The sequence below is a fragment of the Ursus arctos genome, chromosome Y (assembly GCF_023065955.2).
Source record: "Ursus arctos isolate Adak ecotype North America chromosome Y, UrsArc2.0, whole genome shotgun sequence".
NCBI lineage: Eukaryota > Metazoa > Chordata > Mammalia > Carnivora > Ursidae > Ursus > Ursus arctos.
The window spans coordinates 22520180-22592268 of NC_079874.1; the positions used below are offsets into that span (position 1 = coordinate 22520180).

The window sequence follows — 72089 nt, forward strand, 5'->3', positions numbered from 1 at the left end:
GGATTTCTCCTCCTCCTTGTCATTCTGATGAGGAGACATTGCAGGGATGAACAGATTATTGACCAGGACCCGAGCAATGTGCACTTGTTTTATGGGCACTTTAGGGCTGTGGGCTTCTTGATTTTCCAGCCTGCCTTCTGGCAGAGGGGCCTGCCTCGCTGATATTCAGGCAACCCTGTTTGGGTAGAGTTGCCCTGTGCGGGGGTGGGGATGGATACAGTGAGAACCGGTTTTTCTGGCCTTTTGTTCTCTGGTGGCTTTCCCTGGTAGTTTTCTGTGCCTCTTCTGAGAGTCAGAGCAGCAATGGCCATATCCTAGCTTCTGTCTCAGAACAGAGAGATCGCAGTCTGCTCTCCTCTGAGTTTCCTGACCACTTTGACTGTTTCTGTCAGTGCTGCTAAAACCCCCCAGTGTCTGGGGTTGGGTGCCCCACAGCCATTCTCCCAGTCCTTGTTCCCAGGGCCGACACATCTCTGCCCTTTGTGCTTCAAACACTGTCAGCCACCCCCAGGTCCCACATGTGCTTCCGAGCTCCCTGTTTCAGTCTGGTTTGTGCAGGCTCCGGACCCCCGGGTTTCAGTCTGGTTTCCCAGCAACTACTGGTCTGGGAGTCTGGCCCACTCCCCAGTGCAGGAGGCTACTGCTTCCTGGCACCCGAGTGCAGCTGCTCCCTCCTCCTTTCCTTTATTTTCTGATATCTCTGTGCAGATTCATGACTCCCTGCTTCATAATTCAATATTCAGCATAAGAGATGTTCATTTGTAGAGATCCAGATGATCTTCCTACATCTCAGGCTGATTTCATGAGTGTTCAGGATGATCTGGTAGATGTCCAGCCTGATTCAGGGGACCAGCTGAAAAAAGGTCCCCTACTCCTCTACCATCTTTTTTGTCTCATGAGCAATATCCTTATTCTAATGGAAATGGGATGGCATGAATCTGGAAGCTGAGTTGAACAGTGATGTCTTGTCAAAGTAAATATTGCTTGATGCAATTCCATGTTAAAGAATAAAATTTACAGAGCTCAAATCCAATCTCACAATGTACAATAAGAAGCACTACTTTTCACTGTCTGCCTGAAACTTTAACTCTTATGCAGTAGTATATTTTATTTGGGGTATAATATCTTTTACTGAGCAGTCATAAAATGACAGACATGATTTTCTCTGAAAAATACACTCGTCTGAAAGAAATTTATCTTTTTACAGAGTTAACTTTTCAGTTTTTTACAGATACCTCTTTGAAAACTAACCCACAGACACACTTATGGTTCCAACAACAATTTGTCTTTGGTAAAATTTGACATATTAGCTCTTTAGGAGGAAATTTAAATCATATGAGGAGCAATAGGGCTTGGGAATGAGAAGGTATGTCAACTGGCCAAAAGGAAAGAAATGAAAAGAATCAGAGAATGAATTGCAGGAAATGAATTGCAGGAAAGGAGGACTGTAGAAGCACTGGGGAAGTTAACCATCTACAGGTAACTTTTTTAGGCTCTAGCTCTTTGCTTAAATTTGTCCCGTGACCTATAATCCCCCTTGTTTCCTATTTTTAAATGTGTGTACTCATTGTTCTAGTTGATAACTCAAAACTACAAAAATCAAGAATTCCACTAAACCAATTTTACTAGGAAAACCTTGAAAACAGGTTGTTAAATTCAGAGATGCTCCAATGCCAGGATAAATAGCTGCTACCCGAAGCCCCTTAACCTCCTTACCACACTGACTGAACGTCCCCATGTCTAGAGAGCCCCAAGTGGATATGTTGCTGTTGGAGTACTTGGTGCCCAGTGGCCTTCCAGCTGACTCAGCACAACTCCCACATACCAGTGCCTATCTTTATGTGTCCTCCCACACAGAGAAGGACCAGTCCTGGGAAGATGTCACTCCAGTGGACAGTGTTGGCATCCAGTGGACAAATGCCCAATACCCCTTTAGTCCTGAGGCCATGGCCAATCTTCATAGGTTTGTACTCCCTTCGTATTGCCCCTGCATAGCCACCTAAAAAAACTACATCCTCCACGAGGTACCCGAGAAGTTATTTGACATTTTGAACACCACCACTGATTGAGACCATGTTTTTTTTATTTTCAACCTGTGTCCTTCTGAGTACATTACCCATTCCACCTGTTTTCCTTCAGCAAATACTGATCCTCATTCCCTCATCTTAATATGAAAAGTCCACATGAACTTTCTGAAATGACTGATTTCACAGAAAAATATAAAATGTTTCCAATCTTCCTGCATTCTCTATGTTTACATTTCAAATAAGATGAATTTAGGCATGGGACCAAGTCATTCTCCAAAAAAGAAGGAGGTGGAATAATGCAGGGGAGAAGAGGACGACAAGGAGCTACTCTATGGGCTACAGTGGTGTAAAGAAGGGGCACATTTCATTAAATCATATTAATAGAAGAAAACGAATGATAAAAAAGGAGGTCATTGGATGTACAAACAAGGACAAACTGGTTTTTATTAAAAATAGTGTGTCACGCAGATTGAAGCACTTACATGTTTATGTAATCTTTTCTACTCCCTTCCTAATTATCTCTCTTATTGAAAACGAATGACTGTCACAGAATATTCCTAAATATTATCATCTTTCCCCTTCCTATTTTTTCCCCATAAACTGTCTCATTTTTAGTGTGTGGTTTCATAGAATGCAAGATATTTCAGGAACATATACGGTGTATTATTACAGAAAAAATACTATTTAGATTTATATCTAATTTATTATTTTGTACTTTCCATTTTTTGTATTTCCTTTTAAAATTCTTTACTTATTTTGTATAGATCATTCTTTTTTTTTCCCCTTTATACTCATTGTTTAGAAACTAGAGATTCTGTTCTCCTCCCTCCCGCTGCCCTTTTTGAAGAAAACTCTGTAGGTTTTTTTTTTAATTTTTATTCAAATTCTAATTAGTTAACACATGGTGTAATGTTGGTTTCAGGAGTAGAATTTACTGATTCATCACTTACATACAATACCCAGCGCTCATCACAAGTGCCCTCCTTAATGGTTTGCTTCCCTCTCTTTTCCTCCCCTTTCCCTATGTTTATCTGTTTTCTTTCTTAAACTCCACAAACAGGTGAAATCGTATAGTATGTCTTTCTTTGACTGACTTGTTTCACTTAGCATAGTACCCTCTAACTCCACAGAAATTCTATTCCTTAAGCATTTTTTAAACATTTACTTATGTATTTTAATAAAGTTAAAATGAAATTAATTTCTATTTAGAATAATACAAGGATAATTGATGCTTTGCAGCTCCCCTCCACTTGTCTATTATTTTGCTCAATATTTTAGTTTTGCCTACATTTTCAATTATCCAGAAGCAGTACAGCACTCCCTGAGCTCTATACCGGCCACACTGCTATCTGCTGTAATTTAAAATTCCAGGCCTTTAAGCCCTGCTGGTTGCAACAACTCATGAAATTCAGGCCCTTCTGTTCTCACAGCCAATGGCTCTGGGGAAACATTTGCCTTGTGTATTCCCCTGTGTGTGCTCTTTTCTCTCTGGCCCTTCTCTGACATCAGGTCTCCCTTCCCTCACAGCACCTGTGATCTGTTTCCCCCCAAACCACATGTCTGCATTTCCTGACATCTTCAATGAGGCCTCCTCTCTTCTCTCCCTTTAGTTGTGGATTTTGTTCCATTAGTTGTTGGGATGATTTCTGGAGTATTTAGGATGATTTGATAATTACCTAGGACAAGACAAGTTTAGGGTCTTCCTACTGATATAGAATAATGCTGTGGTTCAGAGCCCATGGCCAAGAGAGAATCCTTGAGACATGTTTGGTGCAAAAAGGTCATTTTATTAAAGCACAAAGATAAGACCCATGGGCAGAAAGTGCTGCCCGGGGACTGTGATGGGTGACTGATTATATACTTTCAAGTTGGAAGTGGGGTAACCATACTGTAGGTCTATAAGGAATTTTGGAAGCAAGGTTTCCGGGACCTTGAAGGGGTAACTATTGTTGGGAAAGGTCATTTATTACTGTCTAGTAAAACCCTGAGTCATGAGACCCTTCAGATATGTATCAGTGGGTCATATACTTGGGGGGTGACTGCCAACATGTATATTGGGGGCATTTAGAGACAAAGTTTCAAAGGAATTTTTATATGTTAAAGTAAACTCAAAACAGGTTCCTGGGGGTCAGGCTAAGGTTGCCTCTGGCCCTTAGCAAAGTGTCAAAATTGAGGCAGCTGAGCTCCCAGACAAAGGTCACTCTACCTGTTTCAAGGACTTTTCATGGAGCTGTAAGTAGTAAGGAAATTTATTTTTTTATTTTGCTTTTGTTTCCCATATCACTACTATGCCATGATCTTCTCTAGGTCTTGTTTTTAATTGTCTGACTGCTGTTCATTTCTGATAAAGGGATACTAAAGTCTCTAACTATGATAATGAATTCATCTATTTCTCTGAGCACTTCTATTGGTTTTTGCCTCACATTATTTGGAGTACTGTTCTTAAGAGCATAATGTTAAAGATTTTGTGTCTGGAGAACTGACCCATTTATCATTATGCAATATCCTTCTTCATCGATGCTATCCTTGTTTTAAAATCTGTTCTGTTTGAAATTAATATATCTTCCCCACTTTTGTTTTGACTAATATTAGCATGGTGTGTTTTTTCTTATTCATTTATTTTCGGTCAGTATGTGACTTTATTCAAAGAGCATTTCCTGTACAACATGTAGTTGGATCTTTTTTTCTTAATCTCACCTGACAATCTCTTTTTAACACTATTCTATTTTTTCTTTTAACTATAAACATTTTACTGATATAATCTCATCCTCTGATTCAGATTCTGAATTCTGATTCTCTCATTCTGATTCTGTAGGTTAAAAAATGAGCTTGTAATTTCACCACCAGTGTGCACTTACCCTTTCACAGTAAATAGAACCATAATCCCCGAGAGTCATCTTTTATTTGCTGTGATATATGCCTATATATATATATGTCATCAAATCAATTAATCTACAACAATCTTTTCTTTTAGGCTCTAATCTATCTCCTCTTTATTCTCAGTTCAGATACTTGAAGTTAGCCCCTGCAGTAAAGCATGAGGACATCAGTTTATGGCCATCACGCTACCTGCCCTCATCCCTATGTACAAGACCTAGAAATGCCACTGAGGATACCAAAAGCCCTTGAAGCCACTGTGGAACCCAGCAGTTCTCACAACAGTCATGCAGATATTGATGATCTGCATTCCAGAAGTCTGAGTTGGCAGCTATTATGCCCCACCAGGCCCACAAATACCCCCACACTTGGTACCTGCACCACTAAGTTGGGGGTCACAACATGCACCAGGATATGTCCCCTCTTCCCCAACACTCTTCATGCATAGGTGAATTTATTTCCTAATTAGTCCCTAATCCTGGAAGAAGGGACTGCTTCTTAAAATACATGCACTACACAAGACTACAAAGATTATAAAGAATCAGGGAAACAAGACACCACCAAAGAAACATAGTACATTTCCAGTAACTAATCCTAAAGAAATGGAGATACAAGAATTGCCTAACAAAGAATACACAATAATTGTAAAGATGATCAGAACACATAACTTAGCAAAATGAGTAAAACAACAAAGAACAAAATACGAAGTTCAACAAAGTGATAGAAAAAAATAAAAAAGAATTAAACAGAAATTTTGGAGCTAAAAGATACAATGACTGAACTACAGGATTTAAGTGGAGCTTCAAAATCAAACTGAACCAACCAGAAGAAAGAATTTGTGAACTTGAACATATCATTTGCAATTATTTAGTCAGAGGAGCAAAATGGAAAAAGACTGAAAAGGATGAAGAAAGCTTATGGGACTTATGGAACACAAACAATATAAACAATGTATGCATTATTGGAATTACAGAAGGAAAAGAGAGGGAGAAAGGTAATAAGTCTTATTTAAAGAAATAATGACTGGCAACTTCCCAAACTGGTAGAGATTTGACATCCAATTCATTAAGCTGATAGGTACATAAATTCAACTCAATTCTCCAAAACACACATAAAGTAAAACTGTAAAAATTTAAAACAAGAGAGAATTTTAAAAGAGCAAGAGAAAAAAAACCTGTTGTTTTCTATTTTGTAGATTTCTTAGCAGAAACCTTATAACACAGGAGAGAGTGGAATGATTTATTTAAAGTTGTAAAAGGAAAAAAAACCCTTAAGAATATTTTATCCAGCAAAGCTGTCCTTCAGAAATGAAGAAGAGATAAACATTTTCCAGACAAACAAAAGCTGAGGGACTACATTAACTAGACTTGTCTTACAAGAAATGAAGGAAGGAATATACAAGCTGAAATAAAAGGATGGTAATTAGTGACATGGAAACATGTAAAAATATAAAACACATTAGTGAAAGTAAGGATATAGTGAAATTTAAAATGCTTCAATATTATAATATGGCATTGCGTTATCACTTACTCTAATATAGTGGTTAACGACTAGAAGTTTTAAAATAGCTATAGCTACAATTTTTTAATGGATACCCAGTTTAAACCCTGATGACCAAAATGTGTGTGGGAGGGAGGAGTGCAAGGGAAGATTTTTTTGTAAGGGACTGAAGCTCAATTATCAGCCTAAAAGAGATTGTTATATCTCTAAGATGTTTACATAAGTTTGGGGCTTTTATTTTACCTTTAGACATAAGGCCTGAAGTCATGAAATTACTAGAAGAAAACATAAGAAAAATCTTCTTGACATTGATCTTGGCAATGGTTTTTCGGACATGAGATGAAGATACGGCAACTAAAACAAAAATAAACACGTGTTATTACATCAAACTAAAAAACTCAGGAAATAATAAAATAAAAATGTAATCTATGCAACAGGAGATAATATTTACCAGCCACGAATCTGAAGGGTTAATACTCAAAATACACAAGAAGTTCACATAACTCAATAGCAAAGAACCAAAATAGTCTGATTAATAAACAGGCAAAGGACCCAAACTGTAATTTTCAAAGACATCCAGGTAGCTAAAAGACAAATGAAAGATGCTCAACATCACTCATTATCAGGGGGATACGAATCAAAACCACAATGACATATAACTTACACCTGTCAGAATGGTTTTTATCAAGCCAAGAAATAAGTGGTGGTGATGATGCGTGGGAAAAAACACTTTGCAATGTTGGTAGGATTATAAATTAGCATAGCTACTATGGAGAACAGTATGGAAATCCCCCCCTCCCCCCGCCGAATTAAAAATAGGAATATCAAGGGGCACCTGATTGACTCAGTTGGTTAAGGATCTGCCTTTGGCTCAAGTCATGATTACAGGGTCCTGGCTCCCAGCTCAAGAAGGAGTGTGCTTCTCTGTCTTCCTTTCTCTCTGTCCCCCAGCTCATGCTTTTTCCCATTCTCTCTCCCTCTCTCTATCTCTCCCTCTATCGAATAAATAAATAAGATCTTTAAAATTAAAACAAATAAAACAAAACATAAAAATAGGCCTACCTCCTGATGCACCAGTCCCACTATTGGGTATTTATCTGAAGAAAATGAAATTGCTATGACTACACTCCTCTGGAGTTTTTAACTCTTAGACTTGGCCACAATGGGCATCTAGAAACTAGTCAGTTATATTTAGGTTTTCCTATACTGATATTGGTTCCAAAAGAAGACACTACCCAAGGATTTTCCTTCGGTAAGCTGTCAATCTCTGTATTTCCCTCTCTTTAATTTTAGGGGAGATATTTATGTTTCTCTCTGATGGATTAGAGTTTGATGGGCCTAAGAATAGTTGTTGAACTTCTGTTTTTCAGCTTTCCACTTGAGATATCTATCTATCCATCTATATATCTATATGTGTATGTAAATATATCCTCTAAGATGACAGTGCCTTATCCCTTTCCTCCACACTTCCTCCTTACCGCCCACTTAGAATTGCCCTTAACATCTGTATTCCTAACTCAAAACATAAGAAGCTCGCATAACTCAATAGCAAAAAACCAAAATAGTCTGATTAATAAACAGGCAAAGGACCTGAACTGCTATTTTCAAAGACATCCAAGTAGGTGGATGTCTTTACATTCCTCTTCAAGGAAATCTTAGGTTGTGCAATCAATTACCTCAAAATTGTTTTAGCCTCTATCTATTAACCAGTTCCACAGCTACTGTCACATTTTTGATACTGGTTACAGCACTGCCAAAATACGTATTAGTTTCCTAGGGTTTAGTAATTGTTGTTAAGTGTTGATGATCAAATGCTTTTATTTCCTGTCCCTCTTGAAACAACACTAAGCAAAAATAAAGAACTATTTAAGTATTACAATACACAGGACATAGAAACAAGAGGAGATAGTAACACTAGGATGTCAACAAAATTTTGCAAGATAAAGTGGACACTGATAAGTGGTAACTGACATAGAAAAGCAGAAGAAGTTCTTGCAGAAAAGGCAACTAACCAAATGGGAGCCAATTTATCTGACAGAACCTTTGGGGTATATTGGAACTAGAGCCACTAACAGTGGAAGACTGAACCAGAGCATGATGCTGAAAACTGGGGAATTGTTTGAAAGCAAGAATGCAAAATTAGTAGACCACCAAGACCGAAACCCCCATAGCCTGGTAAAACCAATAATATGTAAAAGAATGAAAACATTCATGATATACTTAGCTCTGTAGAGAGCTATATTTATATCACCATAACTTATACACTGAAAATATATGTAAAGCATACACACACACACACACACACACACACACACACACACACACAGAGAATGGGAGAGAGAGAAGATGGGAGAGCAGTGTATTGTTTCAGGCAGTTAAGTACATAGCAATTCCTTAGTGTTTATTCAGAGACGTCTGAGAGCCCAAAAATTAGAACAGACTTAGAGAATTCATGACTCCATAAAGTGCAATAACATTTGCATTAAGGAGATCCCAGAGAGAGAGAAAGAGAGGAAGGAAGAAAAAGAAAGAAGGAAGGAAGGAAGGAAGGAAGGAAGGAAGGAAGGAAGGAAGGAAGGAAGGAAGGGGAAGAAAGAAGAAAGAGAAAGAAAGAGAGGGAGGGAGGAAGGAAGGTAGGAAGGAGGGAAGAAGGAGGGAGGGAGAGAAGGAAGGAAGGAGGAGGGAGGGAGGGAGGGAGGGAGGGAAGGAAGGAAGGAAGGAAGGAAGGAAGGAAGGAAGGAAGGAAGGAAGGAAAGAAGGGAGGGACGGAGGGAGGGAGGGAAGGCGGAAGGAAGGGAGGGAGGGAGGGAGGGAGGGAGGGAGGAAGGAAGGAAGGAAGGAAGGAAGGAAGGAAGGAAGGAAGGAAGGCAGGCAGGCAGAAAAGGTATTTGAAGAATAATAGCTGAAAACTTGCTCAATCCATGGAGGGAAACATACATCCAGATCCAGGAAGCACAGAGGTCTCCCAACAAATTCAAAGCAAGGAGGTCCACACCAAGACACATAGTAATTAAAATGGCAAACCATAGTGATAAAGAATTTTAAAGGTTGCAAGAGAAAAGAAGACAATTACATACAAAGGAAACCCCATAAAGTTGTCACCTGAATTTTTAGCAAGCCAGAAGAAAGTGGCATGATATATACAGTGTGCTGAATAGGAAAATCTGCACCCAAGAGTACTTTATCCAATAATGCTATCATTCAGAATAGAAAGAGAGATAAAGAGTTTCTAAGAAAAACAAAAACTAAAGTAGTTCATTACCACTAAACCAGCCCTGCAAGAAATATTTATGGGGACTCTGTGAATGCAAAAGAGAGACCCTAAGTGAGACTTGAAAAGTAGGAAAAACAAAGTAACAAAAATAACTATTTCTGTAATAAATTAGTCAAATGACTCAGAAATTAAAAGAATGTAGAATATGACAACATATTCCTAAAACATGAAGTAAAGGAAGTAAAGAATGAGTCAAAACCTAAGTAAACATCAACTTAACTTAATATAGAAAATGTTGTATACAAACTTAATGGTAATCCAAAACAAAACCTGCTAATATGAAAAGAATAAAGGGAAAGGAATCCCAGTATTTCACTAAAGAAAAACAGCAAACCATGAAAGAGAACAAGAGAAAAAAGGATCAGAGAAAAGCTATGAAAAAAACGATAAAACAGGCAACAAAATGATAATAAATACATATCTATCAATAATTATTTGAATGTAGATGGACTAAAAACCTAATCAAAAGATAGGTTGATAGTGTGGGTTAGGGAGGAGTTAAGACAGCGGAGGAGTAGGGGTCCCCTTTATCAGCTGGTCCCCTGAGTTGAGCTGGATAGGTACCAGACCATTATGAACACCCACAGAATCAGCCTGAGACACAGGAAGATACAACTGGATCTCTACAAATGAACATCTCCAGCGCTGAGTATTGAGGTACGAAGCGGGGAGCCATGAAGTCGCGCACAGATATCGGAATAAACGGAAGGGGGAGGGAGCTGCCATGTTCGGGTGCTGGGAGCAGTAGCCACCTGCACTGGGGAGTTGGTGGACTCAAGGACTAGCGCCCGTGAGACAGCAGACTGAGACCATGAGCCGGGGAACACACGCGACCAATCTGAAAACCGGAGCTCCAAAATGCACGTGAACCACACTGAAACAGAGCTCATGAGCGCGTGGGGGCGACTGGCGGCCAGCGGCTGGCTGCTGGTGGTGTTAGAAACACACAGGACAGAGATGCATGGGCCCTGGAAGTGAGGGCTGGGACACTGGCTGTGGGGCGCACATCCCGGAATGCTGCAGGGTTGAGCAGCACCAACAGAAACAGAGTTAAAGTGGCCAAAACATCAGTGGAGAACCATCAGCGATCCCTCTGTTCTGAGACAGAGGCTGAGATTCAGCTACTGCTGCCCTGACGCTCAGAAGAGGTGCAGGAAACCACCAGGGAAAGCTGCCAGAGAACAAAAGCCTGGAAATACTGGCTAATATTGTGCCCATTCCAAACCCCCCTTGCAGGGTACAGGGAGACTCTACCCAAACAGGGGTGCCTGAGATTGGTGCGGCAGGCCCCTCCCCCAGAAGGCAGGCTGAAAAATCAAGAAACCCACATACCTAAGGTCACTATAAAACAAGTGTGCACTGCCTGAGTCCTGGTCAATAATTTGGGCTCTGGACAACCCTGCAACCTCTCCTCATCAGAATGACGAGAAGGAGAAATCCCTCCCAGCAAAGAAAAGACAATGAGTCTGTGGCTTCTGCCACAGAACTAATGGATATGGATATAACCAAATTATCAGAAATAGAGTAACAATGGTCAAGATGATGTGTAGACTTGAAAAAAGTATTAACAACAACGTTAATGAGAATATAGAATCTCTAAGGGCAGAAATGAGAGCGAATCTGGCAGAAATTAAAAATTCTATGAGCCAAATGCAGGGAAAACTAGAGGCTCTGAAAGCCAGGGTGAATGAGGCAGAAGAATGTATCAGCAAATTGGAGGATGGGTTAGTCAAAGAGAAACTAAAATAGAAACTTGGCTCAAAAAAATCCAATCTCAAGAATGTAGGTTTTGGGAGAATACTGACTCAATTAAACGTTCCAATGTCAGAATCATTGGCATCCCCGAGGGGGTGGAGAAAAACAGAGGTCTAGAAGAGATATTTGAACACGTAGTAGCTCAAAACTTCCCTAATCTAGGAAAGGAAACAACTTTTCGTGTCCAAGAGACAGAGAGGACCCCTCCCAAGCTCAACCATGACAAACCGACGCCACGTCATGTCATAGTGAAATTTGCAAATATTAGATCCAAATATACAGTATTGAAAGTGGCCAGGGCAAAGAAATTTCTCGCGTACCAAGGCAAAGGTATCAGAATTACGTCAGACCTGTCTACACAGACCTGGAATGAGAGAAAGGGTTGGGGGGGGCATTTTTAAAGCTTTTTCAGAGAAAAACATGCAGCCAAGGATCCTTTATTCAGCAAGGCTGTCATTCAGAATTGATGGAGAGATAAAGACCCTCCAGAATCGCCAGTCATTGACCAATTTCATAACCACGAAATCAGCCCTACAGGAGATATTAAGGGGGATCCTATAAAAGTAAAAAGGCCCCAGGACTGATACAGAACAGAAAGTCACAGTCTATAGAAACAAAGACTTTACTGGCAACATGGCATCATTAAAATCATATCTCTCAATAATCGGGCTCAATGTAAATGGCCTAAATGATCCCACAAATGCCACAGGGTTGCAGACTGGATAAAAAAACATGACCCATCCATTTGCTGTCTACAAGAGACTCACATTGAACCTAAAGATACATTCAGACTGAAAGTAAAGGGATGGAATTCCATCTTTCACGCCAATGGACCTCAAAAGAAAGCTGGGGTAGCAATTCTCATATCAGACAGATTGGATTTTAAACTAAAGACCATAGTTAGAGACACAGAAGGGCACTATATTATTGTTAAAGGATGTATCCAACAAGTGGATATGACAATCATAAATATCTATGCCCCCAACAGGGGAGCAGCAAGATACACAAGCCAACTGTTAACCAGAATAAAGAGACATATAGATAAAAATACGTTAATAGTAGTGGACCTCAACACTCCACTATCAGCAATCCTAAGCAGGAATTTCCACCTAACCAGGAAATCAACAAAGAAACAAGAGCTTTGAATGCTATACTCAACGAGTTGGACCTCATAGATATATATAGAACACTACACCCCAGAGCCAAAGAATACTCATTCTATTCTAATGCCCATGGAACATTCTCAAGAATAGACCTTGTTCTGGGTCACAAAACAGGTCTCAACTGATACCAAAAGACTGAAATTATTCCCTGCATATTCTGAGACCTCAACACTCTGAAATTGAAACTCAACCACAAGGAAAAATATGGAAGAAACTCCAACACTTGGAGACTAAGAACCATCCTGCTCAAGAATGATTAAAAAAACCAGGAAATGAAAAATCAATTAAAACAATTTATGGAGACCAACGAGAATGAAAACACAATGGTCCAAAACATATGGGACACTGCAAAGGCAGTCATAAGGAGAAAATACATAGCCATCCAAGCCTCACTCAAAAGAATAGAAAAATCTAAAAACCAGTTTTTAGATTCTCACCTCAAGAGGCTGGAACACCAACAGAGGAACAAGACTAATCCACACACAAGAAAGCAGTTGATCAAGATTAGAGAGATCAATGAATTAGAAACCAGGAGCACAGTAGAGCAGGTCAACAGAACTAGAAGCTGGTTCCTTGAAAGAATAAATAACATTGACAAACAACTGGCAAGACTTATCCAAAAGAATAGAGAAAGGACCCAAATTAATAAAATTATGAAAGAAAAGAGAGAGGTCACAACCAACACCAATGAAATTGGAAGGATTATTAGAAAATTTTATCAACAGCTTTATGCCAATAAATTAAGCAATCTGGAGGAGATGGAGGCCTTCCTGGAAACTATAAACTACCAAGACTGGAACAAGAAGAAATTGATTTTCTAAACAGACCAACTAATTATGAAGAGATTGAAACAGTGATTAAAAACCTTCCAAAAAACAAAACGCCAGGGCCTGATGGATTTCCAGGGGAATTCTACCAAACATTCAAAGAAGAAATAATACCTATTCTCCTAAAGCTATTTCAAAAAATAGAAACAGAAGGAAAGCTACCAAACTCATTCTATGAGGCCAATATTACCTTGATCCCCAAACCAGGCAAAGACCCCATCAAAAAGGAGAATTACAGACCAAATTCCCTAATGAATATGGACCACATTCCTCAACAAGATCCTGGCTAATAAAATCCGACAGTAAGAAAACAGCCAAAAATCATGTGATCCTCTCAATAGATACAGAAAAAGCATTTGACAAAATACAGCATCCTTTCCTTATTAAAACCCCTCAGAGTGTAGGGATAGAGGGTACATTCCTCAGTCTCATGAAAATCATCTATAAAAAGCCTATAGCAAATATTATTCTCAATGGGGAAAAGCTAGAGGCCTTTCCCTTAAGATCAGGAACACGACAAGGATGCCACTCTCGCCACTATTATTCAACATAGTACTAGAAGTCCTTGAACAGCAATCAGACAACAAAAAGGGATAAAAGGTATACAAATTGGCAAAGAAGAATTCAAAATGTCTCTCTTTGCAGATGCCATGATACTCCATATAGAAAACCAAAACAATCCACTCCCAAACTATTAGAAGTTATAGAGCAATTCAGTAACGTGGCAGGATACAAACTCAATGCTCAGAATTCAGTTGCATTTCTTTTTTTTTTAAAGATTTTATTTATTTACTTGACAGAGATAGAGACAGCCAGCGAGAGAGGGTACACAAGCAGGGGGAGTGGTAGAGGAAGAAGCAGGCTCCCAGTGGAGGAGCCTGGTGGGGCTCGATCCCATAACGCCGGGATCACGCCTCGAGCCAAAGGTAGACACCCAATGACTGTGCTACCCAGGTGCCCCTCAGTTGCATTACTATACATGAATAACAAGACCGTAGAAAGAGAAATTAGGGAATCCATCCCATTTACAATAGCACCAAAAACCATACATTACCTTGGAATTAACTTAACCAGAGACGTAAAGGGCCTATATTCTAGAAATTATAAATCACTCTTGAAAGACATTGAGGAAGACATAAAAAGATGGAAATATATTCCATGCTCATGGATTGGAAGAATTAACATAGTTAAAATGTCCATGCTACCCAGAGCAATCTACACTTTCAATGCTATCCCGATCAAAATACCGATGACATTTTTCAAAGAACTGGAACAAATAGTCCTAAATTTGTGTGGAACCAGAAAAGGTCCCGAATCGCCAAGGAAGTGCTGAATAGGAAAAACAAAGCTGAGGGCATCACAATGCTGGATTTCGAGCTGTACTACAAAGCTGTGATCACAAAGACAGCATGGTACTGGCACAAAAACAGACAAATAGAACAATGGAACAGAATAGAGAACCCAGAAATGAACCCTCGGCTCTTTGGGCAACTAATCTTTGATAAAGCAGGAAAAAACATCCGGTGGATAAAAGACGCTGGGAAAATTGGACAGCTACATGCAAAAGAATGAAACTGGGCCAGTCTCTCACACCATTCACAAAAATAAACTCCAAATGGATAAAAGACCTCGATGTTAAGACAGGAATCCATCAAAATTCTAGAGGAGAACATAGGCAGCAACCTTTAGGACTCGGCCACAGCAACTTTTTCATGACACATCTCCAAAGGCAAGAGAAACAAAAGATAAAATGAATTTGTGGGACTTCATCAGATAAAAGCTTCTGCACAGCCAAGGAAACAGTCCAAAAAACTAAGAGGCAGCCCACGCAATGGGAGAATATATTTGCAAATGACACTGCAGATAAAAGACTGGTATCCAAGATCTACAAAGAACTTCTCAAACTCAATATATGAGAAACAAATAAACAAATCATAAAATGGGCAGAAGATATCAACAGACAGTTTTCCAATGAAGACATACACATGGCTCACAGACACATGAATAAATGTTCAAAATCATTAGCCATCAGGGAATATCAATTGAAACCACACTGAGATACCACCTTACGCCAGTTAGAAAGGCAAAAATAGACAAGGCAAGAAACAACAATTGCAGGAGAGGATGTGGAGAAAGGGGATCCCTCCTACATTGTTGGTGGGAATGCAAGTTGGTACAGCCACTCTGGAAAACAGTGTGGAGGTCCCTTAAGAAGTTAAAATTTGAGCTACCCTATCATCCAGCCATTGCACTACTGGGTATTTACCCCAAAGATACAGACGTAGTGAAGAGAAGGGCCATATGCACCCCAATGTTCATAGCGGCATTGTCCACAATAGCTAAATCGTGGAAGGAGCCGAGATGCCCTTCAACAGATGACTGGGTTAAGAAGATGTGGTCCATATATACAATGGAATGTTACTCAGCTATCAGAAAGAACGAGTTCTCAACATTTGCTGCAACATGGATGGCACTGGAGGAGATAATGCTAAGTGAAATAAGTCTAGCAGAAAAAGACAATTATCATACGGTTTCCTTCATCTATGGAACATAAGAACTAGGAAGATCGGTAGGAGAAGAAAGGGATAAAGAAAGGGGGGGTAATCAGAAGGGGGAATGAAGCATGAGAGCCTATGGACTCTGAGAAACAAACTGAGGGCTTCAGAGGGGAGGGGATGGGGGAGTGGGATAGGCTGGTGACAGGTAGTAAGGAGGGCACGTATTGCATGGTGCACTGGGTGTTATACGCAACTAATGAATCACTGAGCTTTACATCAAAAATAGTAATAAATTAAAAAAAATAGATTGACAGTGTGCATCAATATCAAGACCCATCTATATGCTGCCTACAAGAGACTCACTTCAAACCTAAAGATACCTGCAGACTGAAAGTCAGAGAGTGGAGAAAGACTTTTCCTGCAAATGGATGTCAAAAGAAAGCCAAAGTAGCAATATTTGCTTTAGTCAGAACAGACTTTAAAACAAGACTGTAATAAGAGACAAAGAAGGACAAGAATAATCATGAAGGGGATAATACAACAAGAAGGATATAACAATTATAAATATTTATGCACCAAAAATGGGTGCACCCGAATACATAAAACCGTTAATAATAAACAGAAAGGAACTAATTAATAACAATACAATAATAGTAGGGGGCCTTAACACCCCAATTCTATCAATAGACAGATTTTCCAAACAGAAAATAAAGAAATAAAGAAATAATGGCCTTTACTGACACAGTGTACCAGATGGACTTAACAGATATATTCAGAATATTCCATCCTTGGGCATCAGAATACACGTTCTTCTCGAGTGCACATGGAACATTCTTCAGAATGGGTAACATATTAGTTCACAGATCAGGCCTTAAAAAATTCAAAAAGACAGAAATCATACATGAATCTTTTCTGAGCACAATACTATGAAACTCAAAGTCAACCACAAGAAAATGATCTGAAAAGATCACAAATATGTGGACATTAAATAATATGCTATTAAACAATGAATGGGCAAACCAAGAAATCAAAGAAGAAGTAAAAAGGTACATGGAAATAAATGAAAATGAAAACACAGTGGACCAAAATCTATGGGATGTACCAAAAGCTATCCTAAGAGACAAGTACATTACAATACAGGCCTACCTCAAGTAAACCACCTAACCTTACACCTAAATGAGCTAGAAAAAGAATAGCAAACAAAACCTAAAACAACCAGAAGGAAAGAAAAAACTCCAAAGCAGAAGTAAATGATAGAGAAATAAAACACATTCAGATTAGTAAGGAAGAAGTAAAACTCTCACTCTGCAGATAACATGATGCTATATATAGAAAACCCAAAAGACCACCAAAACGTTGCTAGAACTGATAAATGAATTCGGTAAAGTCACAGGATAAAAAAATCAATGTGCAGAAATTTGTTGCATTTCTATACACTAAAAATGAAGGAGCAGAAAGAAAAGTTAAGAAAACAATTCCATTTACAATTGCACCAAAACCCATAAGGTACCTAGGAATAAACATAACCAAAGAGATGAAAGACCTATACTCTGAAATATAAACCCTGCAGAAAGAAACTGCAGAGACTACAAAGATATGGAAAGTCCACAATTATGGATTGGAAGAACAGATATTTTTTTAAAATATCTATACTACCCAAAGCAATCTAAATATTTAATGCAATCCCTATGCAAATACCACCAGCATTTTTCACAGAGCTAGAACAAATGATCCTAATATTTGTATGGAATCACAAAAGACCCCGAATAGCCAAAGGAATGTTGAAAAAGAAAAATATAGCTGGAGACATCACAATTCCATACTTCAAACTATATTACAAAGCTGTAGTAATCAAAACAGTATGGTACCGGCACAAAATACACAAATAGATCAATGGGACTAAATAAAAACCCCAGAAATAAACCCACAATTATATGGCAACTAATCTTCAACAAAGCAGGAAAGAATATCCCATGGAAAAAAGACGGTATCTTCAACAGATGGTGCTAGGAAATTGGACAGCCACAGGCAGAAGAATGACACTGCACCACTTTTTTACACCACGCACAAAAATAAATTCAAAATGGATGAAAGACCTCAAGGTGAGAGGAGACTCATAAATGTAGATATTAGAGAACACAGGCAGTAACCTCTTTGACATCAACCATAGCAACTTCTTTTTATATATGTCTCCTGACACAAGGAAAATGAAAGCAAGAACAAGCTATCAGGACTACATCAAAATAAAAAGCTTTCGCACAGTTAAGGAAACAATCAACAAAACTGAAAAGGAACCTACAGAATGGGAGATTTGCAAATGACGTATCTGATAAAGGGTTAGTATCCACAATATATATGAAGAACTGATATAACTTAACTCCCCAAACCCAAATAATGCAATTAAAAAATGGGCAGAAAACATGAACAGACATTTGTCCAAAAAAGACATCTAGATGGCAACAGCCACATGAAAAGATACTCATCATTACTTATAACAGAGAAATGCAAATCAAAACTATCATGCAATATCACATCATATTTGTCAGAATGGCTAAGCACAAGAAGCACAAGAAGCAACATATATTGGCTAGGATGTAGAGAAAATGGAACCCTCTTACACTGTTGGTGGGAATGCAAATTGGTGCAGCTATTCTGGAAAGAGTATGGAGGTTCCTCAAGATGTTAACAATAGAACTACCTATGATCCATGAATCCCATTACTATGTATTTAGCTAAGGAATATAAAAACACTAATTGAAAGGAATACATGTACCTTGATGTTTATAGCAGCATTATTTATAATAATCAAGTTATGGAAATAGCCCAAATATCTATGAACAGATGAAGGGATGATGATGTGATCTGTATTTGCAACAAGAGGGATGGAACTAGACAGTGGAATGCAAAGTGAATAAGAGAAAGACAAATACGATATAATTTCATTCGTATGGGAAATTTAAGGAACAAAACAAACAAAGGGAAAAAAAAGACAAACAAAGCAAGAACCACACTGTTAATTATAGAGAAAAAAACTGATGGGTTTACAGAGAGGAGTTTAGTGGGAGGATGGATGAAAGCGGTGATGGGGATTAAAGAATTTAAGATGAGCACTAAGTAATGCACAGAATGGTTAAATCAGAATATTGTAACGTGAAACTAATAATACAGTAGATGTTACCTACAACTTAAAAAAAAGTATTAGTTGCAATCCACTCCCCTAATATAAGTGCACTTATCATGATGAATGAACATTTACTAATGTATAGAAGTGTTGAATTGTTATATAGTACACCCGAAACTAATATAACACTATATTAATTATACTATAATTGGAATTAAATGCTTAATTGAAAAAAGATCTTTTAGTTTTGAAAAAAAAAATCTGCTGACTTATGTTTGGGATATTCAATAAAAAGCTTATGGGCTAACTAGGTCAACATTTTGCTTCCTTTTTAAGAAGTATTGATGGGTAATTAGTATTCCACACAGGAAAACTCGTGTGTATAAGGCTCTCCTTTCCTCATGGTAGGAGACAAGTGAGACTTAGGGATCGTATATTTTCCATTAAAAAAGAAGAAAGAAGACGGAAAAAAGAACACCCATTAGCTACAAGGGACTACGCTGAGTTTTACGGGTTTTAACAAATCTATAATTTTAGGGTCCTTGTTAATCAATTGATGTTTCTCAATTTTTTTCCAAATAGTGTATGAGGCTGCGGTTACAAAATTATTGGTCAAAATGATTACTACATAGAAAGCAATGGACAAGTGGGTGAAAAAGAGATTGTTTTACGTTTGGACAGAGTTTTTAGTTTCTGGATTCACATCCAACTTGGACTGGGAGCCTGTATGGCAGTGTCTAGTGTAGAAAGGAACGGGATTTACCGCCGAGATGAGCCGCTGTTTGGGTTGTCAGTAGAGACTATTTTGCCACCGGGCGGGACGGGCGAAGCAATGCATAGAAGACTGCCATGGAAAAATGTGAGACAAAATGTACAGCACTATACACGGGTAGGAAAAGGCTTATAATTTTGAGTTTCAGGCACTTACGTAGCAGAAAAAGTTGCCGGCAGTAACTACATGAAAGGTGAGTTCTTTCACCCAGGATAGCAGCTCCTGTCACCTACCATCCCCAAAGGGAAGAAGTTCCTGGATTTTTTGCAAATTACCGGCCCTTGAAAATGGCTCTAAAGTTGCAAAGCTCCACAAACCTCCCACCTTACGTAGAACAAATTCCCTCCGGGGACACCTTAGAAAGAAATGCGCAGGCGTGCCACTCCCCCTTCACTCTTGCAAGCTGTTTCCGGGACACGCCTCGTTGCTATTCTGGCTTCTTCCGATTGTGAAGTCGGTGCGCAGGCTCCCGAGCAGTTGGTGACACCGGAGCTGCATCCAGCACGTTCCGCTCGCTGCAACTTCGGTTCCTCTCCTCCGCTCACTAGGGTGGGGTCTGTCGACTAGCCCTCTCCTCGTCGCCAAAGGCTTCCCTCCGCTGCCTGGGTCCCTCCCCGCAGCAACACGGCTTCTCTTGCTCAGTTCGGCGACAGGGGCTTCCCCTCAACTGCCACGGGTGTGGCCGAACAAGTTCCGGAAACCTCACGGCCCACGGCCGCCGTAAGTTCTGGGGGGCAAAGTGGGGTGTCAGGGACCGTGAACGAATGTTGAGCACTTTTTCTATCCGCGTCACCCCGGGGGATGCGAAAGCCAGTGACGGACGCTATGTGACCTAACCCGTTATTTTTGGTTCTGGAATCATATTAAATTTCCCGTGTAATATTTGGGAGAGACTCACGAACTGCGTTGGTGTCCGCTGATGGGTTTGTTGTGCACCTTGCCTGTTACCTCCTCTGGCATCCATCATTGGTGAATCATAGGAGACAGCCGGGCCAGGGAGCATTGTAGTGCGTCCAGCTTCTTGACCGAGCTCGTGTGTTTAATACCAAAGTCAGAGTTCCGGGGTCCTATCCTTTTCCGCAGAGTAAAACCATTGCTTTTTTAACAAGGAGAGTAGTGAATACCTGTGTCTTGCAAATAAGTACCTGCCCATTTTAGTAGAAAATTTGTATTTAGCAGCGGTGGTGTGGACGTGGGGAATACCGGAACCCTGCTGCAAACAGTCTTACCTATATACCTACCCTTTCCAAAGCAAATCCCCACCCCACCCGCATTTCAATATCCTTGAATTTGGGCTCCATTCTTTTCCAAATTCCGGTAGCCGCTTTGCATTTATATATTGCCCAGTGACACTTACTTGTTCCTTTTAAGAGCTGCTGTGTACAATATTAGGAGGCGAATTGTTATCTACGACCGTTTGTATTTTCTGCTAATAAATCAGTGAAAATAAAATGGGTTAGGGTCGTTAACACAGTATTTAATGTCGCTTCATAAATTTCCAAATGTTTGCTTAATATTTCTTGGATTATATGGAAATCTGCAGATTTCTTAGTGCCTTTGCAGATTTAGGAGTCATTCTTTTTCTATTCTGGTTGTGTAAATTCACCCTTATTCAAATCTAAGATGATGTGGCAAATATTAATATCAGGCTTGCGTTTTACTTCCAGTACCACTATTAAAGAATTTTTTTAATAATTAAGATTAATTTCACTAAGTGGAAAAAAATTACCTACGTAAATTATGCCTTTAATCTTTGCAGAAATGGCACTTTTTGTTTGCGGTTTGTACAGCCAGTTGAATTACAAGAGGCTTTCTTCAAAAAGTAAACATGAAGATAAATTAGATTGCTTTCTAGATTCTAAATAAATATAAAGGAAATAGCTCATAAATTTGCTAGATTTCAATACCCAGTCCATGTGTAGAAGCTGCTATTTATTATTTTGGATGAAGAATTTTGTGTAATGCTTCTGAATCGACATCTTTTGGCTTTTAAAGGCTTATATATTCTTATATTGTATCAACTCAGTTCTTCAGGATGCGTATTTGTGTTGGATATTTTTTTAAAACTGAGATGAAAATAGATACCTAATAATTAGCTTTTCAAGAAAAACCTATTTATGGGTTTCGGTTTTTTCATTGATGTTAGATTTTTAGTATTTGCTTAAAATATGCTAGCTAGCATTAACTGAAGAAAGCATTCTAAGTGAAGGTATATAGGATTCTTTCTGGAAGTGGAAAGACCCAAGTGTCGAAAATTGTGGGTCTCTTTTTCTTTTAAATTTGTCTAAGCCAATTGATGTATACAGTTCTTTTTTGTTTTAAGTAGAGTATGGAATGTACAGGAAACATAGAAAATAGTTTTTTAAGTTGTAAAGTTGATTGCGACAGGCAATGGTTTTCTTTTTTTCTCCATTCCTTTCCAGATTTAAGCAGACCAAAGTAGGTTGGGAAGATTTTTCTGTAGAATTACATATTTTCATTTTCTTCAAAGTCCTTTATTTTGCAATCTTAACTCTATTGAATGAAAACATCAAATGTAACTTTGGTTTTATTTATCTTAACAGATGCAGTTTATGTTGCTTTTTAGTCGTCAGGGAAAGCTTCGACTGCAGAAATGGTATGTCTCACTATCAGACAGAGAGAAGAAAAAAATCACAAGGGAAATTGTTCAAACTATTTTAGCACATAAACCTAAAATGTGCAGCTTTCATGAGTGGCGAGATCTGAAGATTGTTTACAAAAGGTATAATTTTTATTTATCAGAAATTTGGAAGTAGCAAAATCAAATTTGTAATGTGGAATTGCAGACTTTTGAGACAGAACATTTATAAATAGTAAAATTTTTGATAAACCTATTTAGATAGAAACTTGTGTTTTTAAAAATAACTTTTTTTTTTTTTTACCAGATTAAATGTTAAAAGCAGGGGAATAGTTTTAACTAAATTTACAAATAATGTTCATCTTTATCTTCTAGAAAAATTCAGTGAACTCATTCATTTTCTTGCAAGTTATGTAGGGTCAATATTTGAAATCATCAGTTCTCTAATTTAGATAAGAATAGATAAGAGAATGTAATAAAGCATTCTCCCACTCCACTCCACCTCTCCTTATGACTCCGTAATGACTGATACTGATAAGGCTTTTATCTGAATTTTCAAGTCTTAATCAATTATAAACACATCTTGAATAGATAGACCTAGTCATTAATATAATTGTTTAAATACATTTATTTTGTAACTTATGTATGTGTACAGGATATGGTTTTTAGTTAGGTTTATTAATTTGAGGTAAAATGAAGCAGTGGTAGAAGTGTGAATAAATACCAATTTTTCCAAGGATAGCTTCTTTAAAATTTGATTTCACAGTCTATCTCATGGATTTCTTTCAACACTGAAGTTACCAAAAAAAAAAAAAATGCTATCTTAATTATTATTGGAAAAATATCATATTCTTTATTAATGTCTAAAGATTTAAAAATTTGAAATGCAATTTTAAAGAATTCTAAGAAAGCTAAAAGAAATATAATTTCTTTCATAGAACATTGGGGCCACATTTACTTTGTTTTTTCCCCATTCCTAGTTATTAATTAACTAGAAAGGTAATTAACTACCTTAATGAGTTCAAGTAAAGACAAGACAGTTTTTGTATGTAAAAAAGGTGTTTCTTACGTGGGGAATGTACAGGGAACTATCAGTATGGATTCAGTGAAAATTAAATAGAAGTTTGATTTTCTTACTGCTTTCATTTATTCCACTCTGGATATGAATGGTGATATCTTTGTTGGAATGATGACAGGAGAAGAAATAGAGATTATAGAACATACAGTATTGTTTAAATCCTAACAGAATGAATTTGATCTTTTGTTTTTTTTTTAATGTTCAGTGTTTATCTTAATGTTTATTAAGAAAATATCTAGAAAATAATAGAAATTTAGAGCTAGGAGATACCTAGTTCAGATAGAACTTTAATAAGTAGAACAAGTAGAAGTGGAACTGTGATTGTAAAATCAGGAATAGGGAACCTGTGCCTTTGTCCAATTGGCTTCTGTCTTCTGCAGCGTTTCTCAGTTAGAAAACTGTTGCAGTTGACCAAACTTCAAATTCGAGGAAGGAATTAGGAGTCTTGTCTGAAGAGTGAGTGACAAGCCACTAAAAGTCAAATCTTAATCATAGAGATAAAAAGACCTCACAGTTAAGAGAGATCAGATTTACATTTCTTAAAAGATCATTGTAATAATAAAAGAATTGAAATTGTGTACTTCAGAGACTGAGTCCTAAGAGATGATTTAACAGAGGATATTATAATGAGGTCCTGAACAAAGATAGTGGCCCTCAGCACGTGGAAGGGAAAGCTCTAATAATGGTAAATTTTATAAGACTTGGTTATTCATAGAAGTAGGGAAGGCATTGAATGAGGGAGGGGAGTGGGTGATTTCTTGTTCAGCTTAGTAGAAAAATGATAAACTAGAGAACTGGCTCATTTTTTGAATGGTTTGTGATGCCTGTGTGACTTGCATTTGCCAGCATTTCGTTCTCTGACAGAGTGAGTGTGCTGAAAAGTCTGTTGAAATTTTTGATATAAATTGTTAATTAGCAGCGTTCAAGTATTTGACAAAGGAATAAAAGAAAATACCTCCAGAGTGGAATAAAAACCAAAGACAATGAGTATATAATCAGTGTAAACTCCCATTCTCCCCAAGATAATCATCATATCTGACACCATATGTAAAATCAGGGATTCCTAAGACTGCCCTTTGGTCAAAACTCACTATAAGTCAATTTTATCATAATTCACAAAACTTACTGAAAAAGTAGTATATTCGTGGTTACTATGGGGAAAAGATCCAGATTACAGTAAGCCAAGAAAAGAGGAGCATAGTATACAGTTCAAAAGAGTTCCAAGCTTGAACTTTCTGATTGGTTTCTCTCACTGGAGTTATGACATTCTTTATGCTGTAATGTCTAAAAGTGCATATGAAGCATTCCAACCAGGGAAGTCTTGGTGACTAGTTTTTTTTTTTTTTTTTTTTTTTTTTAAAGATTTTATTTATTTATTTGATAGAGATAGAGACAGCCAGCGAGAGAGGGAACACAAGCAGGGGGAGTGGGAGAGGAAGAAGCAGGCTCATAGTGGAAGAGCCTGATGTGGGGCTCGATCCCAGATCGCCGGGATCACGCCCTGAGCCAAAGGCAGACGCTTAACCGCTGTGCCACCCAGGCGCCCCAAGGTGACTAGTTTTTATTGGAGTTTGCTTGGTCACATAAATGTAACTGAATGGCCAACTTCAGTTGATATATTTTGGCCCAGAATCCCCACCATAAATGATTCTCAGCATAGACTATGTGGTATGCCCAAGGCCTCTAGGTAAACAAAGACACTTTCATCAGGCAGGGAATTAGATATTAGATGTTAGATATCAGAGATAATCTTCTAGAACCCAGATGTCTTTTTGGGCAAGGCTGTTCTTCTAGTATACAATCAATAAGGTAATTTATTTAAAAATAAGATTACTAGTTCAGATATGGCTCAAAATGTCAGATAAAGTTCAATTAAAATGAAGAAATAATCTATTAGATTTTACAGTGGACATTCATAAATGCCTTTTCCCAAGACATTTTCAGTAGAGTAGTAGAGGAAGAACTCTCCATGTAGTAAAATGCAACATGAAGAAATGAAGAAATTCAAAAGGCACATGTAGACTCTTTGGGGGAACTTTGCCATGAGAGAAGAGATGAGATAGTATCTGCCCATATTCCTAGGACTGGGCTTCAAAAAGGATTGAGAACCTTCAGCTTGTTTATACCTACAGGGAGGAGTCCTTTTAAAAGGGGAAAATTTGAAAGTACCTTCAAGAGAGTAAGTCCCATGAGTCAAAGTTCCTGTAGTTGAAGGAGAAGGACTGTTAAATGGATGAAAGGAGAACACATATCAATCAGCCTGTCCCTTCCTTTCTTTTAATAGCTATAGCAGATAATTTATTGTGACTGATAACTTGAATTGAGGGGAAATTCACATGAAAAAGTTTTGTATCATTTATAATCAGTGTGCCTATTAAAATCCCCTCTCCCTGTTTTGTATTGAAGGGTCATTGATGCTAATATTTAACGAAATATTTTTTGTTGATATAAACAGGTGATCTGTTTTCTCTAGCCCAACTGGAAGAGGAAGGATCTTCTAAGCAAGAGAATTACCTTTGAGCATCAGAGAAATGCTGATATTTTGCTGTTCAGATCAACAAGTGGTCTTCATATCTTCACTAACTTACATATTGTGTTCTGTCTCATCTACAATCTTCACCCTGAATCTGTCTCATGCAGAGTTTTCCTGTTTGGGAAAGAAAGATAGGCACTAAGGACAATACTGTTGGAAAAAAACAGATTGAAAATCTAGATACTTCAGTTTTATTCCTTTTATTCCCTGTTTCTACCACTAGCATTTTCCCTTCGTTTCCTCATCTCTAAAGAAAATGTTCTTAGAGATTGCTTGAAGACAGAATATTGAATTTTTTTTTGGAAGAGGCTCTCAATTTATATTTACTAGAAAATAAACATATGTACAAATTATCATTTTGAGAATTTGTTAAATAATATTACTGAACAGATTTTCTTGAATAACAAAACAACTTTTATTAATATACCAGTAGGTATTACATTTAGCTATATTCATGGACAATCTACCGATATTTAGCTGAGTGAGAAGTCAAGTGTTTTGAATATATGAATAGATACTTTCAAAGGTTTTTTGAAAGCTAATAATTAACATAAGCTTAAATTCCCTGTATTAAAAATAACCCAGATAATTTCTTACTGTTCTCTTTTTTTCCTTCAACAATTTTATTTAGATGTAACTAGCATATCAGATAATTCAGCCATTCAAAGTGTATAATACTAAATATATTTAGTATATTCACAGAGCTGGGCATCCAGTGTGATCAATTTAGGACATTTCCAGTACCCCTCCCAAAAAAACCATGTAGCTCTTAGCTGCCACACTACCCAAAATCTATTCTTCTGGGCTTATGCAACTAATCGATTTGAGCATTATAGATTTGACTGTTGTACATATTTCATGTAAGTGGACCCCACCCACGTGGTCCTAAAACATGTCACTAACTTCTTTAACTTAACATTACATTTCAAAGATTTATTGTAGCATGTATTAGTATTTTATTTCTTTTCATTGTCACATATATTCTATGAATAGGCAACATTTTATTCAATAATTAGTTAATGGACATTTAAGTTGTTTTTAATTTGGGGGAATTATAGGTAAACTGAGCATTTGTGTACAAACTATTTATAGACCAGTGTTTTTATTTCTCTTAATGATTATACCTAGGAGTAGAATTCCTGGGTCATAAAGTAACAGTTCCTTTGAGGAACTGCTAAACTGTTTTCCAAAGTGTATGTACAGTTTTACATTTCTAGTAACAGGTTGTAAGGATTCCAATTTCTCCTCACCTATACCAACAGATGCTGTTATCTGTCATTTTTTATTATAACAATTCTGTTAGGTATAAAATGATATCCTATTGTGTTTTCCTAAGTTGATATAAAATCACATAAACTGTAATGTGTCTTACATTATCCATTATTTTTACTATATTTACAGAGTTGTGCAATTATCATCTATATCACCTCTATTTTCTTTATCACCAAAGAAACCTCATACATATTAGCAGTGATTATATATTTATTTCTGCCCATTTCCCTGTGACACTAATCTTTCTATGTAGATTTATTTTCTGGACATTTCAGGTAAATGGAATTATGTGATATGGGCCTTTTGCATATTACTTTTTTCATTTAAAATAATGTTTTCAAGATTTGACCATGCCACAGCACATATCAGTTCTTCAGACCTTTTTATGATTGCATAATATTCCATGTATGAATTTACTACATTGTTTATTTGTTCATCTGTTGGTTGACATTTGAATTGTTTCTAATTTTTGGCAGTTGTGAATAGTGCTACTATGAATGTTCATGTACAAGTATTTTCTTGACTGTTTTCAGTTCTTTTGTTGTGAGAGCTAGGAGTGGAATTACTGAGTCATAAGATAACTTTGTGTTATCTTTATGAAGTTCTGCCAGATTATTTCTGCAATGGCTTTAATAGTTTTCATTCCCACTAGATATTTACAAGAATTCTGGGGTACATCGGTAGCTTAGTCGGTTAAATGTCAGATTCTTGATTTCAGCTCAGGTCATGATCTCAAGGTCGAGAGAAGGAGTCCCACGTCAGTCTCTGTACTCAGTGGGGAGTCTCCTTGAAGATCTTCTCCCTCTCTCCCTCTCTCTCTCCTTCTCTCTCTCTCTCCCCCCCCTTGCCCTCTACGCATCCCCCCTAAAATATATATATATAAATGTACAGGAAGGGTTCGAATTTCTCTGTAACCTTGCCAATACTTACTTGGCCTTTTTCCTTTATTATAGCCATCCTGGTGAGTGTGAAGTGATATCGTGGTTTCAATTAGCATTTTTTTAATGACTAATGATATTGAGTATCTTCTTGTGCTTTTTGGTCATTTGTTTATCTTCTGTGGAGAAAGGTCAACTCAAGTCCTTTGCCTATTACTTATAAAAACGTGCTGGATTTTGGATGCTTTGTGCATCACTTGAAATGATTACATGTTTGTTATCTTTCATTCTCTTACTGTAGTGTATTATAACAATTTTTTTCCCTGTATGTTGACCACCCTTGAATTTTTGGAAGCCATACCTGGTCATAATGTATAGTCCTTTTAGCATATTGATGGATTCAGCTTGTTATTCTGTTGTGGAGTTCTATATTTGTATTTATAAATCATATTGTTCTGTGGTTTTCTTGTGAAATCTTTATCTAGCTTTGCTTTGATATTTGGCATCCCCAAATAAGTTCAATTCCTCCTGTCTGTTTGGGGGAGAATTTAAAGATTATTCTTAATTGTTCTGTAAATGTAATAGGATTTATTTATGTTTGAAGCAGTTTGATCATGGGCATTTCATTGTTGGGAGGTTTTGCCTACCAGTTCAGTCTCTTTACTTGCAAAAATTTATTCAGATTTTCTGTTTCTTTAGTCATTTGGCACTTTGCATATTCCTTTGAATTTTCCATTTTGTCTAGATCGTCTAATTTGTTGGTATTCAGTTGTTTTTAGTGTTTGGATAGACTCGTTTTTTATTTCTGAAAGTTAGTAGTAATGTTCCCACTTCTATTTCAGATTTTTGTAACCAGGATTCTCTAGTTTCTTGGTTGGCGCTGTTGTTCTTGTTGTTGCTTTTTGCACTTTACATATGTAATGCTATTGCTGGCTTCCATAGTTTTTGAATAGCAATCAGCACTTAATATTACTGAGGATCTATGTACTTGATGAGTTTCTTCCCTCTTGATGCTTTCAAGATTATGTTTTTGTTTTTTGGCAAGTTGAATATAATCTGTTTCAGTATAGATCTCTTTGAACTTTTCTGTGTGGAATTGATAGAGAATATTGAATATGTAAATTCATTTCTTTCATCACATTTGAAAAGTTTTTGGCCATTTCTTCAAGTATTCTCTAGTGTCTGCCCAGACTTTTTCAGAGCATGCGTCCAGCCATGAACAAACATGTGATGTTCTAAACTACCCAGAATACCCCAGGAATCTTAAAAACTCTCTTTCCCCAACATGTCTCCTTTCCCAGTCTCTTGTTTCACAAGCTTTTAGGTTTTTCTTGCTATTACTTCTCCGAACTATTATCTCCGGCCCATTGTTGCTGCAGCCAATAATTTTACCTCTAAATGCTTTGGGCAAAAGCTACCTCTGAAATTATCCCAATCCTGTGAATGCTCACAGCTGGGAGAATAGACACATCATTTCTTACTGTTTGAGGAAACCACCAGAGTGGTGGTAGCACATTGCACAGTTCTTTGTGAATATAGTACCTATTGCACTTTCTAGCATTAACAGGCAGCACCAGAAACGTGGGCTGCCTTCAACCTGGAGAAGGGATAGTAGGCAAAAGAACTAAAACCACACAGTGCTCTTATTGCATTACTGCAGTTTCTTTCCTCTTTTATTATTTTATGTAAAGTTTGTGTCTTTGAGTGAAATCTTTATTATATTACTATCCCTGGGCCCCTTACTTAACTAAGCCATGTTTTGTGTTTAGGGTTATTCTGATGGTTTGAATGACAATATCTTCAATAAATCCTTCATTTTATTCTTTGCTTACTTGTGCTTTTAATTAACCATGAAGTGTATTTTGTCTTAACTAACTGAACTCAAGAAAAAACCTGGATCAGCTGTATTTCAAAATACTCATATAAAGGAGCCTGAAAGAAGGAATAGCAAAATATGTTACCCTTTCTAGCTTATGTGATTGAATGATGTTTCTTCTTGTTCCTTGAGGGTACTTTAAAGAATTTCTCTTAGAAGCATTTATTATTTTTTTAGTCTAGAAGAAAAATAATCTGCACTATTAGAAGAAAATGTGTAAGTCTGGGGTTTTCACAATAGTGTGTAAAAATGTATTTAGAAAACATAAGTACAGGATAAAATTTTATCCCACATTTATATTTTGTTGCAGATATGCTAGCTTGTATTTTTGCTGTGCTATTGAGGATCAGGAAAATGAACTGATTACTTTGGAAATAATTCATCGTTATGTGGAATTACTTGACAAATATTTTGGCAGTGTGAGTAGTATTGTAAGAAATTGAATGCCATAGTAATTTTTTAACCTTCATGATGAGTTTATTATTTGTTTTATGGATTCTATTTAAATGTTACTGTTAGTGAGAGGTAAAGAATGACTCAGCTTCCTATAAGTGTGAGTTGTCAGTTAACTGTCAAATTCCTTTCCCCTAGAGACCTATTCATTTTATTAGTACTAAAAATAAGATTTAAGATAGTGAAATTAGAAGGAGTTCAACTGCATATATTTTAATGTTTTGAAAATGTTAAGTTTGTAATTTAGATTTGGATAGCAGTTACATTTACCTTTTAAGTAAGCACTGAAAAATTAGTTGTAAAGGTAGAAAATTTTTGCAGGAAACATGCAAAATCAAATTTTATTGAACTCATAGACATGTTTTCAGGTACTGCAAATTTGAAAAGGAAGTCAGTGATGCTTAGACTAGTATAATTGGTATTTTACAAGGAGTTAACATTTATTGACTTGCGTTAGGTTTTATTTTACCAACTAATAGCGGATAAGCAAAATTTGCTTCCTTTACTTTAACATTATTATTCTTCTTATTATTTTTGCTTTTTAGGTGTGTGAACTTGATATCATCTTTAATTTTGAGAAGGCTTATTTTATTTTGGATGAGTTTCTTTTAGGGGGGGAAGTTCAGGAGACATCCAAGAAAAATGTCCTAAAAGCAATTGAGCAGGCAGATCTACTGCAGGAGGTAAGCTACTCTACTAGTCGTCTTTACTAGGAGTATCATGGTTGCTGTTGCTAGAGAAGCCTTGGTCATCATCCTTATACTTCAGAAAGTACTCAGAAACCTATTTGGAATATAGTGTCCATGTACAGTTTATTTCTTATAACATGTTCAGTTACATCAACTCAGTTATCTGTGGGTAGATTGTTCACTTTGAAAATGATCTGTCAGTAAGTCTCTCTGTGCCCATTTTTAGCACTCAGAATATTAGAGCCTAATTTTTAGTGGGTGGACTACTTTAAGAAGAGAAAAAAAGGGGATCGCTGGTGGCTCAGTCGTTAAGCATCTGCCTTCAGCTCAGGGCGTGATCCCCGCATTCTGGGATCGAGCCCCACATCAGGCTCCTCCACTGGGAGCCTGCTTCTTCCTCTCCCACTCCCCTGCTGTGTTCCCTCTCTCGCTGGCTCTCTCTCTCTCTGTCTAATAAATAAATAAAACTTTAAAAAAAAAAGGGAGAGAAAGGAATCAAACGTAACATTAATATTTCAAGAACTTTATATTATGTATTGTTTTTACTTACTCAAGAAAACCTTCTTTTTTTAGGCGGGATAATTGAGCCTGGCATTTCTTTCCCAATTGGTCCTTATTTTCACTTGATGCCTAGGTGTAAATGTAGCAAAGCAGATTAGAGTTTTCTTAGGTGCTTTTTTTCTTTTTCTTTTTTTTCCCCTTTGGGGAAATGAGCTTCCTTATTTTCTTCATATTTTTCCATTAGTTCTCATAGTTGTTAGGATTTGGTAAATCAGGTACAGCCTATCCGTTTATTTTTTTTTAAATGTAACTTTTTTTATTGTCTCAAGGTATATGTAAAATAAAATTTACCATTTTAACTCTTGAAGTGCATAATTCAGTATCACTAATTACATTCACAGTATTGTGCAAACGTCATCACTCTCCGTTTCCAGAACTTTTTACTGTGCCCATACTGAATGAAACACTCAACCATTAAAAATAGTCTCATCTGCCTACTATGCCTTACCAGTTCCTGTAGTCTCTATTCCATTTTCTTTCACCTGCCCGTTTTACCTCATATTGTCCTTTTGTGTCTTTTATTAGCATAATGTCCTCAAGCTTCAACCATGTTTTATCATCAGAATTATGGCTGAATAATATTCAGTTACATGTATATGTTATACTGTGTTTGTCCATTCATCCATTGATGGACACTTGGATCATTTGTAGCTTTTGCATATTGTGAATAATATGCTATGATCATGGGTATAAAGGTATCTGTCTGTGCCTGCTTTCAATTTTCTTGGGTATGTATGTACCTAAAAATAGAATTGGTGAGACATGGTAATTCTGTGTTTAACTTATTGAAGAATAGTCAAATTGTTTTTCACGGTAACTGCTCCATTTGCGATTTTCCACCAGCAAAATATGAGGGTTTCAGTCTGTTCTCACTCTTAACCAATAGTTGTTTGTTGTTGTTGGTGCTATTATTGTTCTACCCATTCTAGTAGGTGTAAACTACTGTACTTTTGATTCGTATTTCCATAATGAGTAATGATTGATTTGGGGCATCTTTTCATGTACTTGTTCACAATTTATATCTTCTTTGGAAAAATGTTAATCCAAGTTCTTTGCCATTCTGAATTGGTCTGTTTGTTTTTTTGTGGTTAAACTGAAGTCGTTTTTTATATATTATGAAAATTGGGGGTGCCTGGGTGGCTCAGTCAGTTAAGTATCTGACTCTTGATTTTGGTCAGGTCATGATCTCAGGGTTGTGAGATCCAGCCACAAGTCAGGCTCTGCGCTCAGTGGGGAGTCTGCTTGACATCCTCTTTCCCTTTCTCTCCCCCTTCCTTCACCACTCTATTCTCTTGAAGGAAGAGAGGAAGGAAAATGTTAAATGCATTTCAAATATAGAATTTCCAGATGTTTTTGCCAATTCTGTATGTTAGCTTTTGACCTTGTCGATTTTATCCTTTATGCATATAAGTGTTAATTTTGACAAAGTGCAGTTTATCTTTTTCTTTTGTTAGTAATGATTGTGCTGTTATACCTGTGGAACTCTTGCCATATCCAAGGTTATCAGATTTACACCTGTGTTTTTCTCTAAGAGTTAAGGTTTTAGCTCTTATATTTATATCAGTGGTTCATTTTGATATAATTTTTATACATAGTAAGATTTAAAATGGATCTAGATCTCGTTTTTCATGTGGAAATCCAATGAATCCAGCAACATATATTGAGACTATTCTTTAATCATTTAGTCATTGGCACACTTGTCAAAAAATCAGTTGGCCAACAAGTACATGAAAAGATGTTCAACATCAATTGTTAGGGAAATGCAAATCAAAATCATGAGATACCATGCTTGGCCATCATCAAAAAGATAACAAATACTGGTGAGGATGTGAAGAAAAGGGAACCGTTGTACCCTTTTAGAGGCATTGTAATTTAGTCACATGGAAAACAGTTTGGTTATTCCCTAAAAGATTAAAATTAGAACTATGATATCCAGCAGTTCCACTTCAGGGAATATATCCAAAAGAAATGAAAACACTAATTTGAAAAGTTATCTGCACCTCCATAGAACATAGAAATACAACCCTAAATATCCATGGATGCATGAATGGTAAAAGAAATTGTGAGATAGGTGGATAGGTAAATAGATAGGTATAATGGAATATATTATTGAGTCATAAAAAATGAGGAAATCGTGTCATTGGTGACAGTGTGGATGGACTGGAGACATTATGCTAATTAAAATAAGTTAGACAAAGATCTCACATGTGGAATCTCTGGGGGAAAATCATGGAAAAAGATCAGATTTGTATATACTGAGGGTGGAGGAAGGAGGAGTTGGAGGAAGGTGGTCAAAAGGCACAAACTTCCATTTATAAGATAAATAAGTACTAGAGGTAGAATGTACAGCATGATAACTATAACACTGCTGTATGATATATAGGAAAGTTAAGAGAGTAGACCTTATGGTATATTATTACAAGGAGAAATTTTTGTTGCTATTTCTTTTTATTGTATCTAAATGATAATGGATATTAACCAAACATAATCATTTCACAATACATGTAAGTCAAACCTTTATGCTCTACATCTGAAACTCATACAGTGATGTATGTCAATTATATCTTAATAAAATTGGGGGAAATAAAAAGACTTGTAATAAAGATGCTTCTAAGAAAGCTACTTAGAAGCTGTGTATATGACTATTATTTTACTGTTTGGAAGTGATGCCCATTCTGTAATGCATGTAGTGCAGTGTTTAAGAAAATTTATAATTAGATTACTAATAAAAACAATGAAAAATCAGTTGGCCACGGATGTGTGATAGCCTTATTTATGCATTCTCAGTTCTATGTGGTCTGTATGGCTTTTTATGCCAGAACCACACTGTTTTGACTATGGTAGCCTTACGTTAAGTTTTGAAATCAGGAAATACTAGATATCCACTGTTGTCATTCTACAAGATTATCTTCACTTTTAAAGATTGGCTTTTTAAGATAGTTTGGTCCTTTGCAATTTTATATGAATTTTAAGATAGATTTTTGAATTTCTGCTAAAGCACCATTGGTATTGCATTGAATCTGTGGATGACTGTGTAGTTATGGACATCTTAACAATATTAATAAGTCTTCCAGTTAGTGAACACTGGCTGTCTTTCCATTTGTGTTTTATTTCATTTCTTTTAGCAATGTTTTTTATTTATCAGTGTACAAGTCCTTTACCTTCTTGTTGGTTAGTCTGTTCCTAAGTATTTTACTTTTCCTGATGCTATTATCAATGTGATTGTTTTTTTAAGTTACTTTTGAGATATTCATTTCCAGTGTGTGTAAATAAAACTGATTTTTGTTTGTTGATTTTTTTTTAATCTTGCAATTTTGTTGACTTTATCGATTTGATTTTTGTGTGTGGAATTTTTAGGGTTTTGTACATAAGATGGATGTTAGAGCAGACATAATTTTACTTTTTTCTTTCTAATTTGGATGCTTTTTTATTCTTTTTTTTAATTGCTCTGGCTAGGACTTTAAGGACTATGTTGAATAAAAGTAGAGAGAGGAGGACCCTTATCTTTTTCCTAATCTTAGAGAAAAAGTTTTTAGACTTTTCATCACTGAATATGAATGTGGACTTTTCATATATGGGACTTTTATTCTTCTGTTGCTGAAATGTTGAGTTGTGTTTTTGGGTTTTTTCTTTTTTAATCATGAAAGGGTATTAAATTTTTCAGGTGCTTTTTGTGCAGCAGTGGAGATGAGTATGTGGGTTTTTTCTCTGAACTTCTTTCAGTGTGGCTTCTTATATTGATTGATACTAATGTGGTGAATGAGCCTGATGTTCTAGGAGTAAATTACACTTGGTTGTGGTATATAATTTTTTTTATTTTGCTTTAAATTATGTTTGTTACTAACTTGTTAAGGATTTGAAAATCAGTATTTATCATAGATAGTCATTGTTAGTTTTCTTATAGTGCCTTTGCCTCTGGTATCAAAGTAATACTGGCTTAACAAAATAATTTTGGAAGTGTTTTTTGCTTTTCAATTTTATTGAATAGTATGAAGAAAATTGGTGTCAGTTCTTCTTTAAATGTTTTGTATAACTCACCGATGAAGACATCAGGTACTGGGGTTACTTTTCTTGGTTGGGAAGTTTTGATTCCTGATTCAGTCTTCTTATTAGCTATGGATCTGTTCAGATTTTTTATTTCTTTATAACTCATTATAGGTTGTGTTTCTAGGAATATATGCACCTCATCTGGTTATCCAGTTCTTTTGGCACACAGTTCTTCATAGTATTCTCTTACAATTTTTTTTAAATTTTTGTAAAAAATCAGCTATAATAACCTTTTTGATTTGATTTTAGGGATGTGAATCTTTTGGGGTTTTTTTAGTCAATATAGTTAAAGGTTTGTCAGTTCTTTTAAATTGTTTATTTAAATTCAATTTACTTAACATATACTATGTTAGTAGTTTCAGGGATTATCAGTTTTGGTCTTTTCAAAAACCAGACTTTTGGTTTCTTTGATTTTGTGCATTTTTCCATTCTCTATGTTCTGTATGCTATAAATCTACTATCTTTCTCCCTTTTCCTAGCTGTGGGTTTTAGTTTGTTCTTTTCCCTGTTCTGTAAGGAGTAAGTTTAGCTTGTTGGTTTTGAGATCTTTTATCTTTTTTAATGGAAATTTATAGCAAAAACAAGAATTTTAACATTGCCAAGAAGTTATCCCATAAGTTTTGTATGTTATGATTTTATTTTTTTCCTCTCAAGATACTTTCTAATTTCTTTGATTTCCTCTTTGACCCATTGGGTATTTACGATTATGTCATTTAATTTTGTGGATTTATTTGTGGGTTTTTCTGATTTCCTTCAGCTATTGATTTCTAGTTTGATTCATTGTGTCAGGAAAAGATAATCTCAAATATCTTAAGACTTGTTTGGTGATCTAATATATGATCTCATGTGCACTAGAGAAGAATACATATTCATGATAAATACTGCTGGGTGCAGTATTCTTGTCTTTGTCTTTTAAGTCCACTTGTCTCGTAGTATTTATTGTTCAAGTTCTAAATTTCCTTATTGAGCTTCACTCTGATAACATAGAGTGGCAACAGTAATTTTTCCTCAAAGTAATTACTTGGAAAATGTAAATGGGGGTGCCTGAGTGGCTCAGTTGGTTAGGTATCTGACTGTTGATTTCAGTTCAAGTCATGATCTCAGGGTTGTAAGATTGAGCCCTGTGGGCTGTGCATTGGGTGAGGAACCTGCTTGGGATTCTCTCTCTCTCTCTCTCTTCTTCTAGTTCTTTGTGCTTTCTATTCTGTTTCTGCCTCTAATCTCCAGGCACCCATAGGTCTGCAGCATCCCTGCAACTCCTCACACATCATGGCACCTGCCATATGTAAATACCCTCCAACTTGATACTCAAATTATGCCAGCCTTCCCATCATCATTTTGAGTTACGTGAGCAAATACCATTCCCTGGAGTAACCTCATACAAACCAGAATGTTGCAAACAAGTTCAGTATTTTTTCTTCTAACTCAAGGGAGGACCAGAAATTGGGTGGCTTTGTCTCTACTGGGGTTAGTACTGGTTTTAGCTGTGCTGGGGAAACATGTAGGTTAAGGGTAAAGTGAAGATGTCATGAAATTTCATACTATTTCAGTTCAGCTTTTGGTTATTTCAGTGTTTGCTTAGTTGTTGCAGGTCTTAGAGTTCTCAGTGATACTTTGGTTTGTGCTATTGTTTTTTGATGTATTAAAGTAAGAACAAAAGTCTGGAGCTTTCTAGTTCACTGTCTCTCCTTTGTCCCTCTCAAGATGTCTTTATTTGGCTTTGGATCAGAATAATGGTGGTTTCATAATGTAAGTTAGGAAATGTTTTCTTCTCTTCTGTTTTGCATTAGTCTCAGTTTCCCAAGGAATCTTGTATAGCTTTCCCTTACTAGTCAGTTGTAGGTCTTACTTTTGCCCCAAGCACATGCAATTAATTTGCTTTATATTGTTTTTGTCTTAAGTGTATATTAAAGCCCTTTTGCTGTATGAAAGAGCTGAGTGCCTTAAGTCAGTTCTTCAGAGAGCCTGCAGACAGTTTAGTGCAGATATAGGCAGTCTTTACAAATAAGTTCTTTACTCCTTCCAGAGCCAGAGATCAGGGTCCTACATAAGAACATGCCTATCTGTACTTCAGAACTGCCACTGTGCCCTATAGGGAGTGGGTGGGAGCATAGAAAATGCTACAAAGCTTTCCTACCGTTTTCAAGTTACCTTTTTCTTCATTCAGAATTTACTTAGTTCCTGTAAACTTTACTTGTTTCCAACATCCTGGAAAAATTGGTTTTTGATAGTTCAGCTTGTTTTTTGATGTTTCTTTGGGTAATGACAGGTTGGCACTGCCTACACATTTTGCTGCTATCGTGCCCTAATTTCTTAATTTTCTTTTTTTGACTCCCAAGATGTATTAATGTCATGAAGACCCAAAATACTAAATTTATACTTACCCCACTATAATATTTTCTTGATATGTGAGAGAACAAAATGAGTTGGTTAATTGTGGGGCTTATATATCCTTTAACTAAAAATCGATCTTAAATATTTAAATGTCATTAAGGTACTATTTTGGGCAGAGTCTTTTAGAGATTGCTTTTAGGTTGTTTTTTCTTTCAGTGAAGAGGGTTTTTCTCCCTCCTAAAGGAGAATGGCCTTCATAGTTGATTAATGTTAATTTTTTGTTTTAGTAGAATAATAATTGTCTGTAAGGAATACTGTGGCTTATTATCAATCCTTGCCTAAAGCAAAAAGATCTACTCATTTATGTAGTTGTAGGGATGGCTGTGACTATCACATTTTGTAAGTGTTGATTAGGATTGTTTATTCTCTTTCATAATAAATCTCTTTTAGTATTTTGAGACTTTGGATAATGAGTTAATATCCAAAATATATCAAGAATTCTTAACAACTCAATAAAAAACTGATTTTAAAAATGGGCAAAGGACTTGGTAGACCTTTCTCAAAAGAAAACATAGGAATGGGCAACAAGTATATGAAAAGATGCATAATATCACAGTACTCATCAGAACTGAAAAGCACAGTGACACACAACCTTATATAGAGTAGGATGGCTAGTATCAAAAAGCAGAATCTAACAGGTGATGATGTGAAGCTATGGAAATTGGTCCCCTATACACTCAATGGGAATGCTAAATGTACAGTTACTTTGCAAAATTATATGGAGGTTCTACAAAATATTAATAGTAGAACTATCATATGATCCAGCAATCCCACTTCTGTGTCTCTATCCAAAAAAGAAGCACTATTCATAATAGCTAAGATGAGGAAGCATCCTAAATTTTCATCGGTAGATGAATGGGTAAAGAAAATGTGGCATATACATACAAAGGAATATTTAAGCTTAAAAAAGAAGGAAGTTCTCAATATGCAACAGCACAACTAACCTTGAGGACATTAGGATAAGTGAAATAAGCCAGTCACAGAAACACAGATTAAAAATTTAAAAACTAGTGGGATATATGAAGTCTCTTTCTATTTATAATTTTGTCAAGTTTGCCATTTATGTTTTAGTATTACCTGAAAAGTCTACTTGTATCACAAAAGATAGCCCCAAATATTTCATTAAATTGTTAATGTAATTAATACTTTAATTGGGAATTTTGCCCAGTTGTTATTTTTGTTGGAAATTTTTCCCTGTAAATTAGTATTTTCATTGGAAATTTTACCCTAATGTGTTCTCATCTGAGCTTATAACGGAACTTTTATAAAGAGAATATTGAAATAGATGCAGAATTTCATTGGAAAAATATTTATTCATAAAATAATATGAATCACTAATGGCACAAATAGATTCCTCCCCAGAAAGTAAGATCTTTTGTAAGAGAATGAATTATGTTTGTGTTTAACTTAACTTACAGTTTCATTCCATTATAATTTTAATCTAAGTGGAAAAAGGAAGAGGTAAGGGAAATATCTCTTTAAAATGTTTGGGAGTATACTAAGCATTACTATTTAACTGGCTTTTCTCCATTTATGGTTCTATAATTTAAGTTGAAATGTATCTAGATTTTTTAAAGAATACTTTACATAATTTCATACCATGTTTGTGGTTAAATATTATAATGAAATACATTAAGAATACTTAATATGCACGGCTTTTTAAAATTAATAGTTTAGCTTTGGGTGTTACAGGTATTTTGCATGAGAGGTATAATCCCTTTGAGAGTCTGAAGGGCCAAGGACCCTCTCCCTGGGAAAAAAAAGTACATAATTTTGTCTTAATGTTAAGGGTTTCTTGTATTGCTAGAAGTTTATCCATGGATTCTTGTAAGGATCAGTAAAAAGGTGTTCCTTTTTCCTATGGATATGAGACACATGTTTTTAAATTTGTGGGCATTGGCATCTAATACATCTATTTAGGGGAATTCTTTAAAATCTGTGAAGTATTTTGTTTATTTTCCTAAAGTAATATCCTTAGTTTCAAAGTTTCTTTTGACTTTTGTTGTTGTCATACTAAACTCATAGCAGAGTTTAATAGTTAGAAATCTGCATTACTATTTAAAATGATTGATAAGAAACTACTTTTGCACTTTTCCTTGGGAAGAATTTTCCTCTGTGATCTGTAGTTTATGATCACATTAAGATGTAATTTTATTACATTATTACATGTACCATTATTACAATGTAATAATTTTCATGAAGGTAGTCAGTAATAAGATCCTGCTTAACTGAATCCTGAGAAGCTGGCAGGTTGAAGTATTCTAGTTGAATTTTCAGTTAACTGAGTATTCAGCAGATGATTATACTGAAAATCTTTCCATATCATTAATAAAGTATTTCATGATTTTTGGGAGGTAGGATATCATTTTGAACGAGTATCATGATATATATTTAGAAATAGTAAAAATGAATCTGAACTCTTGAGCATCCTTTTAAAGTTAAATATTCAATCATAAAAAAAAGCAAAATTTGTTTTTGTTTTACTGTGCACTGTTGCAGAAGTCTTACTGCTTGTCAACTTAATGTATGCTATGTAAGAACATGCCCATTTCTTTTTCTGTAACGTTACGAGTAGTCTAATAACTGCTGTGCTAAATAACTACTCACCTTTTTAACAGAAATATAAAGAGCTGACATACTTACGAAGACCTACTTAAGAGTGAAGATACAGTCAGCTCAGTGTAGATCCAGTATCTTTATAACTATATATTTCCCTCTCTGCAACTCCAATCCTGCTTTTTTTTTTTTTACATTTTATTTATTTGACAGAGATAGAGACAGCCAGTGAGAGAGGGAACACAAGCAGGGGGAGTGGGAGAGGAAGAAGCAGGCTCCCAGTGGAGGAGCCTGATGTGGGGCTCGATCCCATAATGCCGGGATCACGCCCTGAGCCGAAGGCAGACGCTTAACCGCTGTGCCACCCAGGCGCCCTCCAATCCTACTCTTTTTTTATTTTTATTATGTATATGATATTCATATAGCTTATTCCTGCCCACAGTTGACATATTTCTTATTGAAAAAATTTTGACCTATGAACATTTGAGGAATATTTCTTTTTAAACACATATGTTTTTAAAGATAAAACTACATGAATTTCATCATAATGAACTATCTCTGGTTAACCTTGTAAGACTAAAATCTGCAATTATTAAAACGTTTACTAAAGAAAATGAAGACTTGGAGTACTAGGTTATATAATGTTTAAGGTAAACATTTCTTAGCAATTTCAAGGATTTTTTATGCCTCATTTATTGAATCATATTTTGCTACATAATGGTATCAGTCTCTCTTTAGGATCTCAAAACTGTGTCAGAAAATATACAATGTTATGTCGCTCAGTAGTAAGTAACACTTTAAACATATTATTACTAACTTATTTATAGAGTTAAAAAATCAGTCTGTTTTGGGGCATCTGGGGGGCTCAGTCAGTTAAGTGTCTGCCTTCGGATCATGTCATGATCTCAGGGTCCTGGGATCCAGCCCCTCATCAGACTCCTTCTACCTCTGTGCCTCCCTCTACTCATTCTCTTTCTGTCTCTCATCTCTCAAGTAAATAAAATCTTAAAAATACATATGTCAATCTGTTTAAGTACTTTTAGCAAAATATAATTTTGGTTTTGTAATATAGTTTCTCATTTTATTATAGTCAACGATTTTCTAATTATGGTTTTATACTATAGAATATTAAAACCTTTAATATAGAATATTAAAACCTTTAATATTGTATGTGCTTTTATTAAAACATGCTTCATATTTCATATAAAAGGAAAAGTACCAAATAATTCATTGCTTATATCCAGAGATTTTAATGTCTAAGTTATAATTAAATAAATTCAAAAGTTATTCAAAGTGGTTTGCCACTAAAAGAGGCCTTTGAAACGTATTTCCCTAAACTCTAGTATTATAGAAATATACAGCCGATCCTTGAACAATCAACAATGGTTTGAATTGTGTAGGTTTTTAATAACATTTTCTTTTCTATATATGATACATAATACATACAAAATATGTGTTAGTTACTTATGCTTTCAGTAAGCTATTAGGATTATTTTATTTGATAATCTCAATGCATGAGGTAAGTACTGTTTTTGTTTTCCACATAAGGAAACAGACCATACAGTTAAGCAGATTAATAAGATTACAATATTTAGTGCTCTAAACACATTAAATCTAATGTTTTAACAATTTGTAGTTTTATATAATTTGTATTTTCTTTGTTTTGTGCTATACTGTGATTAGGATGCAAAAGTAAGTTTATGTATTTATATGATGGATATTACAAAATTAAACTGTTTTCTTCCATTAACATACAGTTCACCTTTAAATTACAAAAAAACTGTTAGTAGTAAAACCTGAAATTTGACTTACTTGGTACCTTTTTTTTTTTTTGTAATGTGCAAAACCAGCCAGAGCAGAAAATTTTCAAAAATTTTCTTAATATTCCTGCTTTGTTTTGTCCTCTTTGAAAGTTAACAATGACTAGCAATTGTTTAATAGGCCTTTTTTGTCCCAAAGCATTAATTGTCTGTGTTGCCTCTTCCATTGCCATTGGTTGCTTCTGAAAAACTTGAGGCAGTAACTGTTTTTGAAGTTTTGCCAACTGTGAATAATTAATTTAACAAAATTAAATATATATATATTTTTTTATGTGACCAAAAAACAGCATGAAAAATAACTTCTGAAGATTTATAGAAAGTTTTTTTCCTTATAATTTGGAGAAGAGGATTTCAATTTTAACAGTTTATCTTTCCTGCATATATCAGTGGTAGTGATTTCAGAAATTGCTGGTCAGTTTGCAATTTTGTGTTATAGGAGTATGGTGGGTAATCATTAGGTGTTTAATTAATGCTGAAAATAATTTTTCTGTGATCCCAGATGTCTTGGACCCCAAACCCTAAATAACCACTAGCTATCACTAGTAGAGTGCTCCTGAGGAGTTTTAATTTTTAAGGTTGTTTTCCATTTTGCTTTCTTTATTCTCTAAAATATGTATATCCTTCCGTGTCAGTTTCACTCTTTTAAGCCTCTCCTTACCAGTCTCACATTTTCCCTCCACAGGAAGCTGAAACCCCACGTAGTGTTCTTGAAGAAATTGGACTGACATAACTTTCTTCCCTTGTTGATGACTTCTTGTGACATTTCACACAGTGTAGATGATCATTGCTATAATTGTCCAAGTTACCTAATAGTGTTAAATAATGTTTTGTCAGTGTTGTCACTTGTCTTGTCATTTCTTCAAACACAGAAACATTTTTTTGTTCCCCAGAGAGAACTTTGGTTTACCAATAAATAAGTTACTTTAAGTATGAATTAGACTGATGGAACACAAAAAAGATACCTTTTATGGTTATTTTAGTTTGAAAGTCCATTCTCTTAAATGACATATATACGTGAAATTTAAAATTTCGGTGATAGGCTTTTATTACATTACTGTTTTTGGAAAAGGAAACTGTGAAATTATAATTTGAAAGCTGGTATTATAACTAAAAACCGGAGAAGCATTTCAGAATATATTGGTGGATATGTTGCAAATTAAATTAATGAAATTTTAATTCTGTTAGGATTTAAAGAGTGTGTGTTTATATATACACACATGTGTATACATACCAAAGACTTATTGGAAGTTATGTATAACACTACCAATTCTACATAATTTAAGTGACTTTGTTAGAGCAATGTTATTTTACGTTAAATATTATGACTTAGGGATTCTGAGCCTGGGGCAAGATAGATTGTTTCATAATAGTACCTTTTTTTTTCTTTCTATGGCAAGGACATATGACTATGAAAGGTTCTTTGTGGTCATAATCATTTGGTCACTTAATTGTTTTGATGGTCCAAGAAAAAGTAGAATGGTTGTCAAGAATTCTTTATAACACTATTTTGACAAAACACATTGTTTGTGCCACAAAGTGTTACAGAAGTCATTATTTAAAGCCTAAAATGCTCCTTTGGGGGTGCTTGTTACACCCAAATTTATTTTGCCCCCTGTTGTTTCCCTCCTGGAACCTAGAAGTCCTGCATACTATAGGGCTGTTTCCTTCTGTGGCATGTGACACCTTCCTAGTTATCAAAATGCTTAAAACAAAACAAAACACAACCTCTCAAGAAAAAGTTCAATGAGATAAAATAGTATTAGTAGTGCCTATATTTTTAAAAGTTCTATAATTCTTTCATTGTCACTTTTTAAAGTTCTTGTATATATGTAAACATGTCTTCACAGTTTACCCTTTGACTTATATATGCTCCAATGTATTTAATAGTTCTTGTGATAGTGCTGATATTCAGTCTATGTAGCATTGCCTTGCCGCATTACCAATTAGGTGTCTAACACACACCATTCTGTGTTTTTATGTCTTTCCAAAAGTTGTAAAGCTAGGGAGAGTTTGCTAAAAAAGACTTTTGGTTTTTTTAGTAAAATGTTAGATACTCATTGCCGTTGGAATATAGAGTTTGTTGTAAGCACACACAAGATAAGTGGGAATTTAAGGATCTTCCATACACTTGAAGTTCATTAAAGAAATGTGAATTCTTTGCTATCAGAAGTGTGTCTACATATTTATTTTCAGTCAATAAATGCCTCTTTTAAAACTTTGATGTAATTGACTCTCTTTTTGAATGAATAACTTGGATTATTCCAGACAATGAAAGAGAATTTGATTCCTATCCCTTTTCTTCCAACACTAATTTCTTCTAATAAGAGAGAAATGCACTGATAATTTTAGAGACAATACTACTATCCATTAGTATAAAACCCAAAGATCAAAACCAAGGTAATTATGGTAGGTAAGTGACTTACCATAGATAGTGCAAATATGAAATACTACATACTAAAATGGCATTTAAGAATTACCATCATATTAAGTTACAAGTCTACTAAAGAAGATATATGTAAGAGTAAGATTAAAGAGCATCTGAGCCATTCATTGAAAGCAGGGTTTGAGGACTACTGCTAACAATGTGGAATTTGTATTTCAGAATCATAAATAATCAGGATATATATATAAATTTGAACTTAGACATCTTCAGGATATTGTATCCAGTCAGTGGTTTAAATACAGTCCGTTGCAAGGGGTACACACTTCCACGTCCTGTACTATTTTACACACCAATATGTGAGGGAAAAGTCACCTACACATTCTAAATATCTAGCCCAACATGTTCATCTACCAGTGGCCACCAGGAACTATGAAGTTTCACATGTACATTAAGTTAATCACGTACATCTTGATTGTATTTAGAAAAGTACTGAAAAAATTTAGTGACAATTATTCAGCATTAATGAATGAGTAGATAGGACATTTTAAATCATTTTTAGAGTGGAAGCATTTAAAGTTCAGAACAAATCAAGATTTGCAAGGTGGAGTATATTCTTGCTAACTAATTTGTTGGCTGCAAATTAAAATGAAAATTGTTCAGAAACTAATTTTTCATTTCTTATTCCCAATATCAAATCATCAAATGCCACACACTGAAATTCAAGGTCCTAAGTATGTCATTCAAAGGAAAGAATATGAAAAAAATTTCACATGGAAATGAAATGTGGGAGCCTATTTCTTATATTGTCTTATAAAATCAGGATAATATATTGCTTTAAGCTTTTTCTGCAGATGACTCCTCCACACTTCACTGATTTTTGTACCACAATTGGTTGAACATGACATATTCATTAGCAATGACCCAGCCTTTAAGATGACCAAAAATAAACTATTTTATGTCTATACAAAGAACTTTACAATGCATAGCAAAAGAGATGAACATCCTGATAGAAACCACTACCCACCCCCAAATTAAGAGGGACTAAAAAAATCAAGGAGCAAGAAAAATTTTTTTACTTTTTACCACTTTATTTATTTTCTTTTTTTAAGATTTTATTTATTTATGTGACAAAGAGACAGCCAGCGAGAGAGGGAACACAGCAGGGGGAGTGGGAGAGGAAGAAGCAGGTTCCCAGCAGAGGAGCCCGATGTGGGACTTGATCCCGGAACGCCTGGAACGCCTGGAACGCCGGGATCATGCCCTGAGCCGAAGGCAGACGCTTTAACAACTGCGCCACCCAGGCGCCCCTCCTTTTTACCACTTTAAAACAGAAAATCTGAATTCTAACAGAGCTGTTGAGCCAACTCCTGAAAAAAATTCTAACCATTATTAATAAGGGCCTATAAGATTCTCGAAAGGACCAATGTCTATTATATACAGAAAAATGTAACCTTTAACTGAAGAAATACCTAAAATACAAAATTTATTAATGTGCCCAAGATGAAATTAATTTTGGTTGTAGGAGCAAAATTTTCTGATGATATGAGAAATTTTTGGAAGTTTTGTAAAGGATAATTTGGAAATCATTTATTGATATATCCCTTAATGTGATTTTATCCTGAAGAAATTATGTGAAATTATTTAAAGAACACACATAGTTTTTAATTTTTCCAGACCAGGATTCTTCAATAGTGCAAAATTATAAATTAGTGAAGGAATAGAGATGTGTTAAGAGATTTGTTAACAAAAAATGTGAAGTGAGTAAAAATCACCCAAAAATAGGGACTAATGAACTACAAAAAGTTTCATAAGAAAATATGTGTACATACCTATAAGAAAAAAAACTAAAAAGCAATATTCATTCCAATGTTGATTATCTTTGGGTTTGACTACAAGTAATTTTCATGTTTTTAAAACATTTTATGTCTTTTTAAATAACACGGCATCTGAGTTCAGGGTCTTCTATCCAAGTCATGTCAGTCACAGGCATAATAAATGAACAATACAAGTTTATTTGGGGTTGGGATTCAGAATAGTTGTGTTTCTGCTGCCTGACCCCTTGCAAAACTCTGGGACCTAGAGGAACATTGGCTTTGGCTGTTCCAGCCCACTCTACAATCCTTTTTTCTTCTACTACTTAGTGAATTGTGCCTTTCAGGACTTTCTGACATGTGTTTATGAGACTTCTTACCCCGGTGACTACTTTTCCTGTCAGCTGCCCCATTTCTCTTGTAGGAATCACACAGAATAGGGCTCCCTCTCCTGGGACTCCCACAGTATACATCATGGTTGCCCCCTATGCTTGTTCTCCAAACTTTTACAAAATAGGAGCCAGTGCAATCTGGTAGATGTCTCTATTAGCTTCCCAAAACTAAGTGTTAGGATTTCTAAACAGAAAGTTCAGAACGTTGCACTGTTTTCCTTTAGCACATTGTTATCATTCAAATAAATCTTCACAGCACAGATTTATTATAAATACATTTATTTATAAATAAATAAATAGCATTTATTGCTGGCAGTTTATCCTTTTTAGAAGGTATATTGCTGATGTTCAGAAGTGATAGAAGTGTTTCCTCCTGATACATAAAAGGGATTTACATAGGAGTGCCTGGATGGCTCACTTGGTTAAGCCTCCAACCCTTCGTTTCAGCTCCGGTCATGAACTCAGGGTCATGAGATTGAGCCCCACATTAAACTTGAGCTGGGCTTTGGTGCCTGCTTAAGATTCCCTCTCCCCCTCTCTCCCTCCCCCTTCAATAAGAAAATAAATCTTTAAATAAATAAATAAATAAATTGGGCTTACATAAATTGATGTCATATTTTGGTTCCTAGATTTCAAACTTATTCAAATGCTTTATCAAATGGCATTCTGAAAAGAAAGAAATCATAAGTTTGGGGATTTTTTTTCTTTCTTTCTTTTTTTAGTTTTGTGTAGTTGGCACACAATCTTGGTTAGTTTCAAGTGTACAACATAGTGATTCAACATCTATGCATATGCTGTGCTCACCACAAGTGTAGCTACCATCTGTCACCATACAACACTTTTACAACACTATTAACTATATACCCATATGCTGTAACTTTCATCCCTGTTATTCATTGCAAAACTTGAAGCTTCTATTTCCCACTTCTTTTCATCCATTTTGCCCATCCATCCCTTTTACCTCTGGCAGCCATCTGTTTGTTCTCTGTATTTATAAGTCTATTTCTGCTTTTTTTGTTGTTGTTTATTCATTCGTTAAAGTTAACAGAATACACATTCTTTTTGAGTGTACATGTACGGAAATCTATTGCATTTCCATACACCAATAATTAAACAGCAGAAAGAAATCAATTCCATTTATAATTACACCAAAAACCATAAGATATGTAGGAATAAACCTAAGCACAGAGATGAAAGACCTATACTCTGAAAACTAAAAAACACTGATGAAAGAAATTGAAGATGACACAAAGAAAGAAAGATATTCCATACCCATGGATTGGATAAACAAATATTATTAAAATGTCTATACTAGCCAAAACAATCCACACACTCATGCAATCCCTATTAAAATAACAAGTATTTTGGGGAGTTAAGATGGCGGAGGAGTAGGGGACCCCTTTTTCAGCCGGTCTCCTGAGTCGAGCTGGATAGGTACCAGACCAGCCTAAATAACCATGGAATCAGCCTGAGACGCAGGAAGATACATATGGATCTCTACAAATGAACATCTCCAGCGCCGAGTATTGAGGTACGAAGAGAGGAGCCCTGAAACCACGCACAGATATCGGAAGATAAACGGAAGGGGGAGGGAGCTGCCGTGTTCAGGCACCCTGAAGTGGCAGCCACCTGCACAGGGTAGCGGGCGGACTCACGGACTGCACCCGCGAGAGAGCAGACTGAGACCGGTGAGCTGGGAGCCGGGAGCGGGCGCCACCAGGCATCTCGCGGAACACTGGAATCCCGGTGTGCTCACGGGATCCAGACTGAGACCGGGAGCTCCCGGAACGCACGGGGCGGCCAGCGGCTGGCAGCGTTAGAAAAACAAAGGACAGGGGCGCCTGGGTGGCACAGTTGTTAAGCATCTGCCTTCGGCTCAGGGTGCGATCCCGGAGTCCTGGGATCGAGCCCCACCTCAGGCTCCTCCGCTGTGAGCCTGCTTCTTCCTCTCCCATGCACCCTGCTTGTGTTCCCTCTCTCGCTGGCTGTCTCTCTCTCTGTGAAATAAATAAATAAATTCTTTAAAAAAAAGTAAAGAAACACAAAGGACAGAGACGCGCCGGCCCTGGAAGTGAGCGCAGGGACGCTGGGTGTGGGGCGCACATCCCGGGAGGCTGCAGGGTTGAGCAGCACCGACAGAAACAGAGTTAAAGTGCCCAGAACATCAGTGGAGAAGGGGCCGCAATCCCTCTGTTCTGTGACAATTCAGCCTCTGCTGCTCTGACTCTCAGAAGAGATATAGCAGACCGCCAGGGAAAGCCGCCAGAGAACAAAAGCCTAGAAATACCAGCTCACAGCGTGCCCATCCCCATCCCCCCTTGCAGGGGACAGGGAGACTCTACCCAAACAGGGTTGCCGGAGTATGTGTGCAGCAGGCCCCTCCCCCAGAACACAGAAGGCAGGCTGAAAATTCAAGAAGCCCACAACCCGGGGTGCCTGGGTGGCGCAGTCATTGAGCGCCTGTCTCCAGCTTAGGGCGTGATCCTGGCATTCTGGAAAAGAGTCCCTCATCGGGCTCCTCCACTGGGAGCCTGCTTCTTCCTCTCCCACTCCCCTGTTTCTGTTCCCATTCTTGCTGATTGTCTGTCTCTCTCTCTCAGATAAATAAATAAATAAAATCTTTAAAGAAGAGCCCACATCCCTAAGATCCCTATAAAACAAGGGGAACGGCCTGGGCCCCAGTCAATAATTTGGGGTCTGGACAACCCCACAACCTCTCCTCATCAGAATGACAAGAAGGAGAAGCCCCCACACACACACAGCAAAGAAAAGACAGTGAGTCTGTGGCCTCTGCCACAGAAATAATGGATATGGATGTAACCAAATTATCAGAAATGGAATTCAGAGTAACGATGGTCAAAATGATGAGTAGAATTGAGAAAACTATTAACAAAAAGGTTACTGAGAATATAGAATCCCTAAGGACAGAAATGAGAGCGAATCTGACAGAAATTAAAAATTCTATGAGCCAAATGCAGGCAAAGCTAGAGGCTCTGACGACCAGGGTCACCGAAGCAGAGGAACATGTTAGTGAATTGGAGGATGGGTTAATAGAGGAAAAAACGAAAACAGAAGATGGTCTTAAAAAAATCCATGCCCACGAATGTAGGTTACAGGAGATTACTGACTCAATGAAACGATCCAATGTTAGAATCATCGGCATCCCCGAGGGGGTGGAGAAAAACAGAGGTCTAGAAGAGCTATTTGAACAAATTGTAGCTGAAAACTTCCCCAATCTAGCAAGGGAAACAAACATTCGGGTCCAAGAGGCAGAGAGGACCCCTCCCAAGCTCAACCACGACAAACCTACACCATGTCATGTCATAGTGCATTTCGCAAATATTAGATCCAAGGATACAGTATTGAAAGTGGCCAGTGCAAAGAAATTTCTCACGTACCAAGGCAAAGGTTTCAGAATTATGTCAGACCTGTCTACACAGACCTGGAATGAGAGAAAGGGTTGGGGGAGTATTTAAAGCTCTTTCAGAGAAAAACATGCAGCCAAGGATCCTTTATCCAGCAAGGCTGTCATTCAGAATTGATGGAGAAATAATGACATTTCAGAATCGCCAGTCACTAACCAATTTCATAACCACGAAATCAGCCCTACAGGAGATATTACGGGGGGTTCTATAAAAGTAAAAAGGCCCCAAGAGTGATACAGAACAGAAAGTCACAGCCAATACAAACAAAGACTTTACTGGCAGCATGGTATCATTAAAATCATATCTCTCAGTACTCAGTCTTAATATTAATGGCTTAAATTCTTGCTTTAAACGCCACAGGGTTGCAGATTGGATAAAAAGAAATGACCCATCCATTTGCTGTCTACAAGAGACTCATTTCGAACCCAAAGATGCATTCAGACTGAGAGTAAGGGGATGGAGTACCATCTTTCACGCAAATGGACCTCAAAAGAAAGCTGGGGTAGCAATTCTCATATCAGATAAATTGGATTTTAAACTACAGACTATAGTTAGAGACGCAGAAGGGCACTATATTATTCTTAAAGGAAGTATTCAACAAGTGGATATGACAATTATAAATATATATGCCCCCAACAGGGGAGCAGCAAGATACACAAGCCAACTCTTAACCAGAAAAAAGAGACATATAAATAAAAATACATTAATAGTAGGGGACATCAAGCTTCCACTATCAGAAATAGAAAGAACACCCTGGCAAAAACTAAGCAAAAAATCAAAGCCTTTGAATGCCATACTGGATGAGTTGGAGCTCATAGATATATATAGAACACTACACCCCAGAACCAAAGAATACTCATTCTATTCTAATGCCCATGGAACATTCTCAAGAATAGACCATGTTCTGGGACACAAAACAGGTCTAAACTGATACCAAAAGATTGAAATTATCCCCTGCATATTCTCAGACCACAATGCTCTGAAATTGGAACTCAACCACAAGCAAAAATTTGGAAGAAACTCAAACACTTGGAGACTAAGAACCATCCTGCTCAGGAATGACTTGATAAACCAGGAAATCAAAAATCAAATTAAACAATTTATGGAGACCAATGAGAATGAAAATACAACAGTCCAAAACCTATGGGATACCGCAAAGGCAGTCCTAAGGGGAAAATACATAGCCATCCAAGCCGCACTCAAAAGAATAGAAAACTCTAAAATGCAGTTTTTATATTCTCACCTCAAGAAGCTGGAACAGCAACAGAGGGACAGGCCTAATCCACACACGAGGAAGCAGTTGACCAAAATTAGAGCTGAAATCAATCAAGCAGAAACCAGAAGTACAGTAGAGCAGATCAACAGGACTCGAAGCTGGTTCTTTGAGAGAATCAATAAAATTGACAGACCACTGGCAACACTTATCCAAAAGAAAAGAGAAAGGACCCAGATTATTAAAATTATGAATGAAAATGGAGAGGTCATGACAAACACCATTGAAATTGGAAGGATTCTTAGAAATTTTTATCAACAGCTGTATGTCAATACTAAGCAATCTGGAAGAGATGGAATCCTTCCTGGAAACCTATAAACTACCAGATTGAAACCAGAAGAAATTGATTTCTTAAACAGACCAATTAATTATGAAGAAATTGAGTCAGTGATAAACAACCTTCCAAATAACAAAACTCCAGGCCCGGATGGTTTTCCTGGGGAATTCTACCAAACATTCAAAGAAGAAATAATACCTATTCTCCTAAAGCTATTTCAAAAAATAGAAACAGAAGGAAAGCTACCAAATTCATTCTATGAGGCCAATATTACCTTGATCCCCAAACCAGGCAAAGACCCCCATCAAAAAGGAGAATACAGACTGATTTCCCTAATGAATATGGATGCCAAAATCCTCAACAAGATCCTTGCTAATAGAATCCAATAGTACATTAAAAGGAATATCCACCACGATCAAGTGGGATTCACACCTGGGATGCAAGCGTGGTTCAATATTCGCAAATCAATCAGCGTGATACATCATATATACAAGAAAAGACTCAGGAACCATATGATCCTCTCAACTGATGCTGAAAAAGCATTTGACAAAATACAGCATCCTTTCCTGGTTAAAACCCTTCAGAGTGTAGGAATAGAGGGTACATTTCTCAATCTCATAAAAGCCATCTATGAAAAGCCTACTGCAAATATTATTCTCAATGGGAAAAAGATGGAAGCCTTTCCCTTAAGATCAGGAACTCGACAAGGAGGCCCACTCTCGCCATTATTATTCAACATAGTACTAGAAGTCTTTGCAACAGCAATCAGATGACAAAAAGGGATCAAAGGTATTCAAATTGGCAAAGAAGTCAAAATGTCTCTCTTCGCAGATGACATGATACTCTATATGGAAAACCCAAAAGAAGCCACTCCCAAGCTATTAGAAGTTATAGAGCAATTCAGTAACATGGAGGGATACAAAATCAATGCTCAGAAATCAGTTGCATTTCTATACACAAATAACGAGACCGAAGAAAGAGAAATTAGGGAATCCATCCCATTTACAATAGCACCAAAAACCATACGTTACCTTGGAATTGACTTAACCAGAGACGTAAAGGACCTATATTCCAGAAACTATAAATCACTCTTGAAAGACATTGAGGAAGACACAAAAAGATGGAAAGATATTCCGTGCTCATGGATCGGAAGAATTAACATAGTTAAAATGTCTATGCTACCCAGAACAATCTACACTTTCAATGCTATCCCGATCAAAATACTGAGGACATTTTTCAAAGAACTGGAACAAATAGTCCTTAAATTTGTATGGAAACAGAAAAGACCCCGAATCTCCAAGGAACTGTTGAAAAGGAAAAACAAAGCTGGGGGCATCACAATGCCGGATTTCGAGCTGTACTACAAAGCTGTGATCACAAAGACAGCATGGTACTGGCACAAAAACAGACACATAAAACAATAGAACCTAATAGAGAGCCCAGAAATGGACCCTCAGCTCTTTGGGCAACTAATATTTGATAAAGCAGGAGAAAACATCTGGTGGGAAAAAGACAGTCTCTTCAATAAATAGTGCTGGGAAAATTGGACAGCTACATGCAAAAGAATGAAACTTGACCACTATCTCACACCATACACAAAAATAAACTCCAAATGGATGAAAGACCTCGATGTGAGACAAGAATCCATCAAAATTCTAGAGGAGAACATAGGCAGGAATCTCTACGACATCGGCCAAAGCAAACTTTTTCATGACACATCCCCAAAGGCAAGAGAAACAAAAGATAAAATGAATTTATGGGACTTCATCAAGATTAAAAGTTTCTGCACAGCCAAGGAAACAGTCAGAAAAACTAAGAGGCAGCCCACGCAATGGGAGAATATATTTGCAAATGACACTACAGATAAAGGACTGGTATCCAAGATTTACAAAGAACTTCTCAAACTCAATACACGAGAAACAAATAAACAAATCAAAAAATGGGCAGAAGATATGAACAGACACTTTTCCAATGAAGACATACAAATGGCTAACAGATACATGAAAAAATGTTCAAAATCATTAGCCATCAAGGAAATTCAAATCAAAACCACACTGAGATACCACCTTACGCCAGTTAGAATGGCAAAAATAGACAAGGCAAGAAACAACAATTGTTGGAGAGGATGTGGAGAAAGGGGATCCCTCCTACATTGTTGGTGGGAATGCAAGTTGGTACAGCCACTCTGGAAAACAGTGTGGAGGTCCCTTAAAAAGTTAAAAATTGAGCTACCCTATGATCCAGCCATTGCACTACTGGGTATTTACCCCAAAGATACAGACATAGTAAAGAGAAGAGCCATATGCACCCCAATGTTCATAGCAGCAACGTCCACAATAGCTAAATCATGGAAGGAGCCGAGATGCCCTTCAACAGATGACTGGATTAAGAAGTTGTGGTCCATATATACAATGGAATATTACTCAGCTGTGAGAGGGAACGAGTTCTCAACATTTGCTACAACGTGGACGGCACTGGAGGAGTTAATGGTAAGTGAAATAAGTCAAGCAGAGAAAGACAACTATCATATGATTACTCTCATCTATGGAACATAAGAACTAGAATGATCAGTAGGGGAAGAAAGGGATAAAGAAAGGGGGGGTAATCAGAAGGGGGAATGAAACATGAGAGACTATGGACTATGAGAAACAAACTGAGGGCTACAGAGGGGAGGGGGGTGGAGAATGGGATAGGCCGGTGATGGGTAGCAAAGAGGGCACGTATTGCATGGTGCACTGGGTGTTATACACAACTAATGAATCATCGAGCCTTACATCGGAAACCGGGGATGTACTGTATGGTGACTAACATAATATAATAAAAAATAATTATAAAAAAAATAAAATAAAAAAAAATAAAGGTAAAAAAAAAAAAAGAAGTTGTGGTCCATATATACAATGGAATATTATTCAGCAATCAGAAAGAACGAGTTCTCAACATTTGCTACAACATGGACGGCACTGGAGGAGATAATGGTAAGTGAAATAAGTCAAGCAGAGAAAGACAACTATCATACGATTACTCTCATCTATGGAACATAAGAACTAGGATGATCGGTAGGGGAAGAAAGGGATAAAGAAAGGGGGGGTAATCAGAAGGGGGAATGAAACATGAGAGACTATGGACTCTGAGAAACAAACTGAGGACCTCAGAGGGGAGGGGGGTGGGGGAATGGGATAGGCTGGTGATGGGTAGTAAGGAGGGCACGTATTGCATGGTGCACTGGGTGTTATACACAACCTGAATCATCGAGCCTTACATCGGAAACTGGGGATGTACTGTATGGTGACTAACATAATATAATAAAAAATCATTAAAAATAAAAGAACTGGAACAAATAGTCCTTAAATTTGTATGGAAACAGAAAAGGCCCCGAATCTCCAAGGAACTGTTGAAAAGGAAAAACAAAGCTGGGGGCATCACAATGCCAGATTTTGAGCTGTACTACAAAGCTGTGATCACAAAGACAGCATGGTACTGGCACAAAAACAGACACATAGACCAATGGAACAGAATAGAGAACCCAGAAATGGACCCTCGGTTCTTTGGGCAACTAATATTTGATAAAGCAGGAAAAAACATCCGGTGGGAAAAAGACAGTCTCTTCAATAAATGGTGCTGGGAAAATTGGACAGCTACATGCAAAAGAATGAAACTTGACCACTATCTCACACCATACACAAAAATAAACTCCAAATGGATGAAAGACCTCGATATGAGACAGGAATCCATCAAAATTCTAGAGGAGAACATAGGCAGCAACCTCTATGACATTGGCCAAAGCAACCTTTTTCATGACACATCTCCAAAGGCAAGAGAAACAAAAGATAAAATGAATTTATGGGACTTCATCAAGATTAAAAGTTTCTGCACAGCCAAGGAAACAGTCAGAAAAACTAAGAGGCAGCCCACGCAATGGGAGAATATATTTGCAAATGACACTACAGATAAAGGACTGGTATCCAAGATCTACAAAGAACTTCTCAAACTCAATACACGAGAAACAAATAAACAAATCAAAAAATGGGCAGAAGATATGAACAGACACTTTTCCAATGAAGACATACAAATGGCTAACAGACACATGAAAAAATATTCAAAATCATTAGCCATCAGGGAAATTCAAATCAAAACCACACTGAGATACCACCTTACGCCAGTTAGAATGGCAAAAATAGACAAGGCAAGAAACAACAATTGTTGGAGAGGATGTGGAGAAAGGGGATCCCTCCTACATTGTTGGTGGGAATGCAAGTTAGTACAGCCACTCTGGAAAACAGTGTGGAGGTCCCTTAAAAAGTTAAAAATTGAGCTACCCTATGATCCAGCCATTGCACTACTGGGTGTTTACCCCAGAGATACAGACGTAGTGAAGAGAAGGGCCATATGCACACCAATGTTCATAGCAGCAATGTCCACAATAGCTAAATCATGGAAGGAGCCAAGATTCCCTTCAACAGATGACTGGATTAAGAAACTATGGTCCGTATATACAATGGAATATTACTCAGCTATCAGAAAGAACGAGTTCTCAACATTTGCTACAACGTGGACGGCACTGGAGGAGATAATGGTAAGTGAAATAAGTCAAGCAGAGAAAGACAACTATCATATGATTACTCTCATCTATGGAACATAAGAACTAGGATGATCGGTAGGGGAAGAAAGGGATAAAGAAAGGGGGGGTAATCAGAAGGGGGAATGAAACATGAGAGACTATGGACTATGAGAAACAAACTGAGGGCCTCAGAGGGGAGGAGGGTGGGGGAATGGGATAGGCCGGTAATGGGTAGTAAGGAGGGCACGTATTGCATGGTGCACTGGGTGTTATACACAACTAATGAATCATCGAGCCTTACATCGGAAACTGGGGATGTACTGTATGGTGACTAACATAAATTAATAAAAGTTTCATCATCTCAGAAAAAAAAATAACAAGTGTTTTTTCTCAGAAGTATAACAAAAAACTCTAAAATTTATATGGAACCAGTAAAGGTCCTGAATACGACCCTGAAAGTAATCTTGAAAAAGGAAAGCAAAGCTGGAGCATCACAATTCTGGACTTGAAGCTCTATTAAAGTCTGTCATCACAAAGACAGCATGGTACTGGCACAAAAACAGACACATAGATCAATGGAACAGAATAGAGAACCCAGAAATGGACCCTTGGCGGCTGGTGGTATTAGAAACACAAAGGACAGAGACACGCTGGCCCTGGAAGTGAGGGCTGGGACGTCGGGTGTGGGGCGCAGGGTTGAGCAGCACCAACAGTAACAGAGTTAAAGTGGCCAGAACATCAGTGGAGAACGGTCGTGATACCTCTGTTCTCAGACAGAGGCTGAGATTTGGCCACAGATGCTCTGACTGTGAGAAGAGGCGCAACAAACCACCAGGGAAAACTGCCAGAGAACAAAAGCCTGGAAATACCAGCTCACAGCATGCCCATCCCCATCTCCCCTCGCAGGGGACAGAGAGACTCTACCCAAACAGGGTGGCCTGAGTATCGGTGCAGCAGGCCCCTCCCCCAGAAGGCAGTCTGAAAAATCAAGAAACCCACATCCCTAAGATCCCTATAAAACAAGTGCTCATGGCCTGGGTCCTAGTCAAATATTTGAGCTCTGGACAACCCCGCAACCACTCCTCATCAGAATGAAGTGGAGAAATCCCCCCCAGCAAAGAAAAGACAATGAGTCGGAGGCTTCTGCCACAGAACTAATGGATATGGATATAACCAAATTATCAGAAATGGAGTTCAGAGTAACAATGGTCAAGATGATGTGTAGACTTGAAAAAAGTATTAACGAACATGTTAATGAGAATATAGAATCTCTAAGGGCATAAATGAGAGCGAATCTGGCAGAAATTAAAATTCTATGAGCCAAATGCAGTCAAAACTAGGGGCTCTGACGGCCAGGGTGAATGAGGCAGAAGGACGTATTAGCGAATTGGAGGATGGGTTAGTAGAAGAGAAAGCTAGACTAGAATCTGGACTCAAAAAAATCCACACTCAGGAACGTAGGTTATGGGAGATTACTAACTCAATGAAACGTTCCAATGTCAGAATCATTGGCATCCCCGAGGGGGTGGAGAAAAACAGAGGTCTAGAAGAGATATTTGAACAAATTGTAGCTGAAAAATTCCCTAATCTAGCAAGGGAAACGAACATTCATGTCCAAGAGGCAGAGAGGACCCTTCCCAAGCTCAACCACGACAAACCTACACCACGTCACGTCATAGTGCATTTCGCAAATATTATCCAAGGATACATTATTGAAAGCGGCCAGGGCAAAAAAATTTCTCATGCACCAAGGCAAAGGTATCAGAATTATGTCAGACCTGTCTACACAGACCTGGAATGAGAGAAAGGGTTGGGCGGGGCATTTTTAAAGCTCTTTCAGAGAAAAACATGCAGCCAAGGATCCTTTATCTAGCAAGGTGGTCATTCAGAATGGATGGAGAAATAAAGACCTTCCAGACTCGCCAGCCATTGACCAATTTCGTAACCATGAAATCAGCCCTACAGGAGATATTAAGGGGGGTTCTATAAAAGTAAAAAGGCCCCAAGAGTGATATAGAACAGAAAGTCACAATCGGTAGAAACAAAAACTTTACTGGCAACATGGCATCATTAAGATCATATCTCTCAATAATCAGTCTCAATGTAAATGGCCTAAATGCTCCCATAAGATGCCACAGAGTTGCAGATTGGATAAAAAGACATTACCCATCCATTTGCTATCTACAAGAGACTCATTTTGAACCTAAAGATACATCCAGACCGAACGTAAAGGGATGGAATACCAACTTTCACGCCAATGGACCTCAAAAGAAAGCTGGGGTAGCCTCACTCAAAAAAATAGAAAAATCTAAAATGCAGTCTTTATATTCTCACCTCAAGAAGCTGGAACAGCAAAGAGGGACAGGCCTAATGCATGCACAAGGAAGCAGTTGACCAAGATTAGAGCAGAAATCAATGAATTAAAAACCAGGAGTAGAGTAGAGCAGATCGACAGAACTAGAAGGTGGTTCTTTGAGAGAACCAACAAAATTGACAAACTGCTGGCAAGACTTATCCAAAAGAATAGAAAAAGGACCCAAATTAATAAAATTATGGATGAAAAAGGAGAGGTCACAACCAACACCAATGAAATTGGAAGGTTTATTAGAAACTTTTATCCACAGCTATATGCCAATAAATTAAGCAAGCTGGAAGAGATGGAGGCCTTCCTGGAAGCCTATAAACTACCAAGACTGAAACAGGAAGAAATTGATTTTTTAAACAGACCAATTAATTATGAAGAGATTGAGTCAGTGATAAACAACCTTCCAAATAACAAAATGCCAGGCCCGGATGGTTTTCCTAGGGAATTCTACCAAACATTCAAAGAAGAAATAATACCTATTCTCCTAAAGCTATTTCAAGAAATAGAAAAAGAAGGAAAGCTACCAAACTCATAGATGAGGCCATTATTAACTTGATCCACAAACCAGGCAAAGAACCCATCAAAAAGGAGAATTACAGACTGACTTCCTAATGAATATGGATGCCAAAATCCTCAACATGGTCCTGGATAATAGAACCCAACAGTACATTAAAAGGATTATCCATCATGACCAAGTGGGATTCATCCCTGGGATGCAAGGGTGGTTCAACATTCGCAAATCGAAGAGCGTGATACATCATATCAACAAGAAAAGACTCAGGAACCATATGATCCTCTCAATTGATGCAGAAAAAGCATTTGACAAAATACAGCATCCTTTCCTGGTTAAAACCATTCAGAGTGTACAGATAGCGGGTACATTCCTCAATCTCATAAAAACCATCTATGAAAAGCCTACAGCAAATATCATTCTCAATGGGGAAAAGGTGGAAGTCTTTCCCTTAAGATCAGGAACACGACAAGGACGCCCACTCTTGCCACTAATATTCAACATAGAACTAGAAGTCCTTGCAACAGCAATCAGACAACAAAAAGGGATAAAAGGTATCCAAATTGGCAAAGAAGAAGTCAAAATGTCTCTCTTTGCAGATGACATGATACTCTATATGGAAAACCCAAAAGAAGCCACTCCCAAACTATTAGAAGTTATAGAGCAATTCAGTAAGGTGGCGGGATACAAAATCAATGCTCAGAAATTAGTTGCATTTCTATACGCGAATAATGAGACTGAAGAAAGAGAAATTAGGGAATCCATCCCATTTACAATAGCACCAAAAACCATACATTACCTTGGAATTGACTTAACCAGAGACGTAAAGGACCTATATTCTAGAAACTATAAATCACTCTTGAAAGACATTGAGGAAGACACAAAAAGATGGAAAAATATTCCATGCTCATGGATCGAAAGAATTAACATAGTTAAAAAGTCCATGCTACCCAGAGCAATCTACACTTTCAGTGCTATCCCGATCAAAGTACCAATGACAGTTTTCAAAGACCTGTAACAAATAGTCCTTAAATTTGTATGGAACCAGAAAAGACCCCTAATATCCAAGGAATTGTTGAAAAGGAAAACCAAAGCTGGGGGCATCACAATGCCAGATTTCGAGCTGTACTACAAAGCTGTGATCACAAAGACAGCATGGTACTGGCACAAAAACAGACACATAGACCAATGGAACAGAATAGAGAACCCAGAAATGGACCCTCGGCTCTTTGGGCAACTAATATTTGAAAAAGCATCCGGTGGAAAAACGACAGTGTCTTCAATAAATGGTGCTGGGAAAATTAGACAGCTATATGAAAAAGAATGAAATTTGCCCACTCTCTCACAGCATACCGAAATAAACTCCAAATGGATGAAAGACCTTGATGTGAGACAGAAATCCATCAAAATCCTAGAGGAGAACATAGGCAGCAACCTCTTTGACATCGGCCACAGCAACGTTTTTCATGACACATTTCCAAAGGCAAGAGAAACAAAAGATAAAATGAACTTGTGGGACTTCATCAAGAGAAAGAGCTACTGCACAGCCAAGGAAACAGTCCAAAAAACAAAAAGGCAGCCCACGTAATGGGAGAATATATTTTCAAATGATTCTACAGATAAAAGACTGGTATCCAAGATCTACAAAGAACTTCTCAAACTCAATACACAAGAAACAAATAAACAAATCAAAAAATGGGCAGAAGATATGAACAGACACTTTTCCAATGAAGACATACAAATGGCTAACAGACACATGAAAAAATGTTCTAAATCATTAGCCATCAGAGAAATTCAAATCAAAACCACACTAAGAAACCACCTTACGCCAGTTAGAATGGCAAAACTGAGAGGCAAGAAACAAAATTGTTGGAGAGGATGTGGAGAAAGGGGATCCCTCCTACATTGTTGGTGGGAATGCAAGTTGGTACAGCCACTCTGGAAAACAGTGTGGAGGTCCCTTAAAAAGTTAAAAATTGAGCTACCCTATGATCCAGCCATTGCACTACTGGGTATTTACCCCAAAGATACAGACATAGTGAAGAGAAGGGCCATATGCACCCCAATGTTCATAGCAGCGATGTCCACAATAGCTAAATCTTGGAAGGAGCCAAGATGCCCTTCAACAGATGACTGGATTAAGAAGTTGTGGTCCATATATACAATGGAATATTATTCAGCTATCAGAAAGAACGATTTCTGAACATTTGCTGCAACATGGACAGCACTGGAGGAGATAATGGAAAGTGAAATAAGTCAAGCAGAGAAAGAAAACTATCATATGATTTCTCTCATCTATGGAACATACGAACTAGGATGATCAGTAGGGGAAGAAAGGGATAAAGAAAGTGGGGGTAATCAGAAGGGGGAATGAAACATGAGAGACTATGGACTCTGAGAAACAAACTGAGGGCTTCAGAGGAGATGGGGTGGGGGAATGGGATAGACTGGTGATGGGTAGTAAGGGGGGCATGTATTGCATGGTGCACTGGGTGTTATACACAACTAATGAATCATTGAACTTTACATCAGAAACCGGAGATGTACTGTATGGTAATTAACATAATTTAATAAAAAACATTAAAATTAAAAAAATTAAAAATCATAAAAAAATAAACACAGATGCAGAAATCCTCAACAAATATATTTGTAATCCCAATTCAACAAAACCTAATGGTCAATTAAGATCTTTTTCAAGGATACAGAGACAGTTCATCATGCACAATCACTCATGTGATATCTCACATTAACAAAATAAAGGCTAATAATCATCTCAATACATGCAGAAAAAGCAGTTTACAAAAATAAACTATCTATATATCAAAAATACTCTCCACAGAATGGTTACGGAGAGTATGTATCTTAATAAAGGGCTTATGTGATAACCCCACATCTGACATTATAATTCATTTGAAAAGCTGCAACTTCCCCTATACACAGGGAAAAAACAAGGATGTTCATTCTCACAACTTGTATTCAACATAGTATTAGAAATCAGTCAGAGTAATTAAAAAGAAAAACATATGAAGACATATAAATTGAAAAGGAAGAAGTAAAACAGTCACTACTTGAATATGATGTGATATTATAATCTGCAGATTCAATGCATTCCTTATCAAAATTCCAATGATATTTTTCATAGAAACAGAATAAATAATTCTAAAATTTATATGGAACCACAAAAGACTCCGAATAGGCAAAGCATTTTTGAAAAGAGCAAAGTTTGAGGCATTACACTTCTTGATATCAACCTATATTTGAAACTATATTAAAAGCTAATAGTCTTTAAAACCGTATGGTAAAAACAGTATTTGTAAAAAACCAGACAGATGGTAGAACAGAATAGAGAATGTAGAATTAAATCCATACATATATATGTATATGTCTTCAATAAATGGTGTTGGAAAAACTGGACAGCCACATGCAAAAAAAACAATAATAATAATTAAACTGAGCCACTGTCAGACACAAAAATTGACTCAAGTATATTAAAGACTAGAATATAGAGCCTGAAACCATAAAACTCAAAAAACAGAGGTTGTAAATTCCATGACAGATTTTGGTGAAGATTTTTTTTAATCTAACATCAAAGACAACAGGAACAAAAGCAAAAATGTGGACTACATCAACTAAAAATTCAATGGCAAAGCAAATAATAAAATTAAAAAGCAATCCAATGAATCAGAGAAATTGTTTGCAAATCATAATTCTGATAAGGAGCAAATATCCAAACTATATAAAGAACTCATCCAGGTAACAACAAAAAATAAAGCATTTAATTAAAAAATGAACAGGAGATTTGAACACAAGTTTTTCCAAAGAGACAAATAGATGGCCAAAAGGTACATAAAAACATGTTCAACATTACTAATCATCATGAAAATGCAAATAAAAACTACACTGAGTTATTGCCTTATGCTTGTCAAAATGGTTAGTATGAAAAGACTTGAAATAACCATTGTTGGTAAGGATATGGAGAAAAGGGAACTCTTAAGCAATGTTGGTGGGGATATAAGTTCAGTTACTAAGGACAACAGTAAGTAAGTTTTCCAAAAAATTAAAAATAGAACTAGCATACAACCAAGCAATTCCAGTTCTGGGTATTTTCCCAAAAAGAAAAACCAGAAACACTAACTCAAAATGATTTATGAACCCTCATGAACATTGCAACACTATAATAGCCATGATGTGGGAAAAACTTAAGTGTCCATTGATGCATAAAATAAGTTGTAATATGTATATACAATGAACTATTACTCAGCTATAAAAAAAAGAATAAAATCTTGTCATTTGCAACAACATGGATGAATCTCAAGGACAGTGAGATAAGTGAAATAAGACAGAAAATGACACTACTATATAATCTCTCAAATAAATCTTAAACCAAAGTTAAACAAACAAAATCTTAGACCAGAGAACAGATTGATGTTTGACCCAGGGGTAAGTGGTGGGAGATTTGGGTAAAGAACATAGGAAATAATGAAGGAATGAAGGAATGAAGGGAGGGAGGGAGGGAGGGAGGGGCAGAGAGAGGGAGAAAGTTGGTTTTAGACCTTGTGCTGGAAGAACAGGAATCTTGACAAGATTTCTCTAAGAGCAAAAGAGCTGGCAAGTGCCATTTCTTTCCTTCACTCTCCAGCCTGGATAGCCAGACACTTATCTGAACCATCAAGAATACTCTCCGCCTACCTTGCCAACAGGGCACATCCCACTGCAGTGTTCCAGTTTGAATCCACCTATACAACCCACCCCACTCAGCAGATGTGTCCTTCCCAACATGTCTCCTGCCAAGTCTCATCCACAAGCAGCCCCAGCAAGGACCTGTGCCACTCAAAGTTACTCCTGCCTTGTGGTGGGGAGAGATAAACTCACACACCAGTTCAACTGCAGCTCCAGCAGCCAAACCTTATAAATGGCAGTGTAGAGAGAGGCCCTGCCAATCGGTGTTTCAGTAGCCCCAGCAGGTGGACTGAGCGCAGGCACCTGGTCTTACTGACAGACCCACCCATCAACAAAAACCTCTCAGGGACAACACAGGGAGAGAGCCCTGAAGTTTGAGGTTACTGCAGCCCCAGCAGACAGATAAGGGACAAAGGAACTTTCACCAGCTGTGCCACCCATGAAAGCCTCACAGCAGACAATTTACGGAAAATGCCCTGCAGGTCAGTGCTACCGCTGCCCTGGAAAATGGGCTGAGCGTAGACATCTGGTTTGACTGCTGACACCTTCCAATTATAAGCCAAAAGTGGCCCCTTAACAACACAGGAACTAAACGCTGCCCACAACAGGCAAAGTGAGCCATTGCAGACGACTGGACCAAAGGCAAATTGACTCAGCCATAATAGTAGAATGTATGTATGCACATAGAAGACATCTCTGATAGATATATCTATCTAGCTATCAAATCATTTCAAACACCTGGTAAAACAAGAAGAGATCTGAAAAAAAAATGCTGCAATTCTATAAGTATTGAAAAGTGACACTTTTGGGAAAATAGGAAGTGTAGAGACTTGAATCTAGGGCTTTGTAGCTGACAATGTGGCAGAAGAGAGGGAGCCCATCTGAAGAGGCTACGGCAAAGTATTATTAGCAGTGAAGCACAAAATCAGAATTTTAGAAGTGTGCTACAGTGTGGCTTAAAGGTGATTAGGTAGCAAAGTGGGACAAAAACCCAGGTGTGACAGCCTGGTCTCAGATCCTCAAGGTTGCCAGAATGGGTGGTGCCTAAAAATGTCAGAATTCCCGGGCATAGGAGTGGGGAAGCTGTCTGGGAACAGTGACTCTATGTGCTGGCTTTTTGTTCTGTGTTGCCATAAGCTGTAAACTGCTGCATAGTCGTGTGACCACTTTCCTGGGATGGGTCCAAGAAAAGGTAGAAACCTGGCCTGACCACTACCTTCTCCAGCAGGAACAGCAGAGGTCCTGGCCCCAGTAGTCTGTAAAATTTGGAGTTTTGGAAGTCAGTTGTGTACCTGAGATAAAAACACTCAGTCACAGGCTGATGGAAACAGAAGCACATAAGACTGATTAAGTGCTTTCCTCTGAGGGTTTACTGAAGAGTGGAGGGTGTGAACTTTCAGTTCTGGGGCTAAAGAAGAGGGCACTGCCATAATCATCCTGCCGTCAGTGCTGATAGCCTTCAGGAGCAAAACAGCACCACCTAGTGGACTCTAGAGACACACTGAGCCTTACCTGTGTGCAAGGGAATTGCATTAGTAAGGGGCTGAGTCCACCTGAGAATCAGTGCAACAGGCCCATCTCCAATATGTTTCAAAAAAACATAGAAGACATTAGAGAATCCCCTTCTGTGGAAATAAAAGAACTAAATCTAATTAGGCCCAAATTAGAAATGCTGTAACCACACTGCAGTCCTAAATGGAGACTATAAAACTGAGGATGAAAGAGGCAGGGAGTGAATAAGTCATATAGAACACAAAATGATGGAGAATAAGGAAGGTGAGAAAAACAATTACTGGATCATGATAAGAGAATTCAAGAAATCCGTGATACCAAAACCAAAATAATATTCAAATAATAGGCATGCCAGAAGAGGGAGAGTGGGAGAGAAGAGCAGAAGGTCAATTTGAATAAACTACAACTGAGAACCTTCTTAATCTGGAGAAGGAACAGGCATTCAAATCCAAGAGGCACAAAGAACACCCCTCAGAATCAATAAAAATAGGTCAACACCTCGACATACAATTATGAAGCTTGCAAATTTCAAAAATAAAGAAAAAATCCCGAAAGCAGCTCAGGACAAGAGGTCTTTAACCTACAAGGGTAGACATAGAAGGCTTGCAGCATACCTGTCCACAGAAACCTGGTGGGCCAGGAAAGGACTGGCATGATAAACTCAATGTGCTAAATGGGAAACATATGCAGCCAAGGATCCTTGATCCAGCAAGGCTGTCATTCAGAAGAGAAGGAGAGATCAAGAGTTTCCACGACCAACAAAAATGAAAGGAATTTGGGAACACTAAGCCAGCCCTCCAAGAAATAGTAAAGGTGAATCTTTGAGCAGACAGAGAGCCCAAAAGTAACAAAGACTTGAAAGGAACAGACACAATCTATAGGAACAGCACCTTTATAGCTATACAATGGAAATAAATTCATATCTTTTAATAATTATTCTGAATGTAAATGGACTAAACGTCCCAATCAAAATACATAGGGGATCAGAATGGATTAAAAGAAAAAAAAGACAAATCTATATACTATCTACAAAAGTCTCATTGTACTTTTTTAAAAGACAGAGAGAGAAGCAGCAAGAGAGGGAATACAAGGAGGGGTAAGGGAGAGGGAGAAGCAGGCTTCCCACTGAGCAGGGAGACCAATGGAGGACTAGATCCCATGACCCTAGGATCATGACCTGAGCTGAAGGCAGACTCTTAACAACTGAACTACCTAGGTGCCCCTACAAAAGACTCATTTTACACCCAAAGAAACCTCCAGATTGAAAGTGAGGGAATAGAAAACCATGTTTAATGCCAACGGACAGCAAAAGAAAGTTGGAGTAGCCATACTGATCAGACAAACCAGATTTTAAACCAAAGACTGTGGTAAGACATTAAGGGACACTATGGCATACTAATGGGGTCTACCCAACAAGGTCTAGCAATTGTAAATATTTATGGCCCTAACATGGGAGCACCCAAATACATACATCAATTAATAAGAAACTTAGAAAAACTCACTGATAATAATAATGCTCACTGATAATAATACAATAATCGCAGTGACTTCAACACTCCACTCACAGCAATGGACAGCTCATCTAAGCAGATCAACAAGGAAACAAGGGCCTTTGAATAACACCCTGGCCAGATAGACTTAACCCATATATTCAGAGTATTTCTTCCTAAAGCAGCAGAATATACATTCTTTTCCAATGAACATGGAACATTCTGTGGAATAAATCATATACTGGGTCACAAATCAGGTCTCAACCAGTACAACAAGATTGAGATCATACCATGCATATTTTCAGACCACAATGTTTTTTTAAAACTTCAACTCAATTACAAAAGAAATATGGAAAGAATAAAAACACATGGAGGTTAAAGGGCATCCTGTTAAAGAATGAGTCTGTCAACCAGGAAATTAAAGAAAAACTAAAAAAATACACAGAAGCAATGAAAATGAAAACATGACATTTCAAAATCTTTGGAATGCAGCAAAGGTGGTCCTAAGAGGCAATATTCATCATTATAGGCTTCCTCTAGAAACAAGAAAAGTCTTGGAGGAAAAAGATGAAGGAGGAGTAGGGGACCCCTGTTTCAGCTGGTCCCCTGAGTCAAGCTGGATATGTACCAGACCATCCTGAACACCCACGAAATCAGCCTGAGACGCAAGAAGATACATCTGGATCTCTACAAACGAACATCTCCAGCGCTGAATATTGAGGTAGGAAGCGGGAAGCCATGAAACCGTGCATAGATATTGGATGATAAATGGAAGGGGGAGGGAGCCACTGCGCTCAGGTATGGGGAAGCAGAAGCCACTTGACTGGGGAGCTGGCCGGACTCACAGACCAACACCAGCAAGAAAGCCGACTGAGACTGTGAGCCCAGAAACTCATGCATAACCAGAATGAAAACCAGAGCTCTGGAGCTCTCACTGGAAATGGATTGAAACTGAGAGCTCGGGATCACACACTTGAACTAGACTGAAGCTGAGAGCTCAGGAGAGCGTGCATGACCAGACGGAAAACTGGTGTTCCAGAGAGCTTCTGAACCACACTGAAACAGGAAGCTCCAGAGCACGCATGGGACCTGGGGACAGCTGGCGGTGTTAGAAACACAAAGGACAGAGACATGCCAGCCCTGGAAGTGAGGTACACAACCTGGGACGCTGCAGGGTTTTTAGCAGCACTGGCAGAAACAGAGTTAAAGTGGCCAAGAGAGCTCAGTGGAGAGTGGACTGTGATGTCTCTGTTCTGAGAAAGAAGCTAGGATACGGCCACTACTGCTCTGATTCTCAGCAGAGTCATAGAAAACTTGCCAGGGAAAGCCACCAGAGAACAAAAGCCTGGAAATACCAGTTCAAATTGTGCCCATTCCCATCCCTTCTCACAGGGGATGGGGTGACTCTACCCAAACAGGGTTGCCTGAATATCAGCGTGGCAGTCCCCTCCCCCAGGAGGGAGGCTGAAAAATCAAGAAGCTCACATCCCTAAGGTCCCTATAAAATGAGTGCACACTGCCTGGGTCCTGGTCAATAATTTGGGCTCTGGACAACCCTGCAACCTCTCCTCATCAGACTGATGAGGAGGAGAAATCCCCCCCAGCAAAGAAAAGATAATGAGTCTGTGGCCTCTGCCACAGAACTGATGGATATGGATATAACCAAATTGTCGAAAATGGAGTTCAGAGTAACAATGGTCAAGATGATGTGTAGACTTGAAAAAAATGTTAATGAAAATATTAACGAGAATATAGAATCTCTTAGGGCAGAAATGAGAGCAAACCTGGCAGAAATTAAAAATGCTATGAATCAAACGCAGTCTAAACTACACACTCTGACAACCAGGGTATATGAGACAGAAGAACGAATTAGTGAATTGGAGGATGGGATGGTAGAAGAGAAAGTTAAAACAGAAAATTGGCTAAAAAAATCCAATCTCAAGAATATAGATGCCGGGAGATTACTGACCCAATGAAACGTTCCAATGTCAGAATCATCGGCATGCCCGAGGGGGTGGAGAAAGAGAAACGTCTAGAAGAGGTATTTGAACATATTGTAGCTGAGAACTTTCCTAATCGGGCAAAGGAAACAAGAATTTGTGTCCAAAAGGCAGAGAGGACCCCTCCCAACATCAATGAGAACAGACCTACACCATGTCAGGTCATAGTGCATTTCGCAAATATTAGATCCAAGGATACAGCATTGAAAGTGGCCAGGGGGAAGAAAATCCTTTTGTACAGAGGAAAAAATATCAGAATAATGTCAGACCTGTCTACAGAGACCTGGCAGGCTAGGAAGGGTTGGCAGCATATTTTCAAAGCTCTGTCTGAGAAGAACATGCAGCCAAGGATCCTTTATCCAGCAAGGCTGTCATTCAGAATTGATGGAGAGATAAGGACCCTCCAGGATCAGCAGAAAATGACCAAATTCATAATGACCAAACCAGCCCTACATGAGATATTAAGGGGGGTTCTATAAAAGTAAAAAGGCCCCAAGAGCGATACAGAACAGAAAGTTACAATCTATACAAACAAAGACTTCACAGGGAACATGACATATTAAAATCATAGCTCTCAAGAATCACTCTCAATGTGAATGGCCTAACTGCTCTCATAAAACGCTTCGGGGTTGCAGATTGGATAAAAACACATGATCCATCCATTTGCTGTCTACAAGAGACTCATTTTGAACCTAAAGGCACATCCAGACTGAAAGTGAGGGGATAGAAAACCATTTTTCATGCCAATGGACCTCAAAAGAAAGCTGGGGTAGCAATTCTTATATCAGACAGATTAGATTTTAAACTAAAGACTGTAGTTAGAGATACAGAAGGACACTATATTATTCATAAAGGATGTCCAACAATAGGATATGACAAGTATAAATATCTATGCCCACAACAGGGCAGCAGCAAGATACAAAAGCCAACTCTTAAACAGAATAAAGAGACATATAGAAAATAATATGTTAAAGGTAGGGGACCTCAACACTCCACTTTAGCAATAGACAGATCACCTAAGCAGGAAATCAACAAAGAAACAAGAGCTTTGAATGACATACTGGACCAGATGGACCTCAAAGATATATATAGAACACTATACCCCAGAACAACAGAATACTCATTCTTTTCAAATGCACATGGAACTTTCTCAAGAATAGACCATATACTGGGTCACAAAACAGGTCTCAACTGATACCAAAAGACTGAAATTATTCCCTGCATATTCTCAGACCACAATGCTTTGAAACTGGAACTCGATCACAAGGAAAAATTTGGAAGAAACTCAAACACTTGGAGACTAAGAAGCATCCTGCTCAGGAATGACTCGATAAACCAGGAAATAAAAAATCAATTTAAACAATTTATGGAGACCAACAAGAATGAAAACACATTGGTCCAAAACCTATGGGATACTGCAAAGGCAGCCCTAAGGGGAAAGTACATAGCCATCCAAGCCTCACTCAAAAGAATAGAAAAGTCTAAAATGCAGTTTTTATATTCTCGCCTCAAGAAGCTGGAGCTGGAACAGAAGAACAGGCCTAACCCACACACGAGAAGGCAGGTGATCAAGATTAGAGCAGAAATCAATGAATTAGAAACCAGGAGCAAAGTAGAGCAGATCAACAGAACTAGAAGCTGGTTCTTTGAAAGAATAAATAAGATTGATAAGCCATTGGCAAGACTTATTCAAAAGAATAGAGAAAGGACCCAAATTAATAAAATTATGAATGAAAGGGGAAATCATGACCAACACCAATGAAATAGGAAGGATCATTAGAAATTTTATCAACAGCTTTATGCCAATCAATTAAACAACCTGGAAGAAATGGATGTCTTTCTGGAAATCTATAAACTACCAAGACTGAAACAGGAAGAAAATGATTATTTAAACAGTCCGATTAATTATGAAGACATTGAACCAGCGATCTAACACCTCCCCAAAAACAAGACTCCAGGGCCTGACGGATTCCTTGGGGAATTCTACCAAACATTCAAAGAAGAAATAATGCCTATTCTCCTGAAGCCGTTTCAAAAAATAGAAACAGAAGGAAAGCTACCAAACTCATTCTACAAGGCCAGTATTACCTTGATCCCCAAACCAGGCAAAGACCCCATCAAAAAGATTTATATCCCTGATGAATATGGACACCAAAATTCTCAACAAGGTCCTAGCTAATAGGATCCAACAGTACATTAAAAGGATTATCCATCATGACCAAGTGGGATTCATACCTGGGATGCAAGCGTGGTTCAACATTCGCAAATAGATCAGCGTGATACATCATATCAACAAGAAAAGACTCAGAAACCATATGATCCTCTCAATAGATGCAGAAAAAGCATTTGACAAAATACAGCATCCTTTCCTGAATAAAATCCTTCAGAGAGTAGGGATAGAGAGTACATTCCTCAATTTCATAAAAACCATCTATGAAAAGCCTACAGCAAGTATCATTCTCAATGGGGAAAAGCTGGAAGCCATTCCCTTAAGATCAAGAACACGACAAGGATGCCCACTCTCGCCACTATTATTCAACATAGTACTAGAAGTCCTTGCAACAGCAATCAGGCAACAAAAAGGGATAAAATGTATCCAAATCAGAAAAGAAGAAGTCAAAATGTCTCTCTTCGCAAACGACATGATGCTCTATATGGAAATCCCAAAACACTCCACCCCCCAAATTACTAGAATTTATAAAGCAATTCAGTAATGTGGCAGGATACAAAATCAATGCTCAGAAATCAGTTGCATTTCTATACATGAACAATGAGACTGAAGAAAGAGAAATTAGGGAATCCATCCCATTTACAATAGCACCAAAAAATCATACGTTATCTT

At 37.4% G+C, this 72089-nt stretch overlaps 1 protein-coding gene across 1 annotated transcript; it reads left to right on the forward strand.

Moving 5' to 3' along the window:
* Positions 1 to 20243: 20243 nt before the first annotated feature.
* Positions 20244 to 44791, forward strand: LOC125281245 (AP-1 complex subunit sigma-2-like). The gene is made up of 5 exons (XM_048213732.2): positions 20244 to 20534; positions 22379 to 22557; positions 30361 to 30469; positions 31049 to 31186; positions 43253 to 44791. The coding sequence occupies exons 2-5, from the start codon at positions 22379 to 22381 to the stop codon at positions 43298 to 43300; spliced, it is 474 nt and encodes a 157-aa protein (XP_048069689.1). The 5' UTR covers positions 20244 to 20534; the 3' UTR covers positions 43301 to 44791.
* The last annotated feature ends 27298 nt before the right edge of the window (positions 44792 to 72089 follow it).

Bases quoted from the DNA above. Each gene is read 5' to 3' on its own strand.
- LOC125281245 (XM_048213732.2), top strand. From the start codon at position 22,379: ATGCAGTTTATGTTGCTTTTTAGTCGTCAGGGAAAGCTTCGACTGCAG. The intron at 30,470-31,048 runs GTGAGTAGTATT...TTTGCTTTTTAG, and splicing joins TTGACAAATATTTTGGCAGT to GTGTGTGAACTTGATATCAT. The intron at 31,187-43,252 runs GTAAGCTACTCT...TTCCCTCCACAG, and splicing joins AGGCAGATCTACTGCAGGAG to GAAGCTGAAACCCCACGTAG.